Genomic DNA, 72,089 nt, shown 5'->3' on the forward strand with positions numbered 1-72,089 from the left:
TATTGAGATTAATCTAATTGATTTTATTTGGACCTTAACTATTATTTCTATTAATTATGTGTTTTTAGAGTAAACAGTCTGCTAGACGATTTGAAGTAAGTTTCTACCTTTGTATGTGAGCCGAATATGTGAAAGTCCAACTTATTTCTTTGAATCAAAACAGAAAATGAAATTCAAGGACAAGAATTAGAGAATAAAATCTACAATATCTCAAAAATATAATTGGAAGAAAATCGTCTAGAAAATACAAAAGAAATAGGATTGCAATAAAAACAGAATCCAAGAATTCTAGAAAGTTGGAAACTGACTATGAACAAAACCTGAATTGATATATTTTTCCAAGATCATTGGATTAGAAAAACCTATAAAAAGATGCAAGCTTCAAGAAGAACTAATCAACCTTAAAGCTTGACAATGACGTTCAAAAATAAAGTATTAGGGTTTTCTTAGTTTTTTATTTTCTTCGTTGTAATCCTTTCGTTTTCCCTCCGTATGTAAGGTTAAACTCCTTGTGTTGATTCTCTTGTGATTTTGCAATGAGTTTTGAGGTTTCTATTCAATAAAGTTTTATTATTAAATTCTCTATTACTTATTGTGCTTTATTGTTGGTCTTTTTTAAATTTGATTTTTGTCAAAATAATTATTTTTGAATGCTTATTGAGAATTCAATTCTTTTCTTTTTTTTAGAGTTCTTGGTTATTCACTTAGTCTGAATCAATCTCTCATTTTCTTAATTCAAAGAGGTAAAAGATAAACATCTCATGAGTAGATGTTGAAATTAGTGAGATACTAAATACATCAGTAAGCATTTATTTTGTTGATAAGATTTTATTGAACTTGATTGACGTTTGTTTGATTAAGTTTGACACTGTGTGAGAATTGAAAGAATGAAAATCTTAAGAAAATTTGTGATGAATTCATTGTCGAATAAAATTGAGAGTCAACTCCTTTTTTACTATTTTCCAATTGTCTACTTTATTTTCTTGCACAACAATCTCAACCCCTTTTATTTTCGTTGATATTTTTAACTATTTTGATTGCTTATAAGTTTTGAATATTATCTTAGCTGAATTTACTATTGGATTCATTGTGAGCCAACTTGGAGTCATCTAATCGTATCTATAATATCACCTATTTGGTGTTAGATGGTCTAGCACTACTTTAGACGGTCTCTACCGAAATAATTTAATTTGATTGATAAACGATAATTATCATTCATTCAAGACCAAACATAACATATTTACTCAAAGACCTCTTGAGTTAATACACTTATACCTTTCTGGACCTACCGAAACTGAATCTATTAGGGTTAAAAGATATAGTATAGTCATTGTTGATGACTTTACAAGATGGACATGGGTTAAATTCTTAAGCCACAACTTTCAAAGATTTGGAGCACATACCATGTTTAGAGAAGGGCATCCTTTAATTGGTGATTGTCCTGTGATTTAACCTGGAGGAAGATAAGAATTAAATTCAATTTATATATCTATATCTATATATAATATTCAATTTATTATTATTAGATCAAATTAGTTTCTTATATATTTATATGATTATGTTTTTGGTATTAGCTTTTATCCATAAAAACTACATCAAAGGTCATCACATCCACTATTAAGCGATAATTTAGTGAGTCATGATTTACATGGGAACAATCCTAAGAGTGTTTAAGATATTTTCTTTCAGCCTTTTAAGGTAAGTGGTTGACCCTAGCTAATCGTACTTGTTTTTTTCATTTCATTATTGATATGTTTCTGGTCTCTTTACTTGCATGATAGGAATAATAATACTACAACCAGTTCTCAATAAAAAATTGTTAGTTGAATTCTTATTATGTTGTTGTAATTTCACTTATGACTGTACAAAATATCACATTCAAATTCTTTTCAAAAGATTTGGACTTTTGTACGATAGAAACTAGTGAAACGAAGAGATAGAAAAGTACACATCGAATGGAATTTACTTAATTCATAACGCCTAGTTTTTAGTGTAGATTGATCTGCATATCCATACTCACTGCATGTCTGGTTTAAATTGAGTTTGGAAATTTGCAGGCATTTTCCCCAGGAAAAACATCATTCTCTATACTGTTGTCTTTTATGTAGGCAATGTGGTGCAGTTTTGATTTGCTAATATTTTGAATATGAAAGGAGACTTTTGGGGTTTCAAAAAGTTTAATAGAAAATAATAATAGGAATGAGAATAAAATGTACTTAATTTTAAGGTAGAGAAAGTTTAATTGAATAATTTGAATAAAAACCATCATTACATAATTTAGATTTTAGGAACTACAATGAAGCCAATATTGATACGAGTCTTTCAAGTGGAATGTACAGTTGTTGAAGTGGTTTTTAGGTTTTAATCTCCATGAGTGAGAACAAAATGTTCCCATCCTTGAGTATCTTCTCTTCTTTTCTGCTGTGAGATTTTGCAGATATGGTCAAACTACCACATTTGAAACCTTTGTTAGAGCTCCTGGATTAACTTTACTGCTTAGCTTTAGTGTAACTAATTGCTTATTCCCCTCTCTTTTTTTCAGTTCTATTTATATTTTTGTACCTCTATTTTTCTTTCCTTTTTTTTTGTGTCTATCTGTTGTTGTTTCCAGCTTCAAACTTCAATCAATTGTCATTAATTTCATTATCTAAATTCAATTTTCTAGTTCGGTTAGTTCTAAATTCAACTTTTTGTTTCTTTTTTCATGGCACAGGTGTCTTACCATGTTCCCAAATCTTAAAGCAGATCAATTATTAACACTACAAATCTATTTGAACTTGACAAAGTAACAAACATTATAAATATGATAGGGGATTCATATACACTATGTAATAAAAAGACAAAAATTATAAAAAAAAAACAGATCATAAATATATATTATTAGTTTTATAAGAAATTTTTATACACACTACTTAGACATTTGAATAAGACAATTAATAACAATGTGCTGAGATATTTTTTTTTGTTGTTGGATTTTTTATTATGTTTAAATAATACATATGCTTATCTAAATTATGTTTCTTTTATAATTTTTTATTTTTCATAACTTAAAAGATAGTTTTATTTATTTCACTACTACTTGAATGTTGTATCAGGTTGTATTAGAATTGTCTTTAGGAATTTATGAAAAGACCTCAAAGCTTAAGAAAATGTAATTTACCTACGGATCAATTCTATATGTAATATCTATGGATACAATTTGTTCGTAATTATCAATGGATATAATTTGTAATTACTTACAAATCATATCCATACATAATTACCTACAAATCAAATTTGTACATGTAAATATATAAATAAGTTACCTACTTGTTGTATTTACCTATGAATTTGAAAAAATCGGTAGGTGATTGTTACCTATAAGAGATTTACCTAAAGATTTTGGCTGTAGGTAATTCTCAAGTAACAATTTATCTACGGATTCTAATTATTACCTATGGATTTTGACAGTAGATAATAACGATTTTTCTACAAACCTTCTTTTCAATTCTATTTTCTTGATTTCCCATAAGCTCATTGTTGGAGATCTCACATCGACTAGAGATTAGGACATTTCATTGTATATAAGTGGGTGCAAACCTCACCTCATGAGCCGGTTTTATGGGGTTGAGTTAGGCTTAAAGTCCACTTCGTAACACTCATTACCTTTTCCTTGAATTCTCATTCTTTTTTTTAAAAATTTTTTTCTCATGCTATAAATTTTCTTCCTTTTTCTAGAAGTTCTCTCATTTCTTCTTTCAAGTTTTTTATTTCTTTCATAAAAAAGCGACACAAATCATGGCAAGTTAATATTTTTTTTGTTTTTATCAATTTCAACATCATATTGTCTTTGTTTCTACCAATCTTTAGCATATCCTACAACCTAGAATAAAACAAATTAGCAATATGAAAATCACACAATTAACAATAAATGATAATGTTTTCCAATTTTTCTTTCCTACACAAAATATGATTTAGGATAAATTTTATTTTCAAATGTGTGAATTTGATTTTCTACTCTCCACAATCCATCATCCATCATGTACAAAAATAAAAAATATATAAACAAACAAACAATTTGCATAATTAAGAAAAACAAAATACATGGATTTCACCACTCTTACACTCAATTCACCCATGTATCACTGTTGAAAGGCTAGACACTCTCACTCAAATTCCTCTTTAGTTATTAAGAAGAACTTTCACTCAACCTATAAAAAAAAATGTAACAAACCCTAAAGATGTAACAAATCCAAGTTCAACTTAATGAGGTCAAGAAAATAAAAATCTAACAGAATACCAAGAAAATTTAAAGACAAACAAAAAAAGTAAAAAAAAAAAAATTAAACCAAAGAAAAGTATAATACGGCAAAACTAAGAATGTGACAAAGTGAAAAATACTTTAGGACGAGAGTAATTTAAACAATATATTTAGATTACTACTAGAAGATTGTAAAATATGTAAGCTAAACAATTAAAAAATAAAGTTATAAGAAATGAATCAAGACAACTCAACGGAATGAAACTAATTTGAACATCAATAAAAAAAAACTCAATTAAAAAGAAATCTAATTCTCAAAAAAATATAGAACAACCACAATTTTTTTTCTCAAGACTTAATTTCAAATTTAAAAGAATTCTGAAAATATATAGGCTAACACTAAGCTCCTAATTTTGTAATCTCAAAATTTAATCTCACACCGTTAAGATCATTTAATAGTTTCTCACAATAGTATGTCTGTTAAGAATAAAAAACTTAATAACTCAAAGGGAATTAATAACACATTACTCAAGTCAACTAGAGAATATGAAGAAAATATTTAAAACAACATGAAAAGATTTTTTATTTATTTTTCACAAGAACACCAAACCATATATGCGTACCACTTTAGAAAAATGTGTTGGAGTGATTGTTCAATTTATACCCAAGTAGCAATAATCCTCCAATAGTTTTCTTGCTCCAATTTCAATGTCCACTGTGTCATCTCATGCTTTCCAAATCACGTGATAACTGGATTCTCTTAGGCTGATTCATGTGGTCGCCAACTCCAACTTCATTCAGTGGATTCAAATTATTTTATAAGAAAAATTCCAGACGCCTGCAAAGGTTCAATGTCAGTGAGCTACTTGACGAAATTCAATTCCAAATTTTCACCGAACAACAAGTTTGTATTGAGTCTAATTTAATTCAATCTACAAAATCAACAAAGTCAGTTTTCAAATAAAGTGCATGGCTTCAACCTCTGTTTCAGCTGCTTCAATTTTTTTTTCAACTTTGTCGTGCCAGGATTTGACCAAATTAAATAAAGGCAATCACTCAATGCGTTAATGAATCAAGCTTCAGCGAAATTAACTGCAACCACTGTTTCACTGCATCAAAATTAAATGAATCTCAGTTCAATTACGAAGGCCAACGAACTGTTTGGAAAAGGAAGAAGACAACTTACTGATAGTGTAACAAAATGATACATAGCTTGGAATTGACCAATTTCAGTTCTCGTGAAGTCATTGAACCCATTCCTTGCGTGCATGCCTTATCTTTGACGAAAAGCGTCAAAGACACCTCACTTTCGCTTTAATCTGTTGCATGACTTGTGCTTGCGTTAACAATTTCTACACAGAATCATATATTGCTTAATTCAGCTCAGAATCATCACAGCTAGTGCTGAATCAAATTGAGCAAAGAGCATTTGCAATTACGCTTCGTTGCACAATTTACGCTCTTCGAAACAAGGAGCAAACGGTATTCACGTATCCAATTCCTCAGTATTCATGTAGCTACTTCAATTCTCTGCGAGGCTATGATTGGACTCGAAAACCACACGTGTCTCATGTACCTGCTTGATTCAAAATCAGACCGTGCGAACAAATTGAATTCAATCCTTACTTAAGAGAATGCGCTCAGTAGTTGATTGAACAACGATTTGCTTCAAATGGTCAGTGCGTATAGGGCTAGGAACATCACCTTCTACCGAGTGCGCTAGCAGAATCAAAGCACCGTTTCAAAAATCCTCCGCTGGACCGCACCACCGAGTTGTTGTTTCCAGAATCATTGGAAATTGAATCGCAATAGCTTCAATTACCGCTTTAATGAAGAACACCGAAATAGCTCCGATCAATACCAAAAGAACACCGCATTTGAATTTCAATTGTAGAAAAAGCCTTGCGAAAAGCAACTTCACTCGCGCAAAGAAAAATTGAATCGCATCCGAATCATAGAATCGCACCGAATCATAGAACGCGCCAAATCGAGGAACGAATAAGGAAACAGAAAATAAATTGCTAACTACACCACCGAAAAAAAGTTAAATTACGGCAATTTTTTGGAATTGTTACGGAAATTTCGAAACTAATAAGGGAAATGTTGGAAGTAAGTTCTCATACCAAGAATACTAATATCGTGTGGGATGTTTCTGATCATTTCCAGCAAACTATTGATAGAACAGAAAATGCAGAAGTGATAAGGGATAAAGAAACTTCAATCTTCACAATCAAATCAAAAGAAATATACGAGTAGAGGAAGATGAATAAGGATTAAAATTTATAACGAAGTACTAAGAGAATTTTCACTCATGAAAATTATTCAAATTCTAAAATGATCAATTTTGAGTAAAAAATTTTATGAAAAGTCTTATATATAACAAGTCTTTAAAAGGTAGGATCTAAAAAATTTCTAATCACAAAATATAAAATAAATACAAGGTCCAATACAAATAAATGAAAAACAATTACAAGGCCCAACAAAGGCTCAAAATTAAAAATTACAACAAAAATACAAAAATTATACTCTTGCTTCAAGTCTTCTTCATGGTCTTTTAGGAGTTCTCATTCATGATGTCATTATAATTCATCTTGCAAATATTCTTAGTGTAAGCAAGGCAAGTCTATGTTCCAAGAGTTAATGGACAAAAAAAGGAGTGAGAGTAATATTAAGAGGAAATCACACATGACGAGATCATTGGAGTTGGTCGGAAAGGTGTGAAACATTCACCTTCTATTGAGAATATTTTTTTGGTTGATAATCTAAAGTACAATATATTGAGTATAAGTTAATTGTGTGAGTAGATGTGATGTTGTGTTCAACAAAGACTAATGTATAGTAAAAAATAATGATGAGACTAAATTATTTACTACTAATATGGCAACTCAAAAGGTTTCATGCTTTATTAAAATCGAGGAATATTATTGGTTTTAACACAAAAAAGTGTGGTCATGCAAGTCTTAGATTAATACAAGTAAGGATGAAGAAGAACTTGTTGAAAATAGAGAAAAGGAAACAAGATGAATAAATACAAGAAGTATGACAAGAAAAAATAAAGAAGAAATGTAAATGGAGAATTCCAAGAGGAAAGCTTCAAGTTTTAGAAGAAGAGCTAAAAAGTCATGTGAGCCAGAAGATTTCTAAAATATGCTTTAGAGAAGTTAGGTCGGGTTTTACAAGACAAGACGTCTCTTTTGGAGGGATTTTAACTATTTTTTCTTCTTGTGACTCTTAATACAAGTAAGAATGAAGAATAACTTGTTGAAAATAGAGAAAAAGAAACAAGATGAATAAATACAAGAAGTATGACAAGAAAAAATAAAGAAGAAGAATTTAAGAATAAATGTAAATGGAGGATTCCAAGAGGAAAGCTTCAAGTTTTAGAAGAAGAGATAAAAAAGGCATGTGAGTCAGAAGATTTATAGAATATACTTTAGAGAAACTAGGCAAGTTTTACAAGACAAGACGCGTTTTTTGGAGAGCTTTTAACTATTTTTTCTTCTTGTGACTCTTCAAGCTCTCAAAAGGCAACTACCTTGCCCTTTAAAAGTTGCCTTGCATTAACTACTTGGCCTTTTAAGTGCATCGACAGTTTGTTTAAGTGTCTATGGAGAATGTAATCCTTAGACTTCTTAAATAAAGAAGCACTACAAGAAAATCATTAAATATCAATTAATTTAGTGACAAATAATAATTAGTCATTATTATTGATTAAGTTAGATATCATCTTATAAAGTAAAATATTATTGATATCTAAAGTAGTTTCTATTATTAATAAAGTGACTAATTTAGAATCTAAAGTAGTTAGTAGTTAAAACCTTAGTAGCTAATGTTATATACCAATTTAGAAACTACTTTAGATATCAATAACTTTTTAGTTTATAAAATAGTATCTAACTCAGTCAATATAATGACTAATTATTTTTTGTCTCTAAATTAGTTGATATTTAATAATTTTCTTGTATTGACGGTAGTTGCTAGATTCAAGAAACTACTCAAGCGCTTTTTTCTAATTTCAAGGAACTACCATGTGATAATCATGTTTAGTTAGTTAACTCTTAGATTAGGAAAGTTAACTCCATTAGTTCTACATTCATCTTCTTGGCAAAGTTTTCCTCTCTAAAAGGAGTCTTGTCCTACTTGTAAACTCACTTTTTAATATTGAGTGGAAACTTCCTTGTGTGTTCATATTTGAAAGTCTCAAGAATTTATTTCTTTTGCTTTGGTTCTTTATCGTAAGAAGTTTTCTAAGTGACGAATCTCTATACACTTATCCTTTGATTTTCAATTGAAGGTGATGTGTTCTTCATCCCATTTCTTGTCTTAGTTCACTTTTACTTTCATTTTCTTACTTGTTCTTGTTTTTCCTTTCATCTTATTGAATGTCTCAAGCTATAACCATAATGTATCAAATACATATGTGTATTTAATGACTATACGTCTAATGTTACTTTATAGTTATATCACATAATTGTAATTAATAATTCTTTTAAAATATCATTCCAAAAATTCCTCTCAACAACTCTATCTTCTACAAAGGATTTTGTGAAGATATTAAAAAATTGATTTTTCATAGGCACATACTATAAATATAGAATGCCCTTTTTAATTTATTTTCTCTTAAAAATGATATTTTATTTTAATATTTTGGGACAAAATATATAAATGTTACTCTCATAGATGTTTTACTATTGTATTTAATTTTTGACAACAATTTGAAATTCAAATGTTCTCTACTTCTAACTCCGATAGGATAAATCTAATATCAATTGAAATAAATAGACCAAGTTTAGAAAGGAGGTTGAATGATAAAAATATTTTGAAAAACTTTTTGAAATACAAAGTTTATTAAACATTGAAAGGTGGTTGTCCTATAGTTCTTAAAAAATTCACAAATGATTTCACAAACACTTTATAAGATGACAAACAACTTATATGCATTTAACAAAAAAGACAGTGAACACTTTAATTTTATGTTGATTGAACCCAACCAAAGTTACATTTATTTCTCCTTTATCACTACAAAGGGCTCCACTAATCACTTAATAATTATAATTATTTTTTACTATCATTTTTGGCTTGTAATACGTACATAGAGTCATTCTTAGATATCAGCTAACATTTTTATGAGAAAACAACTACATTATGCCACTCTTGGCAGAGTACAAAACATCACTCCTAGAAATAAATAAAAAATGTTTTTAAGGTGTTTACAAAGAAACTTTAAACCATAGAATATAAAATCTAAATATTCTCTACACTAGAAAATAACTTCACATTAGTAAAGAATTTAAAAATATTATTTTCTCTCTTAAATCATCTAGCAAATGCTTTTTTAACTAAACACTTAAAACCTTAAATATAGGTTTTGCATGCATGCCTCACACAGTTAGCATATATTTCATTAGCATTCTTTTACATGACTTCACTTTTATTTCTAAACTTTTTTATTTATAAACTTCTATTTATTAACGTCTTAAAAAGACCACTCGAGTTTGCATGCTTTTTCTTGTCCTTATCTTAACACTTTTTAAAACATGTTTTTCCTTTTTTTTTAGTTAACTTGCTTCAAAGGTAGATATTCTTACATTGAAAAATATGCCTTGTAAGTTCCAAGTGTTAGCTTCATCTATAAATTTGAACTTGCATCTTATGATTACAACTTGTTTCCTTTAAGGGTTTGTACTAGCTTCTAGTCTTCTCATACAAGATTTCATGTACTTATTTTAGTAGTGTTTTTGTTCTTAGCACTTGTTTTTATAATTAGTTTAATATTCATTCACTTCCATCTAGTGCTTCTTGTATAGTTCATTTAAGGTGTGTTTGGATTGGGGAGGGGATGTGTGAGGATTTGAGGAAGTGGATGTGTGGAGATGTGAGAAGAAATTGAGAGTGTTTGGATTGAAGTACGTTTGAGGAAAGTTTATGTGAGTTTGTGAGTGATGTGATGATTGTGAGGAAATTTTAATTTTTTTTAAATTGTTAAATGTTACTTTACAAATTTATCTTTGCCTATTAATTTTTTTTAATAATGAAATGAGTTATTTTTGTTTAAAAATAAACAACTTTCACATATTTCGTATATTTAAAAATTAAAATTAGAAAATAAATACATATTAAATATAAATAGATATAATTTAAAAATTATAATTAGAAAAAAATGTATTCAACAAATTAAATAAAAACAAAACTTCAAGTAATTTCTAAATATTAAACATGCATTATAAAATTAGAAAATAAATCAAATCTTATATAAATAAAAAATAATATTTTTTATTATTAAAAACCCTATAGTAATGAAAAAAAAATACTAAAAAAATATAACGTAATTAAAAATAGAAAATAATTTAATAAAAAACTACTATCAAATAAATTACTAACTCATAAACATAATAATTATAAACTAAATATATTAATATAAACGCAACAACAAATTAAATAAAAAGAGAACTTCAAATAATTTCTTAAAATATTAAATATATACTATAAAATTAGAAAATAAATCACATTGTATATAAATAAAAAATACTAATTTTTAATATTAAAAATCCTTGTAGATGAATGAAGGTAAATTTGCAAATAACACATGCTGATGTGGTTTTCCCTCTACATCTCTTCATTTTGAAGGGAGATGATATTTACTGTTCACAGGTATATCCTCTCCTCCTCTTTCCTGCAAAACCCTCTATCCAAACAACTGATATCCTCTCACTTATTTCCTTGTGAACAATACATCCATAGAAGCAAAGAGAGTCTTAGTCTTCACTTAGTTTCATCTTACTCTTCTTTAGAAGAGTTCATATAAGTTTCTCATCCTTCTAGTCTTCTTTTAGATTAGATCTAACCTTTTAGTTTTATAAACTTATATAATTTGATGCACTTTAAATAATAATATTAAATCTAATGTGATATTATTTATTATTATTAAAATCATGAATGTATTTAACAAGACTATTAAATTTAGCGATGCATTTAATCATATGTAATTTTGTAATTTTGTATATATCTTGATATTAAACTTTTTGGAGGGAATGATTTAGTGTTAAATCTATTATATCAATGGTTATGATTTGTGATACAACTTATAATATATTACGACTTCAATTCATATAATTTCAAATTATTACCAATTAGAATTATAAAATAATTATTTAAAATTAATCTAATTATTTTATATAATTCATCTTTAAACCACAATGTGAAGTTATTTATATTTTAGAACATAACATGTTTTAAAAAATATTACAATGTTTTAAATTTTATTAAAATATAGTATTGCTCAATTAGTAATGTTAATATTTAATAATTATTATTAACTTAATATAAAATAAAAAATATTTATATTTTTCTTCTTTAAAAAAAATATTCTTCGTAATTCATAATCTACTAAAATTAAAAAAAAGTATAAACATAAATTACTTAATAATAATTTATTATTTCTATGTAATGTATATATATATATATATGATTTAATTTATTCTTCGTCAATTCAATATCATTGAATATATTATATTATTTTTTATTATAATAATACATCATTTCTTTATAATTTTAAATATATATATATATATATATACTCATCTTTATATTCATTAAATGTTTTGGTTATACATTTTTATTATATTAATTAAATTAAATTAAATAATATTTTCTAATTCACGCTTAAATACTGTCATTCAATTCAATACTATAACTAAATAATTCAATTATAAATAGGTAATTACTTAAATAGTATATTATAATACATTATTGATTTTAATAAATGTTATTAATTAGAAAAAACAATATTACTCTTTAAGTTAATATTTTACTATTTAAATAATTCTATATTTATGATTTAATTTTTAATATATTAATTATTAACATATTACTAATTACTTAACTAATAATTAATATGTGTAAAATATTAATTTAATAAATAATACTATTATTAATCAATTTAATATTATATTATATTTAATAAATAGTAACTTTAGTAATATTTGTTTCTATTTATAAATATATGTTATATTTGGTTTCAAATTTTAATTTAAAATGGTTACTGTTTATATTATAAATGTATAAGTAAATGTGATTAACAAAAATTTTAATGAAACAATTAATTTTTATTTGTTATATAATTACTTTAAATATTACAAAATAAAAAATAAAAATAAAAATTATATATGTATATGGGTGTGTGTATGAGTAGTGTAAGTACTTCTATTACCATAGGATATATTTGCTGGCAATGACCATTGAAAATATTCTCAATTTGTTTACTAGATGTATTTGTCCATAACGTTTCTTGAAAATTGTTGCAGACAAATTTAGACCAAAAATTTTAACCAAATATAAAAGGGTTACAATTACTTAATTTAATAACGGATTTATCCATTTATAGTTTTAATTTCTTTTAATTTATATTATTATATAATTATAACTTCTTTTGATAATTATAATGTTTTATAGCTGGAATCTAAAACCTATAAATAATAGTGTGAATGATGTAATGAATTTTTTCCATAAATAGTAGTAGTGTGAATAGTTTATTCTGATGTTTATTTTAAAACTCTACTCATAATTATGCAAGTAATCTTTCATGTAATTTATCATTTCACAACTTACCTTTCATAATTTACATTGATAAATTTTGACAAGGGTAGCATTGTATGGGGTTTTCATTCCTCCAAATGACACACTTTAGATAAAATTTATCAAACAAGAAAATTACTACATAATTTGTTAAAATTATTAAAAATATTTTTCAAAATCACAATATTTTGTACATTAAATGATATATTAAAAATTAAATTTATTTCTCTAAAAATAAACTACATAATTTATTATAATTCTCAAAATTATTTTTCAAAAGTATTATTTTTTATCTTATCTCTAATTTTTTTTTCATAAAAAAATTATTATTTAATTTTTTTGTTAAATTATATTTCTTTACAATATATCTATTTATGACTATTTATTTATCTAATTTTTAACTTGTCTAAATAATTTATATCTTACACACATAAAATATAATTAATTTTCTTAGCTTTTTTTAAATTATTTGTTTTTATTTTTTCGTAAAGTTTTCTTTCTTCTCATTTTTTTAAATGAAAAGTAAAAAAAAAAAAATCACTTCAGAATTCGGTTGCCAGAAAATCAAATATGACCTCCTAAAAACACTATGTTACCCTATAACTAGAAGCACAATGTACTATCTGTGAAAATAAAATCGGAATCCGTACGTATTACGTCAAAAAAAATTTCTTTAAGTTGGAGGAATGCTATTTTATTTGTTTGTTAGAAAGTTTTAAACTTACACGTTATCTATCTTCAATTATTGTTTTATTATTTTATTTTATTTTGTCATGAAAAATACAAAAGTAAAACAAAAAAAATGGTTAAATTATATATATATATATATATATTTTAAATCAAAACAATGAAATTCTAATAATCATGCATGTAAGATTTAGTCCTTATAATAATAAATTAAGCACCAATTAATTACTTTACATTAAATTTAGAAAATATTAACAAAAAAAATATCTACACGAGCTCAAAATTGTAAAAAAAAAAATTACTTTCAAATTCTTAAAATAAATACTCTCACTTAAAAATCAACTTTAATAATATAATATTTTTTTTCAATATAATCTCATATTCTTTAGAAATTGAGTCTCTGACAATTTATATATATATATATTTATTTATTATTATTATTATTATTTTTCTAATTCACGGATACGTTTTTAAAGACAAAATCTCAAACTCTAAAGCAGATTATATCTCGGATGCGATGATTAATCGTACCAATGTTATTGCAACAGATTTGAAGTCGAAAGATTAGTCCTGTCTGTGGGAATCAAAAACTTGTTTCGTTAGCTTCGTATAGGGTTTGTTCCATTACACCCAATATAGTCTTACATTGCTTAGAAGTTGAAGCATAAACTTTTCTCCTTTAGTCCACCAATACATTTTTTAATAACAAAACCGTGACAAAATTTTAAATTCAAAAAAAAAATACATCAAATACGATAATTAGTTTTAACCGAAGTCAAAATAATAATATATTATAATTTTATTTTAAAAATAAATGAATATTTTATCTTTTAATGGTGTCAAATAAATGCATTTTGTCTTTTAGTGGTGTTAAAGTATCACCACTCATTGTGAAACGTTACTAACCTAAACAGAAGAAAAAAAAAACATATAATGATATAGTTTTGGTTAAGATATTGTGTTTTGTATTTTCACGAAAATCAGTATGTCTCCACAAGTGGTAACCTGCAGCAAAGTAAGCGGGCCCAAATAGACCATCAATGTCTCTGGTCCTCGACCCAGTTGAGGCCCATTAGGCATAGGTGTTGTCTCCATCGATGTCGGAAGAAGTTGTATGTGGCGCCCAATAGGCCCATTTAGCTATTACTAATCTGCAAAGTGTGCTTACAATGGTAGGCAGTGAAAAGTGTAGGTACTAAAAGAGGCCCAGAGTGGGTCATGTAAAACCTCATCCTGATTATAACCTGCCAGCAGGATGTCTCTCAAGTGTGAGGGTGCAGGTGGGCTCATCTTACACATTTTTCACCATTCATCATTGGGGCACTATCCTGTCCACCAGTTAGACACTCCCTTGCTTTTCTTATTCTACACGTCCCACGTCAACTAGAGATGATCGGAGCTCTGGTTGTTACATTTATATATGGGCGAAGTTGTTGATCCCTAACCGGCTCTGATATCATATTAAGAAGTGAACTTTAAGTTTAACTCAACCCCATAAAACCGGCTCATGAGGTGAGGTTTGCACTCACTTATATACGATGGAATATTTTCATCTTTAGTCGATGTGAGATCTCCAACATATTAAAATAAAGGTAAGTGTGAAAATATAAATAAAAACATTTTTTAGTTTGTTTTTCTTAATGTCTGAGGTTGGAGTGAAAAAGTGAATTGAGTTTAGATGAAAATGATGTGAATAAAAAAGAGGATGTTGAGAAGTTGTTGGAGATGTTTGATGGGAAATAGGGCTACAAACAAGTTATTGAGTAGGTCCAATGTGTGTAAGAAGGAAATAAATATTGAGTGTTAGAAGACATAAAGGGTGCTTTCAATGTCGGTTGAAGGGTGTGTTGTTTAGGGCTAGGGCCTAGTTTCTATTTATTAGTTATCTAACCATACCTAAGCCTGCTACTGCTCACTCTATTCAAGTCATTTTCTCTACTTCCTGAAAATTGATAATGGGTATCACTATGTTTCTAAGGCCCATGCTGTCTTCCTATGGTTTTAGTAAAGTGGCTATGGCCCATCTTTTTACGATCCGTAATAATTATTGCTTTAGTTTTTAAATACAAAATCGTGACGGAATTTTAAATTTTAAAATAGATCATATTTCATTCACAATAATTAACTTTAGTAATATTATTTCATAAAAAAATTGAAGTTGGAACAATTATCATTACAAAAATGTTTATAGATTTCCAACAGTTTATGTTGTATATAATTTTTGGGTATATTTGGAGGAAATCTATTGCACTAAGTTCACAAGTTAGTTAAATTAAATTTTCAATAACAATTTACTGGATGCAAAATTAACCATTCAACTTTTGAATTTCATGAAATTACCCTAATAATCGTGTATATCAAATCTCACATTAATTACATTTTTAGATATATGCAATAATCAATATTTATATATTTTTAAATATCACATTATATATTAGAATTAAGTGATATACTAAATGCCAACTTCTCTAGTTAAATGTCTCATTATAAATATTACAATTCCCTTTCCTTTTTATTAATACGAGTAAGGACACATTTACTCCAAAAACAACTGATTATATATGTATATATAGGAAGAAAGAAATGTAGGTGTGTTAAATTTATTATTTTCCTTAGAGGATAAACGACAACTTGGAATACATAGTTATACGTACTTTTCACTGCCTAACTTTTATATTTCTTATTACTAATATTAAATAAAAAGTTTTATAAAAAAATATTTTTAATATAAGTTTAAATAACTATTATAAAAATCAATAATCTCACCCTAAACTAACCAATAATTAAATAATAGTGCAAAAATATTCATATTATCAGTATATTCAAATTCTTTACTAAGAACTTATCTAATCCATGATACTGAAAATTGTGAAATCTACTTTCAAAAAGTTGATAATGGAAAATTTGAAACAAAATAATTGAAGCAAAACAATTTTTTTCTAATTTATATGAATAAATACGAAACTAATTTGGGATCTCTTTAAATTCAAAATAAATATATAAATCCTTTGTTTATTTTGATAAAAAAAAAAGTGTGATTTTTGCTTCATACATAAGATACTCCAGCAAGAACCTATGGAAAAGGACGTAACTCAAACTTATATTAATTCATTATGCATCTCTCCCAACTAATTAGTAATGTAGTCTTCTAGATACATGAGTTTGATTCGATTGAGTTGTCCTTGAATTATGGAGTTGGGTTGTCCTTATCTTCTAATCTCATTAAGTCATCATTCCTATCTTGAACTATAACACACGGTCGTTAACACTATAAGAATTAGATATTATTTTAGAGATTAAAAATTATTGGTATCTAAAGTAGTTTTTATTATTAAGAAATGATTTCTAATTAAATACCAAAGTTCAAATCATCATAAAAGAGAGAAATGGGCAAGGTTAAATAAGACGGGTGACAAAGAAAATAGGCTAATATAAGGAATGTTCTTGTTGAAGGTTTCCAAACTTCTTAACTAGAAAAAAAGCCTTTTTTTACTCTTTTTTTCAAAGGTCACCCTTCTCCATTTTTGTTATGGTATAGGTGCCCAAAACACACTTAGGGTGTGTTTGCTTCCAAGTGGGAGGAGGGAGGGGGTGTTTTTTGTGTTTGTTTTCATGATTTTGAGAGTGGGGGAGAGGATGGGGGAGAGGGTGGAGGGTTTTTTTCATTCTTCACAAAATGAAAAGATTTGTGGGGATTTAGTAGGATTGTTGCATTTTACCAAAATACCCTTGTGCATGCATTTTATTTTAATATATAAAATTAAATATTACATAAATTTATTTATAATTTCAAAAATATTTAATTATACTATTAATAACAACATATAATTATAAATAATAAAATAAAATTATAATATCAACAATATATATATATAGTTATATAAAGTAACAAATGAAAATTATTTTCATAAATTTTAATGTATTTAATAAATTTATTTCAATTTAACACCAAAATATTTTATATTATATAATTATATTTTTTAATTTTTTATTAAAAATATAAATAATTATGGATATTATATATTAAAAATATTTAATTAATTCAAACCTACACAAAAAAATCATTATTCATTATTTAAATATTTTTTAATAAGAAGGATAATTTTGTAAACTTACAATAAACCATCCTCACAAATCCACTCTATCATCCCTCAATCCAAACAACCTCACATATCCTCTCCAATCCTCACAAATCCACTCCCTCCCCTCCTCACAAATCCCCTCCTCAATCCAAACAGAGCCTTAGAGAAAATGATGATGAATTTACCAAAATATCACATATGACTGAGTTCTTCCATTATGTTTTATACATGTTTCAAATTTTGAGCAAATTTAAAATAAATAGTTTATGTTCATCAGCATAGTTGTGATTCAAGATCTGATTGTTGAACTTGTTGAAGACAATGAGGAAGATTCACTTGCAGAAGATTTTACAATACTCAAGTCAATAAGAGCAAAAGAAATTATAAGTATATAAGTGAGTATGAGGATTGAGTGAGTACTTCCTATGAGATTGATTTTTATTTATAAATATTTTCTAACTTGTGCTGAAAAGATATTCAAAATAAATAAAAGATATGATTGGTGATTATATTTTTCAATTAGTTATTACTATATATATATGTGAATAAATATCCAAGTTATACAATTGCATCCGATTTGATTAAATTTTATTTTATTATGCATATCTACATATATCTAAATTAAGAATTTCTAAACGTAAATTTTATTCCAATAATCATATTAAAGAAAGTCAAGAGAATATTTTATGGGTAAATGAACATTTCTGTTTTGGTCAATTTTCTTAAATAAATATTTCAAGTCGAAGCTAAACCAAATATATTAAACTAAATATTTTTTACTATGTTAACCAGAGTAGAAGTTAAGGATAAAGCAATAGTTATGGTCCAAGAATAAGCGCAAACAAAGGTTAAGGCCTAGGAAGAAGCTGATGCAAAGACTAAAGTCAACATTAGTGCACATGCTAAAGTTCTCATGGTAGCCCAAAGTTCAGAACACAACGTTTTTATGCTTTTATGTGATGCATTCAACAACTACTTCACTACTTCATCAAACTCCCAATGTAGCCAAACAATTTCTCCTATATTTGTCTTAGTTGCAATTTGTAGGGTATCTTATCAAGAAATTAACATAGAAATGCATAATGAACACTATTTGTTCTGAAGAACATAAAATAGAAAGACATGATGTAATGAGAAAAAATTATATATAAATCCATTCTTGATGAACATATGTAAGACGTAATACAATAATTACATAAAGTTTACATATAATATACACTCAATCTCAAAAGAAAACTATAGGGATGATCAATAGAAATTATATAAGCATGTATCAATCCACACTAACTAAGTTAAAGTATATATAGACTAACTACAATGTAACTAACTATATAAACAAAGACAAAAAAAAGTTTAATTGACTAAATAGAATAATCTTCTAATAACAACAATGATCAAACGTTGAGGTTTCAAACAATATGCAAAGTTCACTATCTACCAAACATTCCAACAAGACAAAGATAACATAAGATGACAAAAGGCAATTTCAACAAACTTCATCTTAATTTAAGTCTTTTTCCATACTAGTTTTCTCAGACGATTGTTTCCATCCATTAACATTTAACAAATCCAAACAAAAAGGGAACTTGCTTTTATGAACATGTTTGATCAACATATCACTTGGATTATTGTGTACCAATCTCCTGCATTTCACATAGTTATATTGCACTAAAACTAACATAAAATAATAGTATTCTTGATAAAATTTAAAATAAAATTGACGCAAGGGTAAGGATTGGAATCAATTAAAACAAGAAATTAAAAATTAAAAATAGAACAACGAAAATCATAATAAATAATATCTCACTAACAAAGTTTAATAAGCTTAAAATAATCACTCTACCAAAATTGATATATATTTTTTTATAAGAGATTGTAAGAAAAAAATCTTAAAGAAAGAAAAATATTATAGTTTTTGTTAAGATGATTCATATCTATTTGCCTGAATTCCACAATATTCGTGTCCATAAGAAGTTGGGACAGTAGATATATATGATTTAAATGATATATTATGGCGGAATGAAGGAGAAAAACAGGTAGCTAGAGAAGAAGCATATCCTCTAGGGCAGAATTTTGAAGCATTGAGTTTCTTAAACTAATGAATGTTTTGGATTTGGGTGTACTTTGTCTGTGTGTAGACAAAAAGTGCTGCAGAGGTTCTGATTTGGGTAAACCAAAGAGAGCCAATAAAGAAACAGGTAGGTCTAGTATCTAGAGATGCGTTGGGTACGTAGCTCTGTGAATTCATAAAGGAGAAACTAAATCATTAGAACACACGTGTCACTGTTTCATTTTGCATATACCAAAACAACCACCACATTCAACCTTAAGTGCCAATGCCCATGGGACCTCTCAGGTTCAGATGCCTCAGATTCACCCAGTCACTACCCTCTCATTGCGTGGAAGAAAACTCGTTATTTTTTCTCATGTTTATGTCTTTTCATTCTCTGCCAACTCCTTATATACGCTTTATGCTCTCTGCATACAATTACACCTTTTCATGCCTTTTCTTTTCTCATCTTTCTGCAATCCAAATTCAACATATCTCTGCTTTCCCACTGTTCATATCAATAATTCAAATTCTGTGTACATCTCACTATATAATGTCCAACGTTGATGTAACTACACAATGACTACCAGATTCCTGTATCAAGGTTGCCAAATCGTAAATCATGAAACCCTATAAAATATATGTTAGAGAATTACCTTATTAGAGATTAAAATATTGTTATCTTATAAACTACTTTTTTCGTTGAGATAGATTTAAAGTTTACTTTTTAATATAATATTATAGTTATTTTAAATTTATTTTGGTAAGAGTTTGTTGGTTGATCAGATCACTCATTATCGAACTTTTATTGGACCATTTATAATTATATAGTTTTATGTATGAGTTATTGTTTTCGGCGTGAGAAATGATATGTTGAAGATCTTACATTGACTAAATATTAAAATATTCCGATTTTATGAGATTGAATTAGATTTATAGTTAATTTCTTTTATTATAGTTTTGATCAAGATGATTATTAAAAACTGAATTTTAAATTTAATTGAATGTTATAAAATTAAAAAAAATTAAAATTAAAATTTATTTATTTATATAATATAAAAAAAATTTATTTTTAGTGGATTTTTCGTGATAAATAAGTACATCGTGTTGTTCATTAATATTCTATAAACTTTTTTTTGCATATTGTTCATCCTTTCTACTTTTGAGAAAGAATCTCTTGTAGCAATAACTTACCTATTGCAGAAACATGCAAGATTTGAGACGAGAAGTTTCTTTAGCTAATGGCTTAGGCATGCGCATGCCTCTTTCGTTAATTGATCTTTAACTTTTTCCCCCATCCACCCTTCTAATAAGTGCGCATTTACTTCACAAACAATAAATATATTTAAACGAGAAATGCCGTTACTATTCTCATCATTGCCTAGGATACTACGAAAATCTTTCGAAAGTCCTAGGCCAAACTATCTTTGCTCTTGGATTTGGCATTGAGTAAAACAGGATTTAAATCCTTAACCCTGTTGTTTTTAAGGTCAAAAGTTTATCTCGCATAGAATAAACTATTTTTGATGACCAATACTGAACTACATGCTAAATTTAGGACGACAAGTGGATGCACATCCTTAAAGCATCTCCATTAATAATAAAAACAATGAAGATCACGTGGTTGACGTAGTTTTTAATTGATAACCATAATCACAAAAATGGAGATTTCAGATATGATGGGAGAGATTTGCTCCCAAATCAAACAAGCATTTCCCTTTATTTGCTCTTAATCTATTGCTTTCTTCGATGTCTTCTTTTAAGTTTCTTAGGTTTGTGTTGCGTGGATGTAGCTTTGAGAAAAAAATAATTCATTCTTGGGCGAATTATTGTCTATTGTTTTGCAGGCTTTTGGGTGTAATCTTTCAATGACTTCAATTATCTCTGTCCAATAATTCCAAAACTTCTTTTCAGCATATCATATTTTAATCTAAGGTTGATGCATGTTCCATATATAGTAGTCTATTTACAATCATATTATATGTGTATTTCCGAATTAAGTGCAACACAATTAACAAATATATAGTTAACTTCTGTTCATATAATTAAATTAATGTAGGGATGAAAGATGAAATGTATAAGTTCACTAATCTTCAATATATAATATATACGTGTGTATTTATTTATTTTTAAATTAATGCTTTCAAAAGACTCCATTGAAATAAGCTATGACAAAGAAAGAAAGAAAGAAAGCAAGGATGAAATTGATTTGCAAAATTGTGATGTTGATATTTGATTGTTGAATTGTGAGATCCTAAGTTTTTCAAACATTCCCTTTGCATTGAGAAACACCATTACTCAAAATTCCCGCATAGCACTGTTTCCCCTTCTACGGTGTACGAGAGAATTCATTAATGCTACCACCAATTATCATTTGCACGACACATGCCTTAAGGAATTAATTTACTTATAGTAAATCTTATTATGTTACAATATTTTTAATATCTAACTTTTATACAAGGCTATTATAAGAACTCTTTCTCAATGATATATTTCTTTTTTAAAAGATAATTGTTTTTATCATATGAAGTATTTTTTTATTTTTATAATCATTATCTTATTTAATATTTAATATTTATGATTTTTTTATTTCTTATAATTTGATTCCTTTGAATTAATAACTATGCAAGTGGGTATGTTTTGATTTTTTTTTTCATTTTTTTTATGGTTATCTTATTTTTCTTTGTTATTACATATATTATACTCATCTAAGTACTATTTGAGATTGGATGATCATCTAAATTTATAGAAGTTTTAACACTTCTTTTCTCACTTGTCTTTCATAGTATGATTCAATTATTTTTAATGTTGTATCCCTACTTTATCCTTTTTCTAGGTTGATCTTATGCATGCAATATGAGTTTCACTTCCTAGAGGAAGGGGACTTTCTTTTCATGAGCTCTTCAATTTTCCCTAAATAATTTGAGATTTCTTTGAGATTGTCCAAATTTAAACGTGCTCAACAATTTTTTCTTATGACTTGATAAACACGAGTACACAAGTCACTATTAGTCATCTTGACTTAATCCACTCTTAGACTAAGAACCTCAAATATTATTTGTTGTCACTATTGACTACACAAAGGGTAAAATCTAAGAAATAACTCTCGTTGAGGATATACAATTAATGTTCCTTTACAAGTGTTACTTCAAAGAGTGAATGATAAAATAATGTTTCTCTTATGTAATCCTTAAGAGGATGGCAAGATATCGATCAACTCAAGAGGTGCTTGAAAACTCAAAACCCATGGATGAAGGTCCATTGATGGTGAAAGGATGAAAAACACATGGGTTTGGTTGTGACATTCACATAACAAGGTAAGAAAGCAAAAACACGTTGTAAAATGAAATGGAAAATGAATTGAAGGAAGAAAATAGAATAAAAACACACCACCTTTAAGAGAACTCCCAAAGGAATAATACCATAAGATTCGCCACTTGAAAAGGCTTTTTAACATAATAACCAAAGAAATACAAGAAATCTCTCAACACTATCAAAAATAGTTGAGAAAATGAGCATTTTCATTAATATTTAAAAGTGATTTTACAAGAGTGCTTAGGTTCCTTTATATAGTAGATTTCATGACCTAGAAGAGGAATAAACATCGTTCAAGTGTTTACAAACATTAGAACACCTAAATGTAAACATAAGATTGCTTGAGTTAATGTTAACTCAACTAATGATATGATTAACACTTAGTTAATTCCTAATTAACCCTTGCACATGATAGTTCCTAAAATTAATGATTACACTTCCAATAAGCATATGTGACGCATAAAAAGGGTAAAAATCATGTGAAGTACTTACAACCATCATTATACTTATGAAAGTGACATATTTTGGTTATAAGTTCTTCATAATTTTATAGTTTTGTCTAATGTGTCTATTTGTAGAATATTTCAAGGAAATAAAAGAATATTCAATGATCTTTACAAAAAAAGATAATTTCTTTATTTCTTTTGCTAATTGTTTTTTATCATGTTTCTTTTATTTAATATTTAAGTTCATTTTCTCGTTCTTCTAATACAAAGACATTAATATGTTTGAAGAACTTTATTTAAAGTATATTAATGTGCTCTTCATGTGTCTTCATCACATGTTTATAATAGCTTAAAATATGATCTTTTGTAGAGTATTTGTTACAAAGTGGACCTTAAGCCTAACTCAACCCCATAAAACCGGCTCATGAGGTTGAGGTTTGCACCCACTTATATACAATGAAAGACTCTAATCTCTAGTCGATGTGGGATCTCCAACAGTATTGTTCATTTTGTTATCTATTTTGTACTTATACTATATCCTTAATCTTGAAGTATACAATATTTCTGGATCTAACTTGTTCATTGAAGCTTGTATCGATATATGGAAGGTCTTGTTTTCTTTATACTTGTGCTCAATATAGAAAAATATAAACAAAGGTGTAATATATAATATAACAAATAATATATTTGTATAGGGTTTTAACGATGGTTAAAAAGATCATATTAAGACGGTTTGGGAATTGTCGTTACTTCGAATGTCATTATAAATCAGTTGTTTATAACAACGGTTTTAGAACCGTCGTTATAAAACCACATTAAAGACACATGTAAAAACTTGTCGTTATTTTGCCAAATAAAGAATGAAAAAAAAATTAAAGACGATTTTGGAATCGTCATTATAAATGTATTTTTTTTTAACAAAAGTTTTATTTTTATATTTATACTCTAATACTGCGTAAAATATCAAATTTCCAGAACAATAATGCATGTAATATCATAATTTAAATATGAAAGTCTACATACAGTACATATAACATTCTACAAAAAGTTCTACAAATATATTGAGGTATTACCTAATCACAATCAATTCTAGGTCGCACAATAGTTGACATCAACTACATAACATAGTAACCACACTCATAATTTCCAGATTGTTTATTGCACTACAAGTCAAAATAAATGTTATTAAATGAATGAATGAGATACACTAAAGCGAGTGAACAAATATACTTTAAATATCTTAAGGTGCATCAAAGTGAGTTTTTTTTTTGCATTTGAACTTCCCCTCCCACTCAACATGTTCTATCCAGATTAAGCATTGAAATAATAAGTTTCATGTTAGAACACATAACATTATGTAATGTATGGGTAATAAATTTGTGAATGTAATATAATCATAATGGTTTGATAAATCTCTAATTTATACTAGGAAACATCATGCAAAATTTTATAATTTTCTGACAAGTGAAAGTATGGAAACTAAAACCTTAAAATACCTGAAAAATATCTAAATAATACTTAAAAATAAAATAAAAAATAGTAAATGGTGATTTTTTGGAATTTTGGTCCACCCCAATCCCCTTTGGTTATTGCCATGTGATTCATTACCTCGTTTCGAGCAACTTTCACTTTTTTCGCACCTTCATCCGACTTTTCTATAAGAAAATTATGATTGTTTGAAGTTTTTTCATTCTAAGTTTTGGCAACTCCAAATCTATCATTCTTCTCTTCAATGTCTGAACTGCTACATCAAATATCCATTAAATGAAGTTCTCACAAACCCTAAACTACTAACTAATCAACACATACATGCAAATATTTATTATAAAATTAATTAAAAAATTTAAAATACTAACCTTCTATAGTGGAGTTGCAGGTGCAGCCAAGTCCGCGGTGGCACCGTGCATAGTCCTGGTAGCATGTGGTGGACGTGTTGGTGGCATAAGGAAGGTGTTGCCATCGTCGAAGGGTTGGCGGCGGAGGCAGATTTTGCACGTGTGGATGAGAGATGTACACACATAGGAGAAATGCGCGCACATAGGAGAGATGCGCGCGCGAAGGTTTGACGTGTGGAGGAGGGCTGGAGCGGCGTTGATTGTGGTGGAGAGAGAGAAAGGCGCGGAAGAGAGCTTGGGGCATGGAGGGGGTAGGTCGAAGGCAGGGAGCTGGGTTGAGTGTAGTGGAGAGGGAGAGAGGTGTGAATGAGAAGAAGAATAAATGAGAGTGTGTAGCGCGGGATGAGCTTTAATTTTAACTCTTTTAATGACGGTTTCCAACTTAACTGTCGCTTCTTTGCCCACAACTTCTCATTAAGACAATTCTTTTTTTGAACCGTTGTTATTTTGCCCGCAATTCACCATCAACGACGGTTTAAAGACCAACCATCATTATTTATCAGCGCTTATTCACCAAAATGTCACCGTGCTTCTTTCTACGACAAGTTTCTATCAAATGTCGTTATTCACGATCATTTCTAAGGTTTTTTTGTACTAGTGCAAGTTTGATTTTCAAGGTGACAATTGTTAAAGAGAAAGGAAATCACGTCAATTCCTAGTTAGATAATGTGATACCTCTAAAATTAGTTTTTGTGAATGTTTCCTCTATTGTGAATTAATTTCGATGTAGTTTTTTTACTATATTAATTTAATTTTGTAAAATAATATATCAATAAAAATTATAAAAATAAATTATATTTAACTATTTAATATTTTCTAATATAACAAAATATAAATGTATTAAATATTTTATTTAATATATTTTATAATTTAAAATATTTTTATGAGTTTAAAAATAGAAATTACTTTCAATATTTTAAAATATTATATATTCATGAGTAATAATAAAAATATATAACAGAAAACTAATATTAATAATAATTTATAAATATTTAAAATTATTTAATATATTATCATTATTAATAAAAATGAATTATTTATTTTTGTATTAATTATTAAAAATTATTGTTGTAATAATTTATATAAATTATTACATTTTTTTACTAATAAATTGAATTGTGTAATTCATAATTAATTTTAATTTTAATTTTAATTTATATTCACATACATTTAAATAATTAAAATTAATTATTAATATTAAAAAGTGTTATTATAATTTAAATTAAAAACTTTTGAATTTATTTTATAATGATTTAAAATAATAATTTAAATTGAATATTTAAAATAAATCTTTCACTACAAGAAAAATCATTTTTAGCTGCCAACAAAAAGCGGGGACTATAAAAAAGAAGTCACTAACATGAGTGAAGTGTACTCAACTTGAACACAAAAATAAATGTCAAATATTGTGTTCACAATGAAGACCTTTAACTCGCACAAAAAATTATTAAAATAATAATAAATTAGAGTCTAAAATGGGGACACAAAGTAGATGCAATGAAAAAAGTTAAGTGACAGAATAATATTGAGTCTAGAATGGGAACACAAAGTGGATGCAAGTTAAAAATTATTAAAATAATAATAATAATAATAATAATAATAAGTTAGCGTCTAGAATGAGGATACAAAGTAGATGCAATCAAAAAATAAGTTACAAAATTATATTACGTCGAGAATGAGGACACAAAGTGAATGAAAGTTAATATTTTATTACATTTAGTGTAAATTTAGGCGATACTAAGGTGACGTGGACATTTGTTGTTACCTTAGCCCACACTATGTTATTTTTCGGTTTTGTCTTTATGTCCATTTCGCTCTCCTTAAGTGCATTTTACTCATTTTTATTTCCTAGGTAGTGTCCTCAATGACGACAATTTACTTACATATGTTTTCTCACATAGTGTCCCCAACGGTGATGCTAAGTTTAATTATTGTTAGAGACCACATCGACTAGAGATTAGGACATTTCATAGTATATAAGTGGGTGCAAAACTCACCTTATAAGCTGGTTTTATGAGGTCGAGTTAGGCTTAAAGTCCATTTTTTAATATAGTATCAGAGTCATTTCGAATATATCCAAGTGATTGCTTGTTGGGCTTATCAGGTCACCCGCTATCGGACCGTTATCGTACCACCCATATCTCAAGCACGAGTTGGTAGCCTCGGTGTGAGGGGGGTGTGTGCAAACCTCATCTTGTAAACCAATTTTATGAGGTTGAGTTATACTTAAAGTCCATTTCTTAAAAATTGTTTAATTTTATATCAATTTTAGTGTCCTTTAAACATACATTATAGTTAAATAATATATTTTATTTTATGTAGGCTTAGCTAACACTACTTTATAAATTTGTGTCTCATTATAGGCTTCTCTAATGCATAACGCTAAACCACATTAGTCTGATGTATTGTCTCTCTTGTGCACTTTGCGTCGCTCTTTTGGAGACTTTACCATCATTATTTCTTGTAGTGTTTATTATTTTATATTATTTTACAAGTATTTATGTGAAAGCTATTAATATTATTATTATATTCTTATTATTATATTATTAATATTCTTATTCTTATATTCATCTTAGTTCACAATTTATTAGAATATTATGTAATTTTTTTAACTTTTCATCCTCTAATTGATTTAGTTTTTTTAATACTTTACAACTACTACATAATACCTATTCTATACCACATTTCAACCAGGTATTTTTATCCCTTTTAGTTAACTTTATGTAGTTAGGTTTTTTGTTTTGTAAACTGAGAGAGAAGTATTATTGTAAGTTTTTTTTTATATGGATTTTTACAATATTTTTCTTGTTTGTTATTTTTTATTATTGAGCGCTTGGAGCTTTAACATATTTTATACCATATTGTTAACAAAAGGTTCATATTTCTTTTCTATTAGTTGTACTTTCCTTTCCTATTTTATTTTATTTTATAGCTTAAACTATGTATACTTGTATTCCTTTATCAACTGGAATGTAGTGAATTTGACCATAAGTTAAATAATCATATAATATTGGCTTTTTGTGATGTTTTTCTAAATTCAGTTTTACCTTTTCTACAAATACTTTGGAAGTCGCATAAATCTTTCTTAAGAAACCTTAGATTAAAAAAATATTTGTATAAACTAAGCTGAAAAAACATCTTCTTGATGTTTTAAGATTTAACACTATTAAGAATAGCTATCTTATCTTATTATGTACATAAATTATCCCACCATCTTTTTAATTCTCCACTAAATTCTTGAATTATTATAATTGCTCTAACTTTGTTACTACAATCTTTCATGTTAAATCTAATATTGGTTGTTCACTTAATCCATTTAAATTCTATTATCCTGATTATTTTGTACTAACTGTCCTCTTTCTTCAAATTGCACATCGGCTGGAATTGATTTTGGATAATAATTTTTTAGTTTTGGATAAGCTCTTATTTTATTTACAGATGTACGTCTCTATAGTATTTATAAAAGATTTATTTAATTTCTCTAAACTTTTCTATATTTCTTCTACTTTTATATCGGTGTTGCTTTTTAATTTAATGGATTCTTATTCTTTTTCTGGTACATTAATTAATTTGTATATAGGTTTCACTGGTGGTTTAATTAGTAAATAGTAGTTGAAGTACTAAGTGTATCTTTTTGCCCTAAATTTTATATTCTAATTAATTTTTTGACATTATTTCTAACGTAGTATTTAAATAATTTAATTGTAAATGTACTCTTTTTATATCTTTTTCTATCAATAGGTTTTCTTCATCTTTAATATCCTTAGCAGGTTGTATTATTATTTATTGTTGCAGAGGATATATAGATTATATAATACCATTGATATTGTTTAATATTTTTTAACTATTCAATGTTTTTTTTTCTAGAGGGGATATACATTTTTCAATGTTAAAAGGATATTCTATATTATTTTCTTTACTATAATTTGCAAACAATGAAAAAATATATATTTATTTCATTTTGTATTAAATAATTGTACTATTCTTTTCTAAATTTATTTGTTTGTTCTTTTATAAAGTTCATCATATTCTTTAATTCACCATTTGCACAATTTTACATGATTATTTTCACACTTAATAATGAAAGACACATATATTGTGATTACAACTAGTAAGTGAGGATATAACAACTCTTTTATCATTTACTATAGTTCACTCGGTCTATTTGTCAAGAAATAATTTATCTGTATGTCATTAGAATCACATAACATATGAAACTCTATTTTCACCTTTTAAGGGTATAGGAAAAATTATACATTACCCTAGGACACGTTAAAATAACATTCAAGAAATTGTACTACCATCAACCAAACTAACATATAGTCTAATTAGGTATGATGCTACTAGGATATTAACATATGTTCATGTATATCAAATATAGCTTATAAGTCTCAATTTCCCATTGATATAATGATTGAATTGTACATTAAGTTCACAAGGACTATAGAATAATATATGAGACTTCTAAACCCACCAATTACAAAATCTTTCATAGATCTCAATCTCGTCACTTTCATTAAAACAATACTTTTATTTGGAGTACTTATTCAATCAACCATCATAATAAAAAGTTGAAAAAAATTTGGTCTAACCTACCATCAAAGCAATATTTCAAATATAAATAAAGTAGAAACCATCATTCTAACAATCTTAACACTATTTGTTAAAATAAACAACATTACTTACAAATTTTAGTATTCCAAAAGAATTTTAGTATTCCAAAAGAGAGATATGATATTATTAGATAAAATCGTTAAGAGAGAAATATTATTACATAAAATCTTTCTAAGTATTAATATGTTATTACAACATTTTCATTTATTATTACGCGCTAAAAGTGTTTGCCTGTTATAAAAATCGTTTTATATGAAAACAGTTTTAGAGTTGTAATAATGTAAGTTATTTTCAGCTTCAACTTCAAATCAAATTATTTTAAAAAGATAATACCAATAAATAAAAAATTTTATTTTTAAGCCTACAAAACATTTTTTCATATTTTTATTTAAATTTTTATTTTTAAATTACTTTTTAAATCAGCTAACCAATGTTGTAGTTTAATTATTTAATAAAAAATAAAATTTTAATGTTCATTTTTCGTCTTAAAAGCCAATATTTATTTATTTTTTCTCTGGTGGTGACTAATATCAAATATTGTTGTAGTGGATAACATATTTTTAAGTGATCTACAATAACAATTTTTATCTTGTTAACATTGACAAAAAGAACAGCTTCGTAATAATGTATGATAACGGTCCTACTGTAGTAGGCAACACCAAAAATTGTTGCTTATGTTGTCAAATAATGCAATTATAAAATATAATTACTTATCTTAGAAAAAAGTTATTTAAATAAAATAATGATTTTGCCTTTACGAATATACAATATTATTTTCATTGTTAGACAGTGATTTTAACTTTTACTATGTCGACAACTCTTTCTAAAAAGAAAATTTTGAAAAAGTTTATTTTTTTCCACAATTACTAAGTCCTCTAGTTCAAAATAATGAAGGTCCAATAAGAAAAATTTTACATTCCTAAGTTATTCAAATAATATTCAAACAAGTTGTAATATCACTAATCTAAACGTAGTATCTTTACAAAATTTATAGAAGAAATTTTACGAGGGTTTTAAACCTAACTAGCTCTTCCATAAATTTCTTCCATAAATTTCAACCTCATCACTTTTATTAAAGTAATATTTTATTTTGGAGAACTTATCCAACAAGTTATGATAATGGAAAGTTGAAATGGTTTTGGTCTATCCTATAAGTATTATAATCATAAATGACAATCCAATGCAACTAGTTCTTTTATGAGCTATTTCATAGTAAAACGGAAGTACTATAATACGAACACCATAAACAAGACACAAAATCAAACTATTGGTGTCGTCTGATTCAAATTGTTGATCAACAATCCATTAATGACTCAATACAAATCAAAAGTGATGTTGACGTTACACAAATTATCAATTATTGAAAAAAAAACATCTTCATCCAAGCATATTCTCTGTGAAGAATGATGGAACAACATTAAATTGTTTGTCACCAAAATTTTTGCAATATAACATCTAATGAAATTATTTATGACTTGTGATTGAATATGTATTTGTTTCATTTAAATTATTTTGTTTTATCAATTTCATGTTATTTACTTGCATGCACACCTTTAACTGTTAAATAAATAAAATTTCAATTACTCTATTTTAAATATTTTATTTTTCAAATATGTTTATTTACAATTTAAAATTTATTTGTTATTCACTAAAGTGATTATTAATAATTTTTAACTTAAACTGTAAATAGTAAAATATTAAATAATAATCTATGAGATTTTTATTCTAAATTTAAAATAATTTTATATTTCTAATGTATTATTTAAATCCTTTAACAACTCCTTTTAATTTTTCTGCCACCACTAATTACACATTATATAGATCTAGTTGTATTTTATTTATATTATTTATTTTAAAAAATTAACTATTATTTATTATCCCGAACGGAATTGTTAAAATAATTTTAATAATATCAATTTATGTTCTACATTTAATTACATAAACCAAATTAATATTGATTTATTCAAAATTATTTTATTCTATTATTTGTATTAATTTAATTTTACTATATTATTAAAAAATTAAAAATAAAACCATATCAAGAAATTAATAATAATTACACTTTATGACATTTTTAATAACACTAAAAAATTTAAATTAAATATTAATAATAATTAATTGTAAACTTTATATTTTTAAATTTCTTTACTAATTTTATGTCAAATAATTTTAAGTATTTCTAAATTATTATCAGTATTAATTGTATTTTATATATTTCTTAATTAACTAAATATAATTTATTTTTACAATTTTTATTTTTGTGTTATATTAGTAAATTAAATAAATATATTATAAAAACTAATTTAATATGTACGAAATCTTCTAACTATAAATCATTGGTTTCCTAAATAAATTTTCACCATGCTATTTAAATATTTTTTAATTTTGGTTTACTTTTGGAAAATAAAACAAGTATCATTACATAAGGTTGTGGAATATATTTTTAGGAAAAATGATGCAAATATTAATATAATAATCATCACAAGTTATTATAACTAATATTGTATTAAATAGAATAATTAATAATCAATAATTGAGTGTTATTATTTATATGATTACCAAATTTGTATTCTAATAAAGTACACAAATTGTATTTCAAATATATGATATATATGAAACATTACAAGTGTAGATGATACAAGTCACACAAACCATGTGCCTAGCCTATAATTTGTTTTTGGCAATTTTAAACTTTTAAATCTCTCTTTTAAACGCTCAATATAACCTAATCCATACATATATATATATATTTTTTTGTCTTCAACTTTCAAGGCCAAAAGCTGTAAAGGGGGGTTTTGATCCCTAAACTCAAACGAATATACACTCGATCTACACAAACATGCACGCATAACCCATGATCAGGAACAATCCGAAGTGGTTGTGGTTGTGGTTGCGGTGGCGATGGGTTGGAAAATGATCGGCGCGCCGTACTGAGGGTAGAGCAACATGAGGACCGTCGGCGCGTGGCGATAGGTAGGGGCCAATTTGAAAGTGAAACGGGTAAGCATGATGGCGAGGGTGAGTTTGGTTTGAAGAAGCGCGAGGTTCTGTCCCACGCAGGTACGCGCACCGAGGCCGAAGGGGATAAACGCAAAAGGGCGGAGTGCGGCGCGAGACACGCCGTTGGAGAAACGGCCAGGATTGAACTCGGTGGCGTCGCTTCCCCACGTGGCCTGATCGTGATGAACGGCTAGGATGGGGATCAGGAGCTCCGTCCCGCACGGGATCTTGAACGCCCCTAGCTCCACGTCAGCTTTCGCCCTTCTGATGGTTGCGATTGTGGGAGGGTACAGTCTCAGAGACTCATTCACGATCATCGTCAACTGCAAATATCAAATATCGATAAATGCCAGAACATAATGTCACATATACTATCCTATTAATAAAAATTAAAAAAAAAAAATTAGATACAATTATAATTAAATACTACATTGTTACGGGAATCGCATTCTTCTGAAAAAAATAAATTGAACACTCAACTTACCTAAATCATATATATATATACACACTTTTATATTATAAATATAAATTACTTTGTTATTTTTATTAATTTTAAGAAAATTGAATGTAAATAATTTAGAATTAAATTGATAAAAAGTATAGAAGTGTTTTGATATGAGAATCGAGAATTGGAAGGGTGTGTGGTAAACGAAAACAAAAGTTGTAAGAGGGAAACGATAACACTGCCCCTACATGCTTCCTTGAGATAAGAAACAGAAAAGGCAAAAGGGCCGCAGTTGGGTTTCCTTGTGTGAGGAAAGCAACACAGAAAACAAGGGCCGAAGAGACAAAACATTATTTTTGTCTGAATCCCAAAACAAAACAAAACAAAGCCTAAAGATTATATATGATTATGCACAGTAGCAGTTGCTTACTGTCTTAAGCTTCACAAGATCGTCCTTGCCAGGGATGTCACGTGCACCGCACACCATCTCCACCTCCTCACGTGCCTGTACCTGCCACTGCGGGTGCATAGCAAGCAGAATCGTGCTCCACGTCAGCAGGTTCGAAGTCGTGTGTTTCCCTGCAAAGAAAAAACTCTTGCACTCTTCCACAATGTCATCAACCGTTACATTCACATTGCTGCTGCTGCTGCTGCTGTGCGAAGCCCGAATCATAAGCCCCAGCAAATCCTTCGCCCCTTTCGTATCTTCCTTCCCACACGCATTCTCTTTTCGTCGATCGATCAGCTTCACCAACGATCTCTTCATTTCCTTATCCAGTTTCCAAGAATTTAAATTCTTCCTCGTCGGAAAGAATCTACACAAAAACCAATAACAAAATATTATAATTCACTGCATCATCACTACTCTCATTCATTACACAAGGATTGTTTTGTTACCTAAAACCTGGAATCAACACTTTTTGGAAGGCACCAGCTGCTAGTTCCATTTGTTGGGCTTGTAACTGGAAAATGGCTTTGCCATCTTCGTAGCTGCTTCCAAACGCTGTCCTAGTAATCACATCTTCTGTTAAGGTTTGAAAACACTCCGAAACTTCGATTTCCACTTCACCCGTCTCCGCCATGCTCCTCCACTTCTCCATCATCTCAACCACGCTTGTTGCCATAATCGGTATCAACAACTACAAAGATTATGTATATATTAAAATAGAATAAAGAAAAGTTACATGATCAATTTAACACAGTGTATATATATATATTACTTTTAGATTCTCCATATGAAAGGTGGGAGCGATGATTCTTCGGTGGTGAGCCCATTTTTCTCCTTTGAGGCTGAGGAGTCCATCACCTTCAAGCTGCTTCACCAGTGGGGGAGATTCGTTTTTCTCGTAGAATTCTGACTTGGAGGTGAAGATTTCGCGGATGAGGTCTGGATCAGAGATGGTGACTCGAGCGGTGGGTCCAAACCAGACGAGGAATGTTGCACCTTTATCAAATTCAATCATGTTTTAATCAATGAATTAATTGGCTGATTATGTAATTTCGCAATTGAAAGACGGGTATGTGTAATTTTGCATTGATTGGATTATTTTTATATGGTTAGGAAAAAAATGAGACATTTTTACATGAAGGTGGAACTATCACAGAGCCTTATGTAGGAAGTGTGAAGTTTGTAAAATGATGAAAGAAGCAGGAAACATGACAACCGTTGGTTTCAGAGGATGCAAGGACGGTGTAGACCCTACAGCACAGAGACATTAACAGAGAGGTGGCAAAAAACAGAAGGAGGAGGGAATTGAAGAAGACAAGTCAATTTAAAAACGGTTACCAAACATATACAACTACATTGTCACAATTCAATTCCCCATATAACAACACAAGAAAAATAAGACATGGGAAAGAGCGCAAAATCAGATGACAACTTCGCATTCAACAAATTGAACTAATATTTCATAAACACTAGATACTGTGTACAAGTAAGAAGGGTTCATTAATAAGCTGAGAATTTTTTTTATGAGAAAATAAACTAGGAAAAATTGCTAGCTTGATTTTGTGTATCTGACATCTATGCTGGACAGGAATCGGTTCCTAATAAATATATGATTAACATACAGAAGTTAAGCTCAATTAAGGTTTTAAGAAATTGCAGTAGTCACTGTCACTATTACTCATACTACAGGAAGTTATGGATAAATATGACTACAATTGTGATTGACTGTGAGTTACAAAGCTCAGAAATGGCGATGTTGTGGTCAAAGTCCAAGTAGCGGATTTTGGGCCTTGTTGGATTACTAAAAAGATGTATCAGAGGCGTTAGGAAAAACAGAGAGAAATACAGAAAAAAAAGGGAAAAGAAGAAAAAAAGTTGATAGAGAAAGGAGGTGGTGCAATAAACAGCTACCCGAGGAAAAGAAAAGGCAGAAAGGGTTGCAAAAAAAGCAATCTTTCTCAAGAAATGAGGCCTTGAAAAGTCTCGAAATTCTCGAAGAAGAAACATAAAACTAGGAGAAGTAAGACATCCTTTGAAGAGTAACAAGATGGGTGAAGAAGGGTCTGAATATATTCATGCAACGAAAACGATGCCAAGATTGAAGACAATGTATATGTGTAGGAGGGAGAGTATGTGTTTGTGAAGGAGAGAGGTAAGAAAAAAGAAGGTACCGTAAAGTTTCTTCCAGTGATGGTAGAAGGAAAGGACTCTAGGGAGAATGTTGTGAGAGAAAGGCATGGGTTGAGAAGAGGCTTTGAGCATCATTCCCACAAGTTCTTGAACATTTCCAACGAAGAAACGATAAGGGGGTCCTCTTATTCCTTGGTTGAAGAAATGTCCTTGAATTTTCCTTGGTCTCCACCAGAAAGAGAGTGCTACCTTGAGCAGAAGTAGCAGAGTGATGAGAAAGACAAAAAGAATCTTAAATACTTCTCCCATGTTGTTTTTGGGCTTGAAATTCAGTGTATGTTTGATGTGTTTGGGAGCAGCTTTTGGGTTTGCTTTCTTATCTGTGCTTTGGTTGTTAGTGTGTTGCCTTTATAAGATTTGAAGGAAGACACAGAGAGAGGAAGAAAGAAGAGGAGGCAGAGAAAAGATAACCAGGACCAGCGGCGTAGGGGCCGCCATTGGAATTCTAATGGTCAACCAATTTGAGCTTATTTTATGGAATCATTTTTTCATACAATTTTACCCTTATCTTTTTTTGTATAAAACTCTACAATGTAAAACACAATTCTATTTTCCCCTTAATAACATTTTTAAATCATAACACGAAATTCATGATAAAATTAATTATCTAAAAGGTGAAAGAAAATAACGGATAGAAAAAGTCATCATTACAAAATACTACTCAAATTATACAATATTTCAAATAACCTTTTTATTATAAGGTAGCTTGCTTTTATTTACAGAATGACTGTAAGATAAATATAATAATAAAAAATGTCAACACACTTATAATATTATCTTTCTATTTTCGTTAGTACTATAAAAACTATAAAAACATAGGTGGTGTATCTCTATTTTTATTTTCATCATTTATATTTATATATATATATATAAATATATGTTTAATATTATAATTTGAATAAATTATATTATTATTCACACATTTATATTAATATTATAAATTTATAATTCACTTTAATAAATACGAATTAGTTATCGAAACATATTAGTTATTTATGATAAATTTACAAAATATCATATAAAATTACAATGTCATAGTTTTGCATTAATAAATTTTAAGACACCAAATACTTTAAACTATTCTTTCTTTGAGTGTTTCTCTCTTACTTCCTCTTAAGGTCTTAATCTTAGGAGGAGATTGAGAATGACTCATTATGAGTGGTTTGTGTACTCGTTATAACTAAGAGTGATTTATATACTTGTTTATAATCAATTTTGACTAGTGAAATCTTTTAAGAATTGGACTTATCTCCTGAGTTTGGGTGAATTAATAAAAAAAACTGTTGTTTTCCTTGGCTAGTTTGTTAGACGGTCTATCTTTGCAAGAAAAAGTATTGAGTTCTTATTCAATCTCCCTTATAGAGTGAGTTGATCGTACAAACATTACAAGCTTAATAAAGACTTTTTTTTTTATATTTAATTGTTGTATTTCAAGTGGTAGAAATTAAAGTCTCGTCAGGATTTGGTATTGTTTGTTTATATGTTATGTTTGACTATGAACTTAAAATACGTGATGTGGATAATTTATACTATGTTGAGATCATTTTATCAATTAGGCTTTGTTTGGATTTGTAGATGAATTTCTGAGACTGAATTTGAGGTGAAAGTGAATGGAAAGTTAGTTAGTTTGGATTAAGAGAAAAATGGTGAGAAATGAAAGAAAAGTTTGTAAGTGATGTGATAGGTGTGATTATAAAATAATTTTTTTACATAAATAAATGTGTAAGATTACAAATTGAACATTGTGGTTAAAATTAAATTAAACTAAAATATGATTAAATTGTTTTATGTATACATAAGTTAAATTTGAAAATATTTTAGAAATTTTGACATATATATTTCACATAAATAAAATTCCTAAATTACCAAAATCCTAAAAAACTAAAATCTTAAATTATTTAATGTCTTACTTAAATAAAACTTTGAAATAAAACAAATTCATAAATTATTCAAAATTCTTAAATAAATAAAAAATTCTAAATTATTTAATGCCCTACTTAAATAAAAGTTCGAAATAAATAAAATTCTTAAATTATTCAAAATCCTAAATAAATATAAATTTTAAATTATTTAATATCCTATTTAAATAAATAAATAAATAAATAAAGTTCCTAAGTTATTTCAAAATTATAAATAAATATAAATCCTAAATTACTTAATTTCTCACTTAAATAAAAAATGAAATAAATAAAATTCTTAAATTATTTAAAATATTAAATAAATACAAATCTTAAATTATTTAATGTCCTGTTTAAATAAAAATATGACATAAATAAAATTCTTAAATTATTCAATCCTACATAAATACAAATCCTAAATTATTTAATTTTCTAATTAAATAAAATTTGAAATGAATAAAATATATAAATTATTCAAAATCCCAAAAATATACAAATTTTAAATTATTTAATTTCTTACTTAAATAAAAATTTCAAATAAATAAAATTCCAAAATTATACAAAATTCTAAATAAATACAAATCCTAAATTATTCAATATTTTATTTAAACAAAAATATCAATGTTTTTGCTAAATTATTCAAAATTTTAAATAAATATAATTCCTAAATTATTTAATTTTTTACTTAAATAAAAACCTGATATAAATAAAAATCTTAAATTATTTAAAAAAAATATAAACTAAATACAAATATTAAATTATTTAATATCTTATGTAAATAAAAATATGAAATCCATAAAATTTCTAAATTATTCAAAATCGTAAATAAATGTAAATCTTGAATTATATAATGTCCTATTTAAATAAAAAATATAAAAAATATAAAAAAATTAAATTATAAAAAATATTAAATAAATACAAATCCTAAATTATTTAATGTTCTGTTTAAAAAAAATCTGAATTTTTTAATATTTTATTTGTTATAATTATTATTTAAGACAATTACATTTTTTCTAATACTATAAATAATTAAATATTAAATCTTAATTTTATCAGTATTATTTTATCTTATTATAATTATTAGTATTATTTATTATTGTTAATATTAACTGTAGTTGTTTATTTTTGTTAATATTATTATTAAATATTTTTATTATATAAAAAATTTATGTTCTTTTTCCCTTTCTCCTTATGCTTCTTTTTCCCTTTCTCCTTCTACTTCTTATTCAATTCAACAACTATAACCAGGGCTAAGAGCATTCAACGCACTAAGCAGCACCCTCAAAAGTCTTATTTATACTTTTCTTAGAACATTAAAATTTTTTGGCAAACTCGTCGTGGTGGAACTCCTCAATTTTGTTGTCAAACTAAAGGTAGATAGTTTTATTTTTGGGTAGATAGTCTCTATTTGATCGTCTAATGCTTGGTGTAGATCATTTGGGTCCCTGTTTTCAGTTTCGTTTTTATTTTTGGGGTAGACAATCTCTGTTTGACCATTTAATGCTTGGTGTAAACGATTTGGGTCCCCTGTTTTCATTTTTTAGGGTAGAGGGTCTCTGTTTGACCCTGTGATGCTTGGTGTAGAAAATTTGGGCCCCTATTTTCATATTCATTTTTGTTTTTGGGGTAGACGATCCCTTTTTTACCATCAAATTTTTGTTGTAGACAATTTGGGTTCTTGTGTTTCATTTTTTTTGGTAGACGGTCTCTGTTTAATAATCTAATGCTTGGTGTAGACGGCTTGGATCCTTGATTTTATTTTTTGTTTTTGGGGTAGACGGTCTCTGTTTGACCGTCTAATGTTTGGTGTAAACGATTAGGGTCCCTATCTTTTTTTCTTTTTTGAGACCTTTTTATGCTCACTCCATTTTTCACTCTCTGTTCTTCTTCTCTATTCTCCACCTTTCTTTTTGTTTCTCCTTCTTTGACAATATATTTTCTTATGTTATGTTCTTTTCTTTTGGCTCAATTTTTTGTTTGAAAAAAAAAATCACGGATAATCGATTATGCATAACCCCATAATCGATTATCCATCTTTTTTCACACATCACTTACTTACAAACTATGGTGTCTACCAAGTCGCAACCCACCACCACCAGCAAACCATCGTCTTGACCTCCACTTCAAAAGCACGAAACCATTTAGTAAAAGCAAGGGCATTTCACTGATCTCTTAATGACTAACGTGGCTTTTCTTTCCTTTCTCTTCATAGAAGCGAGGAAACCCCACCCTTCCCCTGCCCCCACAAATATCTGCTCGTCTTTCTTCACACATTACCAGAAACAAATAGCATCGTCTCCCCCAAATTTGTCTCATGTACAGTACATCAGTGAAAACAAACACAATGTTATAATTCACTCTTTGATTTTTATTTTTTTCTCTTTGCATTGAAAGAACACGGTAACTTTAGAAAGTGGAATTTTAAATAGAGCTATTAAAATTAATTTTGTAAAAACTTTCACTAAGGGCACATCAAATGTTATGTGGGATCGTATAATGATTTTATAAAGTATGTTCACAAACCTTTTAGAGGGGATAATTAACAAGTATTGTAATGTGTAATAGAATAGTTAACAATAACATGATTTTTATAATGGATCATCCCAACCTAGACCATATCCAGTTCTACAATGCCAACATCAGTGAGTCTAATTAATAAAATGAAATTACAAGTATTATTACTGTCACTTTTGGTTTACAATGATTACATAAAGTAGCTCTTGATTATCTAAGTGCACAATGTCTTACTAGACTAAATACACAAAGTGATTATAGGTTATCTACTAAAACCTCCCTAATTTAAGCACAAGTACACAAGGCATCTCCAAAAAATTAAACAAAACCTCTTTGGCCTATACAACAATGAAATTGTGTTTGCTTCTAAAGATAACTTCGCAATAGTAAATTCTTTACGATTATTTTCTCTCTATTAAGTCTTCTAGAAGACAAATTACACGTTAAACACTTGAAGGCTTTTAAACATTACTCTCAAGCATGTGAGACTCATTAGATGTTTCTTATAACCTTAGCATTTTCTACATGAAAGCATTTTCTTGTATAGCCATCTAGAAAGGACTATTGTAGGTTTTGTGCTTCAAAGCATAATGTGTTAGAGCATTTCCACAGGTTCATGACCTTTCGCTAACATCATCTGCTATGTAATACAATGAGATATGTAAACCACAATTGATCTTTAAGATGTCTCTACATCATTAACAATACAAAATTAAACAACATTGATAAATGGTACTTTGCATTAAAATCTTTCTTGGAGGTCATTCTTAGTCAACTCATAGAGATTAAGCGGTGTTATATCATAAAGATGTTCAATACTAGGTACTTATGATGTGTGTTTATTCTTCTTTACTTGAAAGAGATTGTTTCTTGATCCAAGCTTCCAAGGGACTTGTCTAATATTTTGCTTTAGTATCTGGTATAATGTGTTTTCTTTTGCTATATGTGTTTATTCTTCAGCAACATCTAGTGTTTATGTTCTTCTAAGCTTCAATAGTAGACTTCATGTCTATTATACTCTTTTCTTGTTAGACTTGCATTTATTGATAAGATCTTTTTATCAAAGTAATGTGTCAATTGATTGTATGGTCATTTAATATTGACATACTCATCTATCATTTCTTGTGTTTAGTATAATTTGTTAGTTCTTATATAGTAAGCTCGTCTAATCTTATGTTTTTTTGTTTGTGACTTAACTTGCATCTTTGTCAAGAACTTGTATTTTATTCATGATTTATAATCATCTTCTACTTTTTTTTCTAATAAATGTTCCACACCAAGTAACTTATATTTGTTTTATTTATTATCAACAAAACTTAGATTCAATATCAAGAGTATAAGATTAAAACTTGCATCTTATGACTTGTCTTCATCTTAATATGGTCTATATGTTAAAAGTATATTTACAGATAGTTATTAAATATGAGAAGTTAAAGAATATAAAAAAAAAAAGTTTGTTTTCATTTAATTTTGCTGAAAATGTAAAAGTTCATGTGGGGATTTCCTTTTTATAGAGCCTATTCGTGACATGCATTTATGACCTATTTTTGCATAATTTACATATAATTAAAATTAATATTAAGATATTAAGTTAGTCTAGAATTAGTATTGCCTAATGGACTTAGGTATTATGCTCATTATTTTTTTTAATTTTTACTCACTTCAATATATTAGCATTACTTGTTATAGACTTGGAATGCTTCAAGAGTATTTTATAAGTAGAAGAAAAAACTCTTCAATTTTGTTTCTAGTCACCTTTTCCTAAATTAGATTATTTCAGGTTCAAAACGAAAATTGAAATTGCAAACTCTACACTTTGTACACACTTTGACCTTCTAATCTTAAAATGAACATAGGTAACTCAAACCAATATCAAATTAAGCTTATAATATAATTTTAGAAAGGTAACTGGATGGGCCTTAATTAAGAATACTTAAAGCCCATATATCAGCTTTAATATATTTTCCAAAGGCAAATACTCCCTGCACCCAACACTTTTGAACCTGCACCCAACATAATTTTGAAAATTCCAAAAATATCCTTTGTTCTGGAAATAAAAATCCAGAATTGAAAATAATGCATTCCAGAAAAATAAATCCGGAAGAGATTTTTGTATTTCGGATATAAAAATGGAAAAAAAAAATCAAAATCACATTCCGGATAAAAAAATCCATAATTGAAAATAATACATTTCAGAAAAAATTATCCCTAAGAGATTATTGTGTTCTGGAAAAGGGGGTCCGGAATGTAATTTTATATGCACCCCATTTTTTTAAGGGTATTTTCGGTTTTTCCCCTGTGATTAGGTGCAGTGATATGGTGCAGGAAGCAATTGCCTTTTCTGAAAGAAAGAGAAAATTAGTTACCAATAAAATTGGGTAATTGCTTCCTGCACCCAATATTTTTAGACCTGCACCCAATTAACTTTTAAAATTCTAAAATTGTTTCTCATTTTAGAATTGAAAATCCAGAATAAAAAAATACATTCTAAAAAATAAAATCTGTAATATATTTTTTGTGCTCTGAAATGAAATTCTAAAATAAAATTAGAAAACCAAAATTTAATTCTAGAAAATTATTTTTGTAATATAAAAAATAATTCCAAACAAAAATCCAAAAACATATTACGGAAAAGAGATTTTGAAATCTAGAAAAGTGATCCAAAAACTTAAATATAGAAATGTATTTTGGAATGTCAAATTCAGAATACATTTTAAGCTGCCTCTCATACCTATTTAAAAATTATAAAGAGTATTTTGGTCATTCGCATTAATGAATGGGTACTCGTCTAAATTTGTTGGGTGCAGGAAGCAACTAACATAGTCACATTTCTTGATCTAAGTCTAAATCTAAACTTGTGCAACACACTCACATGCTCTCTCATTTTCTCTAAATTCTTTTTGCATTCTTGAAGTTTTGATTATTTCTTTAATCAATTATTAAATTCTTTAATGGATTATTTCTTCACCAATTCAAGGATTTCATTCAAATTGGAGTTTCCAAATTACTTTCTGATCTCATATGCTTTCTTCTATTCGTGTTTCCAATTATTGATTCGCGTATGTGATTATGAATGCCCATTGAGATTTTAATATAAATAAAATTAAGATTGATTAATTTGATTTGTTAGAAGTTAAGTTATTAATCGATCACCTAAATCTGTATTTCTAAATTCTTTTACTTTTTTTTATCGACAATAAACAATAAATAAATATGAATCACTTTAGGGGTGATTCAATCCTTATACAAGAACTCATCCATAATTTTCATCACAATACTTACTCCAAAGTTTGCCTAAACAGAATTCTCCTAGCTAACCTAGAGGAAGACATTTAGGGGAAACAATCAAATAGCTTGAATGAATACGTTATAAGATCATACTCATACAAACCAACGGATCTATGCACCAATCAGAAAAGGAAAAATTCGCAAACTGTGACTTGGATGTAACCCCTGACCAAACCTTTAATTAAACCAAAGCAAAAGCTTCTGGAACATCCACTACTCCCCCGTTAAAAATAACCCTATTTCCAAACCTCGTTGACTACTGCGATCCAAACAACACCTCAAACTTCATTCACCGAATCAACCTAAACTGAGAAAATTTTAACAATGGAACGTTGTGAAACACGCTCAGCACGTCCAACCACGCACAACAATGGTTTCACAATAACCAAGCAAATCTACACTCAAATAACAAATGAGTGTTAGTTTCCTTCTCAACCCCACAAAGACTACACGTGGAGTTTGCAACAATGATCCTGCGCCTTTCCAGGTTAGCCTCAGTGGCTAACTTGTTTTCCAACACCCTCAAAGCCGTAACCAAAGCAATAGGTACAATTTTACTCTTCCAAAACTTTTTAAACACAATCCCATTCTCCCCTACTCCTTCCTTCCTTAGACGGAGGTATGCCGATTTAACCGTGTACCCAAACTCCTTTCTTTCCTTCCAGACTCATCTATCCTCCTTATCCAAGTCGAAATTCACATATTGAAATTCCTAAAAAAGTTCATATTCTTTTACTGTGACTTCAATTTCATGAATAAATGTTAGATGATTATCTAAATAATAATTATTTTCGTTAAACTTTGGATTGATGTGTTCATTTGTTGACATTTTCCCAAATTCTTTTGTTACAATTTCAATTTCAAATTGATTTTCATATTGCATTAATTACGTTTAGAATACCTTGATTATAGTGTACTAATGGATTAAAATTAATTTATTTGTATCCTTACGAGATGGCTTAGGTTATTCCTTGCATTAGATACATTAAAGGAATCTAATAATTTTTGTTCGACTTAATAATCGTTTTTTGTGCTGTTTTCTTATATCACATAATATTAAGTGATGGAATGATGTTTTTTTCACTAAAGCTTTCATTTTATTCTCTGCGCATGTTAAAATATTTTGTGAGAAAAATTTGAGACTATAGATAAATTTTATATTCATCTTGCAAGTCATTGTAACTAGTCTTGAATGATTTTCTTCTATTGGTAGTTCAATTGCAGATTAAAAATACTTCATGTGAAAAATTATTGTTGAAATATCTAATTAGAGATACAACTTGGCATTTCTAGCAAATCCTTGGGTAACCAAAGATAATAGATCAGATTTTTAGATTCCATGTCAATAGAAGAGTCTCATTTAGAATGGAATCCAAAAATAAAAGCTTTCAAGAATCCCACTGAAAAAATCCAAGTTTCATAAACATGGAATTTAGTTTTGATTGTATGTTTAAATAGTGAAAATATAAAATATAATTTTATATCTGTCAAATAAGTTATTAGTTTATCAGTTACATAAATTTTTTCTTAAAATGATGCAAGTGAGTGCACTTAATCAAGTTTAAACAAACAATAAATATAATTCGTCGAATAACATATAAAACTTTAAATGCTTATTTTATGCTTGCAAGAATTACACTTGTTCATTCTTTCAAGATCTTAAAACCCTTTATTAACATCAAAGATCTCTTAAAGAACATGTTGAAAGTTGCTTCATGCAAACAAATATTTTAAAAAAGGGAAGATGTCAAATATTGTGAAGCTCTACTATTCTTCAAAGGTGTTACCATAGAAGCCACACACATTCAATGCTAAGTTAAAGAGCATTTAATGTTTCTTGAAGTTTCAAGCATACTCAAAGACAAAAAGAAGCAATAGTAGCAAAAGACTCTCGCAATGACTACAAAGGAATTACAACAAATCTCTTCTTCTCAAGCTCTTTATATAGAAAATCTCTTTAAAAAAGAAAATTTGATGAAAGTCTTGCTACAAGAACATGCACAAATCTATACTTGTTTTTTTGTGTTATGGATTCCTGAATCCGGAATGGTCTTTTTGAATTATGGATTGTTGGATTCAGAATAATGTTTTTGACTTATGGATTCATGGATCCGAAATGCAATGATTTTGTTTCATTTTTTATTTATTTGTAGAAGCATGGAATGTAGTGATGAATTTGAACAAGAGTTATATGATAAGGTTGATTTGTGGGATGATGATGATATTGAGAAGTCATTATCCATGTTCTTCATGTTTTTCATCTTCATTAACATGTCTGTGCAAGAGAGCATCCTTGCCTGCACCTCTTTAGGGTTTTTTTAGATTAAGGATATTTTTGGAATTTTTAAAACTAATAAGGGCGATTTAGTCTTTTCATAAGAGTGTGGGGGTGCAGGAAGAAAAATGTGGGGGTGCAGGAAGAAACTGCCAAAAAAAGAGAGTAAAATGAAAAGCTCGATCCAGAAGGTAGCCTATATGTTTCAAAAAACTTGTTTTAGAAATTTTGTTTAGAAAGCTCGTTCCAAAATGCATAGTTCTGGAAAGCTTGTTCCAAAAATCCTCTTCCAAAAAGTTCATTCAAGAAAGCATCTCATATATTTTGGGAAGTTTGTTTTAAAATTTTTGTTCCAGAAGCTTGTTCCGAAATGTATTTTATATGTTCTAGAAAATTTGTTATGGAAATCATATTCCAAAAATTATGTTCCAGAAAGTTGTTCTAGAAGATTTGTGAAAAGGGTAATCCAGAAGTTACATTTACAAAGGATAAAATGATCATTTAAAGGATGGAAATTGTGCAACCTATATTGGTCTGAGAGTGTATACATATGACACTACGTCATACTATATAATATTATAGTTTTCTTTATCTCTCAAGTAAACTTAATCATAGACAGAACAGAACTTGCAGAAAAGAAAAATAAAGCACTAAGCAGCTGCCAATGATATTGATAAATAAGTTGAGATCCTTCTATTTTATTCATTTAAAATACCTTCCAAAAATTCTTAAATTTTAATTTCTTTATCCAAACAACTTATTTTACTGTAAAAAAATTAAATTATTTAAATAAATAATTTATCCTTTTAAATTACCTCATCGGCCATGATTCACGAGAATCGCAGAAGAAATAGGTGAATTATGTGTTATATTTAAATATATAATTCACTCTAGGGATCACTCTACGCGATGATGAATATTATAAATATATTATGATCATTAACACAGGTAATTTATAAGTTTTCTTTCTCATGATTTTGTAACAAGGAGTGTGTATTCCAAGAATAAGTTACTCTTTGTATATTTCTTTTATTTTCATTTAATGTAACTATAAAAAACAAGTTATTTATTAGAACCGTTGAATTGAAAGAAAATAAAGCATAGATATTAAAGAGTAGTTACTCTCGGAATAAATTAATTAACAACTTTAATTCTCTCAACTATTGACTACAATAAAAAATTGCAAAAACCCTTATCAAAATAAAATTGATATATTTGGTAAAATTAAAAATATTTATCGTTTTCGAATAATCAATCTAGGACCTTAGAGCCATAAAAAATGGACAACTGGATTTTGGGAGGCCCCTAAAACTTTTGAGGTTGAAGAGATGGAACAAAATAGGTAATTTCTTCCTGTAGTTTCATGTTTCCCTCTTGCCACCCATACTTTTAAAAATATCAAAATTACCTTTTGATAGGTTTGCTTTCTCTTAGTTTTTCATTAATTTTTTTAATTCTAAAATATGAAAGTTTAAATTTGTGATTTTTTCATTCTCAAATGTATAATTCAAAATATAAAATTTATATTTCAGAATATATAATTCATAATATAAAATTTTGTAGATAGTACAATAAAAAAAATACAAACTTGTATTTTGGATTATAGAATCTGAAATGGATAATTTCAGTATTTTTTAGAGTAATTTTTTTTTGACATAATAAGATACATAAACCTTCCGATCAATCTTATGTCATTTTTCAACACAGGAAGTCTTCAATCAATTTGTTAGCAGAAGGCCATTTGTAAAAACTTATTTTACTACAATCAAAATTCCAAATTGATACAATGCCTTGCACACCAAAGGAAAGAAGAAAATAACAAAAACGAAATGAACTTTCTTCTCTATCATTAATTAAGAGAAAAAGACCTTATAAGAAGCATTGCATGCACTGAATGATCAATTATAGTGTGATATTAGTTGTGATTCTAACAAAAATATTCCTAGTTGACAAAGACATGACAACTCATAATGCAGTCAAAAATAATCTCTTGTGGATCTTGAATAGATAGGCTCATTATTAGACAAGTTGAATTCGAATCACTTCATTAACAAGCTTATTATATTTACCTTTAGTATCTGTCTAACAAAAGAATTTTAGTTGACAGAGATATGACAACTCATAATGTAGTTATACATAATCTCTGAAACATTTAGACTCCCATTATCAAAAAGTTATGAGCTTGAATCACTTCATTAACAAAAATGAACTTATTAACATATAACATTTGCAAATAAAAAAATGTAGCACTTTTTCTTTTGTTGAATTATGCCATACATAAAGTTCTTGTAATAAAGAACAAGTGAAACTTACACTTACAGTTCTCTTAGAACTTGATTAGTTGTAGCTAATAAACATGTACCTTAATCATCTCCTATTTAACTTTTTTACAAATTATATTTCCTACTTTTGCTTCCAAGCATTCCTCATTCTTCACAAGAGAATCTTTAACAATATTTATCATATACTCAGCCAAAGATATGATGGAGAAACTAGTTGTGTGTACTGATAATAAAAGCAGCTACGATTACTGCATTGATGCTAATCCAGCGAGAAATCATTTAGCCATATGAGCACTTCATTCCTCTTCCATGTCATGAGACACAAAACAAATGAACCAACTGTTACTAATTAAGCCGACAGACATAAAATTAGTGTAACTTTGAAAAGGATAAATTAGATCTTTATTGAAAGTGAAGTAATTCTACTATTGACCATGGATAGAGAAGATTTAAAATAGTTTTAAATAAATAATTATTTTAAATTAAAATTTATTTTATTTGTTGATCTTTAGAAATAAGAAAACTGTTTACATTTTCTTTATTGTGAAAAATAGGTTAAACAACAATTTTTGTAATTGGACCTATTAATAAGTTAATGAGTGCGAATAATAAAGGGCTAAGAAACAAGATGCCAATGAGAGTCATTTAAGCTCAATTGAGCTTACAAAGGTTTCGTCCGAAGCATGCAAGTTAAAGGAAAGAAAAATCAAGTAGAAGCAATGTTTTTTTTTATCATCAAAAAATAAATGAATAAAAGAAGACATTTCAGGGGTGTCTCAACTCTTATATAAGAGTCCAAAAGCAGCAAAAGAAAGCAACTAAGAATCTATAGAACATGCTTTAAGATTTTATATGAATATAACTTTGTCTAAGTACTTTATCATCTTGAAGAAGCTCTTTATATGTCAAAGGCAATACATATAAAAGGTGCTAAAATGTTTTGGAATGGAAGATGTTAAGAGTGTGAGCACAACTCTAACAACATTGATACGTCTTTCACAGTTCAATTCTACTAAAACTTATTCAGAGAAAGAATAATTTACTTGTTCTCCTTATGCTAGTGTAGTGGAGAATCTAAAGTATGTGATTGAGTGCATGGACAAGATTGATACTAAGGACTGAAGTGAATAAGATTGACACAAAATGGAATCTTGGGAATATGTTCACGAAGCTAGTTACAAAAAGTAAGTTAATGTACTACTTGAACTTGTTGAATGCTGATTATTGGGAATAACTTCAAGGGAAAGAGGTTGCAATCAAAGCTAAGTTTTGCAAGATCATATGGTATATTGAACTCTTTCTAGGGCAGAGTATATGATGATAGAGAGCTTCTAGTACTAGATGGTCTGACGGAGCGATAAATCGTCTGGTGTCTAATAATCATTGTATCAATTTAGGTTTCTATTTGTACTGTAACTATCTCATCCCCTTTATAAGGGTGAACTGTATGTGTTCCAAGATGATGCAATGCTGACTCAATAATAAGGTTGTATTCGTTTCTATCTTTGTTACTCGTTCTTTGTTCTTCATCTCAACTTTGGTGTGAATTGCTATATTTGCATAATTCTTCTATTGTTCTTTAGTGCTCATTTGACACCTCATGGAAAACAGTTGCAATATTGGCGTTAGAAAACCAATACCCATCTTGGAAGGGTTTCTTAGAAGCCTTGGTGAGTTTGGAGGAAAGGGAAAAAGAACAATTTTTGAGAGGTTGGCATCTTTGAGACAAATAAGGGGAGTACATGATTATGTTCAAGAATTCAAGATCTTGGTTACTCAAGCCACACCCAATGGAGAAAATAAATTATTGGGGTATTTCTTAGTTGGACCACTCCACGATATTCAAATTTTGTTACACCTACATGACATAAAGACCTCACACGAGCCATGGTGGTAGCCTATAACATTGAAAAAGCCATAATTCATGTGTAGAATTTTGGGAACGTGCAAGGGAGAAGTGCAAGTTTGGGTTTTAAATATCACAAAAGTGGAGGAATCATACCCTGAGTTGGGATTGTTGGGGGTGCAAATAGTTTTAGGATGTCAAGTGATAGATCTAAAAATTCTTGAGGGCCAATTTGTTTTGTGACTAAACAAGGTTTTATAGGGCTACAAAGTACGGGCACTTGTACTACTATGATGAGTTTTCCAGAAGAATATACTAAAGAAGATTATTTTATTATGGAATGGCCTTAGGGCTAGGACACTAACATCGTGAAAAAAGCGTTAGGGTGATATTTTAGCTAAGGGTAACAATTAATGAGAAGTGGGAAATAGCAAGAACGGAAGGTGTGAACTGGAATTAAGAAAAGAGAGAGGGAATTCTTTATATGAATTGTTAATCGGTCGATCTTTCGATATGCTCAACAAGGGGATTAACCCAATTTCAACCAATGAAGTTGAAAAGAGAAGTATAGGGCAATAAGTGCTAACTCAGAATCCAAAAGAAAGAATCAAGAACCATAAAAGGAGAACGTATTTGACGAAAGACAAGCTTAAGTACATTACTAAATGTCCTAAAATTTCCCTTAGGGATGATGCGTCAAAGGAAAAAAATACACAAAAGACAAGTGGAAGCTTCTACTCCACCAATTGTGCCCAAAAGAACAAAAACAAATCAACCAAGGTTGAGGACAAAGAGGTTAGTTGATAGCAAAATGGCGCAACCAACGAGGTTAACACATCAAATGATTTTCTCCAACAACTTGTTAAGGAGAGTCAAGACTAGTACAAGTGTAATAAAGGAAGCACATAGACACTTGATGTTTATATTGATTCATCCCAACACTGGGCTATATTCAATTCTCCTGTACAAAGTTGTAAGGAGTTTCACTACTCAAATAATAATTACAAGTATTCCCTATGTCACTTTAGCTTACAACGAATATACAAAGTCACTCCTGGTTATCCCTTTTATCTCCCCCTAAGATAAAGAATACAAGTAATCCTTTTTTTAAGTCACTTATGGTTTTCCCAATCCAAGTATTATATATTGCTACCTCTGGCTACAAAAAAAGGTGTTGCTTAAGATATAAGGATAACTCTCAAAATAGAGGATGTACAAGTAAACACTCTCTATATCTTCTATAAGACGTATTGTGATCTAGAACTTAAAAGACTTGAAGCAGTAATGAATGGAAAGTATATTGATATTCGACATAAGATCGTTAGTTGGTTTTGCATATTTATTGAAATCTAAGATCGTTATGACTTGAGTGAGGATCTTTTGACATGTGTTAGAGTTGTAGCAAAGGTTGGTAAGCTTTTAGGTAATAAGGATCTTTGTTTCCCTTAAGTTGCTATGCTTCAAAGTACCTTTAGTACCGAATATCATTTTCTTGTACGACAACACCCATTTTAGCATACAACAACTAAAAGTTAGTTTGTTGTGTTAGAGACTTTATCGAATATGCGAGTCAACAAGCTAATGGCTTCTTGAGATGATCTTACAAATTCAAACCGAATTTGCATTTTATTATAGAACTTCATCTTGAGTCTTGTGACTTCTGATGTATGACCTTCTAATGAACATCATTTAGAAGTCATGTGAGAAAAGACGATATGATGAATTAACAAAGTCTAAGCTTCTTATCACATGATAGTCATGTAGTCCTTCATAATGAAAACACTTGAAACAAAGATATTAGTTCATCAAAACTAGACATTATGTGTTATGATCAAAACCTTGAGTTATCTATATTGTCATTTTATGGGAAGACTAGACTGTCTTTGATTAGACAGCGGAGGTAAGACTGTTCAGATTAGATTTCTTAATGATTAGATCGTTTGTGTTGAAGAAAGGGAACAAAACCTAGTTTGTGGTAGCTTGTCATGTATGTCAAAGGAGCAAATATCAGGCCTCTTCGCCAGTTGGATTGTTGCAGCAATTGCCCATTCCAAATGCCATTTGGGAGGATATAAACACAAATCTTGATATGGGCTTCCAAGTTCAAAAGAACTTGATGCGGTTCTAGTTGGGGTGGACAGGTTAAGCAAGATGTGCACTTTATCTTGCTTACACACCCATATTTTGCTAGGTCTGTTGCTGAGGTTTTTGTTAAAGAAACATACAACTACATGGGGTTCCCATTTCTATTATCAGTTACAGAGACCTCACTTTCATGAGTCATTTTTGGAAGGAACTTTTCAGATTGCAAGGTACTAGTTTAAATGAGTACAACCTATCACCTGAATCTGAAGGACAAACAAAGGCTTTAAATAGAATCTTGGAGAACTATCTTAGGCGCTTCACTCCAAAACAACCGGTGTTGGGCATATTTTATTCCGTGTAGAATTCTAGTATAATTCTTTCTTTAAAAGCTTTATGCAACTTTGAGGTAGTGTATGAGAGATCACCACCTTCTTTGACCAAGTTTGTACCTAGGCAAACTTTAGTGGAAGCCCTGACTCACAAATTTAATGGGTAAAAATGAAGCATTGTGCAAATCCTCCATTAACAATCAATTCCCTGATTGGCTAGGAAAACTTCTAAAACAGGCTACTTAGGAGGACAAATCCTTCATTAGTAATAAATTCCTGATTTCCACCTTGAGGACAAAGTTCTTTTTCTTTTTGACGGAGGGATGTATTGTTAGAAACAATTTCAAAGAGTGAAATAAACCTCTACATTGTTATTATAGAAGGAGAAAAAGGGTCAAATTATAATTTTGGAGTGGGAAACTGAGTTCTAAATAAGCCCCTTTTTGTGTTTGGGAGGCAATTTTTAGATAATTGTTTTAACTAGATTTTTTCAGTGTGAAAATGAGTGTTCCTTTTCGGAGTATGCTTGTATACTTGTGCTTTTTTATGAGTTTGTTTATTAAATATATAGAGGAAATTCGTATAGTTATCATTGTTATGTGTGCGAAGTTGGTTCTTGATTAGGATTTTTTTTCTTGAATAGAGTTCTAGCACGCTCCCATCCAAAATATAGGGATAATCCTCGTTCCTTCTTTTTTATTATTGTCAAATCTAATCTCTATAGCTAAATAATTCATCCAAAGTGTACATCAGGTATCTATACTGAGATGTTACAGTGGAGCAAGCACACACATGTTAGAAATCGACAGACAGAATCAAGCAGGATTTTAGCATACCATTATAAAGGTCCATGTTCGGCCTGGATCATTGTATCGTGCAAACAAGCAACCAAGCTGGGGTTTAAGACCATCTTTAATGATATTAGAGCGCAGGATTTTCTCCTTTTCACAAACAATATCCTCTGTGGGCTTACCACTAAACTTCATTACTGCAGCAATGCCTCCTTCATTCTTTCTCAAGTGAACTGTTTCTTGATTTGGACTCGGTAAACTGGTCAAGATTAAACAGTAAGCACAATCCTTTAAATTCAACTAAAGATTATTCCTTTTTTATGTTTATATACTATTTTCCACAAAACTTCATTTCTCTATTAAGCTAAGACACCAATGTCTTACTACAAAACTTGTTCAAATTTTTAAGACAAGAAAAAAATCAGTAGACATACCTTTCTGTTTCTTTGTCTAATGGAAGAACTATTTGGATTGAAACTTTGGACAGGTTAGCATCATTGGTTTGAGTGAATACAGGAGTAGTCATTGGTATCTTCTCCTTCGTGGAGTTCTTTCCAAATATATATCTGTGTATGTAGGGGGATGATTAACGTAAGGCTGACTCTAAGAACAAATGAAGCTTCATTTTGAATTTATAAGTCTTACCCAGCAACATCATTAAAGCCTGTAGACCCAGATAGCTTGTCTCCATTTGTTTCGACTACTATGAAGGGATCATACTGTCTAACCTGTTTCATCATTAAAAGTGAAAATATAATGCATCAGATAACAATAGCAAAGATTCAATATGGCACTCGTACATATACTAATCTTTATATTTTTCCAATTGATAATGTTGCATGCTGGTTGTTGAAATGATGAAACAATGATTTGTAGGTGAAGGTTTCATATGTAGTAGTTTGGTGCAGTAGCGTTGGAGTAGATGAAATCACAACAGTGAATTTTTACCTCTGTATTTAAGCAGAGCATTAATGTAATCATTTAAACAAATTTGCACGTTATTTTATCTTGAATTAGACTAATACATTAGAAATGAAGATAATAGCTGAAACTATCAATGAAAATCAAGTTTATTGATGAATGACACGATTGACCTCATAATTTGCCGTCCTTTTCAATACTTGATATTTGGGTGATTCTAATTCCGGTGTCTTGTAAATCCTCAACTGCAAAGTGTCAAGCCTTACTAGTTAGAATAATCTTCGGAAGAGTTCAACTTTATGAGAGTGAAGGTCCAAAACATACATAGATTGATTGTGAAACAGAAGGGATACCTGTCTGATTACATCCAACAGACCTTCGAAAGAAAAATAGTCATTTTTCTGAATTGAATCCCAAAAGTCCTGGAAAAATTGAGGAATAAGAAGTTCAATGCCATATGAAATTGGCAATATCCCTCCATTTAAAAAATGTAAAAATAATGCTGTTTAAGCACTGTTACATAAGATGCAAATATTTGTTAAGCGAACTACCAAAGTGAAAAATATAAAAGAACACTAAACATGGTAGTCTATCCACTCTAAAAACTCATAATTTGATAGCATAGTACTAAGAAGTGGATTTTAAACATAATTCAGGTTTATAAACAGCTTATAACATAAGTTTTACACTCACTTAATGTATAAATGAAAAGTCTTTGACTAAATGTGGAATCTCCAACACATATCATCACTACTAGATACATCACTACTAGATAGAGATAATTGGAACTTGGAACTTACCATATGGCTACAGAACTTGCCATTTTCTGGGTTAATGCCCATTACGGATGTTCCAGTAAAGATCAGTTCAGGTTTCCAAGGAAGTACAAAGAATTTCATAACCATGGTCCACCTAGTAGTTATCTCATACGCTCCTGTCTATAGCAACTCCATTAGTCCAACAGAACAAATTCTAGAATATAGCGAAGAAGACACGATGAAGTGAAGTTAAATTTGAAACCGACCGGTTTGACCCAATGCAACTGAAACTGGGGCTTGAATAGTGTTTTGAGAAGGGCAATGTTGAACAGGTAGCCGCTCAAAGTATCGTGTCTGGTGATTGGGTCTCGAAAGAAGACACGTTCGTCATAGGCCGTTTTGTCGATACCTTGATCATCGAAGAGGTGTGGAAGATCGTCATAGAGAAATCCCACGAGTTGTTGCACGTCGAACGTCTTGGGTGGGCTTTGCTCCGCTAAGCTCGATTGAATGGTCCACTTGAAGCGGTTGCTGTGTTTTACATTGAGAGCAGGTTTTCGGGGCTTCGGAGGAGGTGGGAGGTGCCGCCGTAGGCTAACGGCGGCGCTTGTTGGGCCGGGACTGGCGCAGGGCGTGGGGAACGGGCGTGAAGTTTGGTGGGAGAGGATGGAAGTGGCCATGGGTATGGAATCTGAAGACAGTGAATCCTGGCCACACGCCAAATAATTGGAGAAGCCATGGACCAAGGTAGTCCACATGCGTACGTGAGTTTCACTCAAACACCATTTTGTGTGAACATCCCTCTATCACTTTTTAAAAAATAATATATTTTTTTCAGAAATGTTTGAGTTGTGAAAGTATCAGTTTAAGATTTTTCAAAATTTCATCCTTTTTTTATCGGTTATATTTTGATGAGTCCGGATATTTGAAAGTAATGGAGTTGTTCCACCATATGGCAAAAGTAATAATATTTTATTTAGAATTGTGGCATCAGTGAAAATATTTTAAAAAATTTAACATTTGGGTGGAAGGGTTAGAATGTGAAATTAGGTTATAATAAATTGGGATTCTAGCTGCACCGTTCCTCTTTCACTTTGTTCTTTATTTTGCTTTCTTTTTCGTGCTTTTTTCCTTCATTCTTCAGTCCTCTTTTGTGCTTTTCTCCTTCATTCTTCAGTGTCTTGTTGTTCTCCTTCATTCTCGAATGCCTTGCTGCTCTCCTTCAGTTGTCCATTGTCGTGTTTTTCTCCTCTAGCATCCTCTTCCACCTTCTTCTCAAGTTTTCTCTTCTACCTTCTCTTCCACCATTTGTCACTTGTGCATCTCTTTTCACGGTGGTTGGGTTTAGGGATTGCTGACCAAAGGTAATACATTTTCTATTAATTTCTTTATAAAGTGAAGCATTCATGTGGTGACCCTAGTACGAATATGGACTGACCCACATTACACTTCCTGCACAGACCTAGGGAACACATTTTATGGAAATCTCAAGTGAGTGTTCGTGTTGGTTGGGGAGGGATATGAGGTGGGGAGAAAGTGGGTTAAATGAGGCCTTTAAAGGCCATGAGAGTAGGACAGTGTCAAGTAAGCACAAAATTCACTCAACTAAGAGGGTGGCAGTATGTGGTGACCCTAGTAGAAATATGTGGTGACCCACATTACACTTCCTGCACAGACCTAGGGAAACTTTTTCTGGAAATGTGAAGTGAGTGTTCGTGTTGGTTGGGATGGGGCATGAGATGGGGATAAAGTGGGTTAACTCAGGTCTTTAGAGGTCATGAGTGTAAGACAATGTCAGGTGAGAACAAAATCACTCAACTTAAAGAGTGACAATATGTGTGGGAAACATTTTTCTAGAAATGTCAAGTGAGTGTTCCCGTTGGTTGGGATGGGGCATAAGGTCAGGAGAAAGAGGGTTAAATGAGGTCTTTAGAGGCCATGAGAGTAAGACAGTGTAAATAACCACAAAATTCACTGAACTTAAAGAGTTACAATATGTGGTGACCCTAGTACGAATATGTGGTCACCCACATTACACTTCTTGCACAGACCCAATGAAACTTTTTCTAAAAATGTCGAGTGTTCGTGTTGGTTGGGGTGGGGCATGATGTGGGGAGAAAGTGAGTTAAATCAGGTTTTTAAAGGCCATGAGTGTAGGATATTGTTAAGTAAGCACAAAATTCACTCAACTTAGAAGGTGACAATATGTGGTGATCCTAGTAGGAATATGTGGTGACCCACATTACACATCTTGCACATACCCAATGAAACTTTTTTTAAAATGTTAGGTTTGTGTTGTTATTGTTTAGGGTAGGGAATAGTCTAAGTTGTTTGTTATGTGCCTTGTGTTGACCCAAAGTCAATTCATTGCACAAGCACATTTACAGAATACATTATCTCTAAATTGTTTTATTTTTTAAAGATTGGGGTTGTTTCATTCTTGTTGGGTTTTGGATGACTTATTCATTGTTCAATTAATATGTTTTGTAGGATATAATGTCAACTCAGGAAAGTAGTCATGATGCAAAATCTGTTGTGGATGATAAAGTTTGATTTTGAAGATGGTTAGTTTTTTAAGGCAGACGATGAAATCACATACTTAGTAAACTGTATATGTATTTATAAATGCAGGTGTTTAGGGATTATTGCAGACCAAAGTTTTTGGGAAGTTTGAACAAAATCTTAAGTGGTGAAGAAAAGTGTATTATTCAGTCAACCCCCTTTTAAGAGAGTTATGTTGTAGGTGGGTGGAGAGGAGTCACGGTTTTGTAGTCAGTTCTACAGTTGTCCTGTTTACTATGCTAGATGTTTGTTTAGGTATAGGTCTTAGAGTTGTGGGAGACAAATTTGACTTAGCAAAAACAGAAAGCAATTGTAAGAGTGGGGTTTTTTTTTCAAAGTAGTGGTGTATTTGTGAAAATGATTTATGATGAAATTGTTAAACGTCTCAACGAATATTCCATATATGACTTTTGCAGGTTGTACATTTTGTTAGGAATGTTAGAGTTTTTATTTCCAAGTAAAATGGGTTTAGTTCCTGGTGGGCTGTTTAGTGTTGTGGATGATCTGGGCGAATTGGGTAGGTTTAATTGGGGAGGTTTAGTTTATGAATTTTTGGTTAAGAGTTTGTCTTTAGCTTCATTGTGTATGAGGAGGAAAAGTAATGTGAATATATTCATGTTGGTGGTTGTGTCTACTTGAAGCATGTAATTTAAAATGTTTAGTTGGCATGTGTAATGATTTTCCATCCATTTTATGGTTCCTGACATTAATTTATGACATGAATTGTGTACATATGGGCTCTTGAACATTTGTTCTTTTACAAGCGCCAAGTGTCGAGGATTGGAAATAGATATCCTCGTATTACACATTAGATGGAAGTTAGGTTGGGTGATATTGAAATTGCTTATGGACTGCAACAGAATGTGGTTTGTACAGTACATTGAAATTTTCTATTAAATATAGAATAGTTATTTTTTTCATTTATGTTGGTATTTTTTTGTGTGCATGAACAAGTTATTGTGGACTTATCTGCGTCCAATGAAGAGCTGCAAAATGAGTTCGTTCAAGAAGCATTTAAGGGAGTTGGACGTGGATTTACTACTAACATGTAAAAAAAAAAGACCTTGGTAAAATGAAGGCGAAATTCGTTGATATGCTTTACTAAGCGAAGGAAGAAGAGGTTGTCATCCGCAAATTCATTTGTGTTTACTTCACACTATCCTACTCTCATGGTCTCTAAAGACCTCATTTAACCCACTTTCTCCCCACCTTATGCCCCTTCCCAACCAACACGAACACTCACTTGACATTTCCAGAAAAAGTTTCATTGTGCATGTGTAATAAGTGTAATGTGGTTGACCACATAGTCGTACTAGGGTCACCAATATTGTCACTCTCTAAGTCCAGTGAATTTTGTGGTTATTTCACACTGTCCCACTCTCATGGCCTCTAAAGACCTCATTTAACCCACTTTCTCCCCACCTCATGCCCCTCCCCAACCAACACGAACACCCACTTGACATTTCCAGAAAAAAAAAATCACTGGGTCTGTGCAGTAAGTGTAATGTGGGTCATCATATATTCGTACTAGGGTCACCACATATTGTCACTCTCTAAGTTCAGTGAATTTTGTGCATACATAGTTACACAAACTAAGTAAATGAAAATATATATTTTAACAATATATTCCACAAAAGAACAAGTCATACTCCATAAAAAAAAAAATATTAAATACAGACAATTATGACCACATCAGATGTAGTTTTTTTGTATATTCTAATTCTAACCAATTCCTCCTATTTGTGTATCCTAACATACTACTATCAAATCAAATACTACAATAACATAAAGCCAAATACAGAGCCACCAAGTAACCCCAACATGAAATACCAAAATATATTGTCTTAAGTGTGTGTGTGTGTGCAAGAAATTGACTTTGGCTCATACAAGGGTAAGAACATGGAAAATAACACGGATCACCCAACACAAATCACACAACATGAATGTTTCACTTAATAAAGAAATGAATAGAAAATGTATTACCTTTGGTCACCAATCCTTAAACCCAATCGCCATGAAAAGAGATGCACAAGTGATGAACGGTGGAATAGAAGATGGAAGAGAAAGCTTGAGAAAAAGGTGGAAGAGGATGCTGGAGGAGAAGAGCACGACACTGGAGAACTGCTGGAGGAGAAGAGCACGACACTAGAGAACTGAAGGAGAACATCAAGGCACTGGAGAATGAAGGAGAACAACAAGGCATTAAAGAATGAAGGATAAGAGCACAGAAGAGGAAGCAAACTGAAGAACAAAGTGAAAGAGGAACGATGCAGCTAAAGCCCCAATTTATTATAACATAATTTCACATTCTAACCCTTCCACCCAAATGTTAAATATTTTCACGGGCCTTACAACTCCAAATAAAATATTATTAGTTTTTTCTACATGGGCGATTGTATGCTGGAGCAACTCCATTACCGGTTGTTCAACCATCATTTTTGTAATCTAATTGATGAATAACCATATAACTAGAGAGAATGAGAAAGAAAAAATAAAAGACAACAAAAAATAAAAAAGAAAAGGATAAAACTAAGAAATAATAAAACAAATAGTTAAAGCATAAAGAATGAAAATGACAAACAGGTACCAAAGAGAAGCACTCTCTTTGAAGAAACATGGAACTTATAATTATTGTCAAAAGCTTATATGATGGGAATTGGCTACAAAGGTGAGAATTTATTTTGTTAGTAAAATTGAATATGAGTTGGTGTATATGAATACGTGTTTATTAAATATTATTTGTTAATTTGATCAAATGGTTAGTTGATTTGTTTTTGCTAGTTATGTTGTTGGTAATGTTAGGTTTGTTAGTAGGTTAATTATGTTAATTGGGTTGGGTGAAATTTGGTTTAGAGAATGGTTAATGATAAGGGCATGAAGAGAAACCATTTAAGAGCTTAGGAAGAAAAACACCAGTAAGACCAAAGCTAAGGAACAATCCAATGAAAATTAAAAAAAAAATACAATAGTTAAAAAGAGAAATTACTAAAAGGATAAATTAGTACTTTAAACAAATCTTTTTTTTAGTAAATACAATTTATAATCTATGTGTGTTCAACTTAGTTAAATCTAGGTATCAAACATAATTCCTCCTTTTTTTTCTCAAAATCTTGGCACATTAGTATTATATACCGTGTCACCACCTCATGTAATTGAAAGAGTATGTTAGTTTTAGAAGGGAAGTTTAAGAGAACTTTAAAACTTTCTAGAAAAATATTTTAAAAGACAAATATGGTAAATAAACATATACTAGTTGAAAAATAATTTTCAAAATATTATTGTAAGGCTTTTCCAAGGACAATGAAACATAATCTAAATGTCTAATAGAAAAAATAATGAAGACTTTGTTTTTTTATATTGCTTCATTAAAAAAAACTCCTTTCAATTCTCCTTTAAATAAAAATAGAGATTCACATTAATTAGAAAATTATAAGTATTCTTTGTGTCACTTCTAACTTATACAAATACACAAAATGTAGTTCTTGGTTTATTGAACTCCTACAATAGGTCGTCTAGTGGTAGTAGACATAATCTATTGGAGTCCTCATATAGTTATAAATGTTATATATTAGAAGGTTGTTTGATGACACAACATGTAGTCATTTGATGAACCAATAGTTGTTTGTAAAATTTTGTTTAGTTACTTAAATTTCAGTTTTGTGCATCTAACTTCAAATTATAGGTTAGTAAGGAAAGTTGAATAAAGCTGAATTTTAAAAACATGTTTGAAATTTTTTTACAAGTGCCTATCACATAAGTGGGGTCATCTGATGGATTTTATAAGTAGCATTCAGAAACCTTTTATAGAGAGATACAACGAGTGATACACATGTAAGAGATTATTAGTTCACCCAAACAAGGCTATGTTCAGTTCTTCAAACCTAAACAACAATATCCAAAATCATTACAAGTATTGTCACTACAACTCATGGCTTACAATTTAGTACAGATAGCAACAATAAAGTTGTCTGTAAGACCTTTCTAGGCAAAGTTTGCAAAGCCCCTCTAGATTTCCACTAAACTCATCGAGCATACAACACTTCTCTAGGCTAAGTACATAGAGTTTTTCTTGGCTACACAACAATAAAGTTATTTGATGCAAGGTTAACACTCTTTAGAGTGGATATGAAATATAAATTTTATTTGCTCTTAGAGAATTACTTCACATACAAGTGAAGCCTTTATAATTTGATTTCTCAATCTCTCTCTAACTTAGTAATCTAGAGGACAAATAATTGTTATTGCATTAAGGCTTCTACCATTTTATCACCTGCAAGTGTAATGTTGACAATTTTTTCCTTATTATGTTCACCAATGTTCTTGCATGGTAGTTCTTTCCTTATAAAGGTATCCAAAAGGATAGTTGAGAATGCATATTTTTGGAGTCATTGCATGTCAGAGCTTTTCTTAGAAGTTCGTGTAGTTGGAGATGATTGAACCATATTTCTCTATCTCTACAAGTTACTTTATTACATTAACAATACCAAAAAGGTTTTTGATGCATTAGTTGGCAATTTTGGCAGTATCTTCACATGATAGTTTTTGTCAATTGAATGAATAAGTTAGATGTTATGACATCTTAAGGATGCTTTTAATGCAAAACACTTTTCAAGTTACATCTATTCCACTTGACTTAACATGTTTGAAGATTGATGCTAGCATGGGGGATATGTGTTAAACAATAGATGTAATAAGGATAAGGAATAGCTTGCTAAGGATGGAGAAGATGAAACAATAAGAATGAATACAAGAAGCATGATAAAGAAAAAATATAGAAGAAAATAAATCCATAAAGGGAGATTCACAATAGGAAAATTGAAAGATTTAGAAAAACAAATAAAAAAAACTCTAAAATTTGTAAAAGTCTTAGATCATAGAATATTTTGTGATCGTTTTGGAATATTCTACAATCCAAGAATTTCTAATATGTATGGACAATTCATGCATTTGGAGAAGACACATGAAGAGTTTCTAATCAACACATATCACTTTCATAAGTGTAAAATGGTTGTAACTACTTTACATGATTTTTCCTCATTCCATGTGTCACATGTGTCTCTTGAAAGTGTAATCATGATCTTTTCATTATTATACAAATTTATGTTTATAATTTTTTTCTACTAATTGAAGTTATGTTTTTTTTTTATGTTGATGTAAGGTTAGTTTCAAATTAATATGATGGGGGAACTCAAGTTATTCCTAGGGCTTCTAATCAAACAACACGAAAAGAGTTATGTCATCCACTAGAAAAATATATGGTTTAGTTACCTTTTTGGTCTCTATTTTAAGGACCAAAAGTTAATTTCGTCTCTCAATTGTTAAAATGTTCAATATGGTCCAACGTTGTTTAAAGTGATTCAATTTGGTCCCTTTTGTAAATTGACTTCAATGGCATTAAGTTGATGATGATTAGACACACAAAGTGACACAATGTGGTACACATGGACAACTGCATAGTGGTTAGAATCATTAGGGTGAGATTTGCCCCTTTTATGTAGGAATGAGTGAAAACCCTTAACTCAAGTGATTATTATTGATTATGATATTTATATTATTTCAAGAAATTTCTTACAACACTTAAGACGCGTATTCTAAGTCAAAGTTTCTTTTTAGAGCATCTAACGAGAAAATGAAGGAGCTACAATAAGGAGATTTGCACAGACAATAAGGAAAGCATAATAAAGTTTCAATGATTAAAGATACATAGATATAAAAATATTTCAAAAGTTTAACAAATGATCAAGATGCATTGAAACCTTCATATCATAAGATTCATTTTAAAGCATCTAATACGAGAAAGATAAAATAGCACTATGAGATTTATGGAAAGTTCAACTGCAGAAGTTTCAAGCTTCAACATTCAATTATCAACAAATGAAGAAACATTTCAAAGCTTATATGTGATATTAGTTGGTTAAGATGCACAAATATCATCAAAGTTGAAGTTGCCTTATAAAGCATCTAATAATGATAAGACGAATTACAACAATCAAGATTCAATTAGATTATGTGTTAAGAGGATTAAAAACATTAACATACATATTTTTACAAAGATAAAAACATTTCAAATTGCAACACATGTTCAAGACACACAAGAGATGATTTAGAGTAGAAGTTTCCATATGAAGCGTCTAACAAGCTTCAAATAGTCATATTCTAAAAACCATATAAAGACATTAAAACGAAGATGAAACACATAAAAGCGATATACAAGAATATCAAGTGAAATACAAGTTTGTGTGAGTGAAAAAGAAAGTGTGATTTGTAGAGATTATATCTACTACATAAGAGTGTCTAGTGAGTTGAGTTGTGTGTTAAACCTTCTAAATCCTTCACATTGTGAAGTATATCATCTAAGCTTACATTTTTCTCTATTTGAGAGTATTTTATCATATCTTGAGAGGTCTTATAGTGTCAAGGAAGATTAAAATTGGTGTACCTAGAGATGTTTATACATCTTCCTAGAGAGATGTTAAAACCCGATGTACCTGGAGATGTGTAGAATACTTGTACTTGGAGATGTGTAGAATACTTGTACCTTGAGAGGTGTAGAACTTGTACCTAGAGCTGTGTAAAATACTTGTACTAGAGAGGTGTTGAAACTCATTTAGTGAAAAGCTATTAAGTAGTTTGCTTAAGGGGATCAGACGTAACCTAAAAGATATGGTGAATCAATATAAATATGTACATATTTCTCTCTTCTCTTTGTTTGTTATATGCTATTATTTTATTTTATTTTTAAATTCACGAACTGAGTTCAAGTTCCATTCAACCCCTTATAGAGTTAGTTGTCCCTACAATAATTTTCATAAAACAAGAAATACACTTAAGAAAATGGAATTTACCTAAATAAAAACCTTCCTATTCCAAAAAAAATAAAAACCTTCCTATTCCAAAAAAATTATGAGAATTTCAGTTAGGTATATGAAATCAATTACCTATAGTTGAATAAATATTTCTCAAAATAGTATGATACCACTCAAGAATATGATACTAAACAAAATTTTATGAAAAGCAAGCTTTGATCTTGAAGAATCTAAATCTCACCACTTGAATTGAGATTAAAATCTGAAAAAACTCCACCAATACTTTTAGCAATTAAATAATGGCAATGTCGTGATTAGGAGAGGCAAGGTGATTTGTATTTGTTGAGAGGGCAGCATGAGTCACCCCACCACTATGAGAGGGCACGCGTGGTGTGCTGATGACCTTTATTTGGGGAACGCCTGAACACTACCACTGGTTCATATTCATTCTCTTTTTCATGTCCACCCAATCACTTATTCTTAATTCAATAATTTCATATTACCAAGTAAACACACAGTCCCTGTAACAAAATAAAACTCTCAGGCATCACTTCAACATCAAATTTCCACATCCATGACTCATACTGCTACCAACGACACCGCCCATGACGTTGCCTTCGGTTTGGAATCCTTGTTGGACGCTTGTCCCATGTGGCTACCAATACAAAAACAATTCTTTAAATAATAACCTTTTACTTTCATCCTCATAACAAAGTTACTATTATTTTTCCTCCACAGGGAAGTCTTTATGTTGTACTCATTAATAGTTCTTCTTTTGTCTCATTATCTTTTGTTTTTTAACATTTTTTTATCTTATATTGTATTTTTTTATTTTTTTTTATTTGGAAGGTTAGAATAAGGGTAGTGCCTCTCAACTCGGTGAGTTTAATCTTTTAATCGAACGGGGGAATAGATATGATAGATATGATAGAGTAAATTTGTATAGTGGGTGAAAAAATGAGGTTGTTTGGATTAAGATAAATATAATAAAAAGTAATTTTTTTTGAGGTTGTTTGGATTAAAATAAATATAATAAAAAATAAATTTTTTTTATAAAAGTTTGTGTGTGATTTTATATATATGATAAATTTAAAACTTTTAAAAATAATATATATATATATATATAATTTATTTATATTATAATAAATTAATTTTAATTAAATAAAAAATAATAAGTTTATAATTAGTTAATAATTTTAATTTTATTATTACTAATATTATTTATAATTATTTTATTATAGTTATTATTTCATAAATTATTATTAATGTTTATAATTATTTTATTTTAATTATTATTTTATATATTTATTAATATTTTATTATTTAGTAATTATTATTGTTTATATTATATTATATAATTAATTTTATTTATTTTTTATAATATAAATATAATATGAATGAATTAATAATATAATATATAATATATATTTAATATAATAATTATAAAATATATATTTAATATAATATATATTTAACAATTGTTTCCTCACACATCTTTGCATATTTTTCTTAAGAAAGAAGAATAAAGGTTTTTTTTTTGCATCATTTTATAGGTTTTAATCATTTTTTATTCCTTGATTTTTGCATTTTTATGCAATTTTTTTGCTTGTAAAAGTTCATGCTTAGAAAACAAACTGATTGTACAAGATCTACAACCTCCATTCATAAGAGAGATTGTGAAGTGGGTTGTACAGGTGATAATGTGCATGTAGAGCATATGCATATGGAGTGGTGCATGAGGAATAATTTTTTTAGAGACTAGTAGATAACAAGACTTAATTGGCATGTTTTTGTGTGTTAAGAAATAACTAAGATATTGAATATTGTTTTTTAAGTATCATGGTGAGTTAACATTAGTGTCACATAAATAGAAGTTAAATAAATTTAGGGTTTCACAAAATTACATTGAGGTTGTGGTACATAATTATAGCTTATTATCCTTATACTACAATAGTTATGAGATGACAAACAAAGTATTATTGACCATATAGAAACTAATAGCTTTCATTTGATTTTTGATGAGATGATCATTACACTAGATGATCTATCTACACTCCTTCACATTTCTATAGCGGGACAGATCTACATTTATCTTATTCTAGATGTGACAACAAGAATAGTGATCTTGATGGAGTTATTGGGCTTAGAGAATGGCAATGCCTAGACAAAAACTAGACAATGTCATGGTAGACGCATGAGATTGAGTTAGCTACTTATAACTTTTTGGCAAACATGCCACTTTTTTGTAAGTATAGTAAATGGAGAGAAGTTCAAGTATCAAATTCATAGATACTTGTTATATAAGTATTTATCATTAAATAAGAGAGAAAAAATTAAGACCTAATTTTATATAATGAAAGAATAAAGATAAAAGTAAGAAATTTATCTTATATTTGTATGAGTGATTTCAACCTTCCCAAAGAAATTAAAATACATTATATTTGAATTACTTTTTATTGAATTCTCTATATCTTCTAAATGTTTTGTTGGTATATAGTAAGTAAAATATCTTGCATTTAAATTTTCTTATTTGAATAAAATAATTGAATTTCTCTTTTAAGATAAATTTCATTTTCAAAATATTTCTTATAAAAATTTGAACTTCAATGCTATCCCTTTAAACTTGTTTAAAGAAGGTCATCGTGCACACCAAACATCTACACAAATATTCCACAACATCATGACATGTTATTTATCACATTTTTAGTACAAATAATAAAATATTTTACTCACTTTGTTTGTTGTGAAACCTTCACTACAATCCCTTTAAAACTTCACTACAATCCTTTAAACTAATTTTGTTTGTCGTTGAATCAAATTTCATCATATCAATAATTTCATCCATAATAGTTAACATATCAACTTCATTCGACATTTTACTCTAAAATTAGTCATCCATTATATCAAACATAATCATCATTACAACTTTTGATATCATAATTATTTTTGTCAAATAATAAATATTTCAACTTCCTTTTAGAACATGCAATCCAAAAGTTAAAAAATAATTTATGAATTACACAATTTGAAAGCCAAATACATATTTTTCATATTAGTAAATATGAAAGTATGTTATGAATTCCACAATTTGTAAGTAAAAATTCAAATAAGTATGTTATGAATTCCACAATTTGTAAGTAAGAATTCAAATTTTAGATTATAATCCAAAATTTCTCTAGTAAGTTACAATTGAAACTTAATACATTATTATTATGAATTGTATAATCCAAAATACAACAATTATTAGTTTAGATGGTTAGTATATAACTATATTGAATAAATAAAGTTGTTTTCTATTTTGAATGGCTCCATCTAAGAGTTTTAAAGCCTTAATCTCTAATAATATTTTTTTTTATCAAATACAATATTCAAAATAAGAACTCACAAGATACTAATAAAGAGTAACACAACAACATTTTTTTTTGAAAATGGAAAGAGTTATAAATTAGAATAAAAAATGAGTATTTTTTAAAAATTGAAAAGTATAGGAAGAAAATATAAAAGTAAAAAATGGAAAATCCTAAAAAATATGCTAGTAATATATACAACAACTCATTTATTGTCATATTTAATCTATCATTTAATAATAATTTCACACACAATATATATATATATATATAATTTATATTCTATCATCACTTCTAAAAATTTATCTTTTAATATTTTGTTCTAGTTTTAGCAACAATAATTTATAATTATTGATTTTTATTTAGATATTTCTTTCAGAGTTGAGTGATGAAAATAAGATTATTAAAAATATTATTAAGATTCAATTATATAAATGTATATTTTATTTATATTATAAGCTTGTTAATTTAGGTTTCATGAATTGATATAATAAGATTTTTTCTAACATATTGTTAGAATTTTTTATTAATAAATATAAATTATTTAAGTATTGATTTTTTATATTATTTTTTATAGGTTTTGAATCTCATATTTACTTATAGTTTTTTAACAAATATAATTTTGTTGTTATGATAGATGATTATTCAAATTTAAGTGTCAACATGTCAAGTTTCATAATAATTATGTCTAACATAATAGTTTTTTATAATAAATTAAAAGTGTTTTTTTTAAATAGATTAACGTTATTTAAATTTAAATTTTGCAGTCCGTCTATTTAAATTTACTTTAAGAAATATGCAATTTTATTTATTTTTATTCTTAGGAATCATACTCTTTAATCTATTAAGCTAGACTTTGTAAAGGGTGTATTTCTTAAATTAGGATATATTTAAAATAAAAATAAAAAGTATATCCATGAGTATCTATAGAAGCATGTATAAAATAATGCAGGGGTAACATTTGAAAAGAGAAGAAGAGAAAAAAAAGGAGTAAAGTTTTGTTAAGAAGAGGGATAAGGTATGATTCCGACGGACGGTGATCTGAGCAGTTGCGACGGCTATATGTGATGATCAAAAGGGTATTGAAAAATTGATGAAGTAGAAAGGTCCTTGTCCAACAAATAAAAAACCTTCATCATCTTAAACTTCCTTGTCAAAACCCAACCACACTCAGACAACGACTCTGTCATATAAACTTCGCCGATTAATCCAACAACCCAACCCACCTGAAACTCAAAATCGGCAACAAACACAGTCCACTGTGTTTACATGGACGATCACCTGAGTTCAACTCCCAAAAACGCCATTGGCCTCTGTCTCCTCCCACAGGAACTCATCCAAGACATCTTCCTCTCCCTCGTCCTACCCGAAATCGTTCGCTTAAAACTCGTCAACAAATCCTTCTCCCGAATCATCTCCGACCACACCTTCGTTCGCCAGTGCAACACGCTATCCACTTCCACCACCTGGCTCTTCGTCTACAAAAAGCGCTGGCTCCGGGACGCCGTGCTCCACGCCTTCACCGATCGGAGCTCCGATCGCTGGTTCCGGATCCCCATCGCGGACCTTCTCAAACCGGTTCACTTCCACGGAGAGGACCTCTACTTCCTCGCCGCCTCCAACAACGTCTTCCTATTTGCCTCCAACACCGTTCGCGAGGTCGTCGCTGTTAACTTAGTCTCCGTCACCGTTAAGAAGATCCCCCCCTCCCCGTTGGGTCCACGCGGCACCTCCTCGTGGAGACGATCCGGAATGAAGCTTGTCACCGAACCGTCCGGGTCGGGTCACTTTCGTTTCATGTTCGCGGAGTTCGTCGCGAACCACCCCGTTTTGTTTGTGTACGACTCCAGGACTGACACGTGGAAGTCAACGGAGGCAGTGGAGAGTGGCGCGAGTGAACTGTCGCCACGTGGCGGGGGTCACGTTTTTCTCAACGTGGTTCACGGGCCCAGAGAGAGCGTTCTGGTTGCGTCAACACCGGAGTGCGACGCGGCCGTGGTTCTGCGGCCGAGATTTAACTACGCGAGGGGTGTCGGCGGTAATTTGAGCGTCGGATTCAGCTGGGGGAACGTGATGGACCGGTTACACGTATACGGTGATGGGTATATGATGATTGTGAAATCAGAGGGTGATAGGGTAACCGGCGAGGGTGGGGTGAGGGTTTTGAAGGGTGTGGAACTGTGGGGTCTTAGCTTGGACGGAAGGAAGTGGGAGTTTGTGTCGACGGTTGGCGGTGTGGTTGAGAAGCCTTATGCGGCCATGATGGGATGCTTGGAGGAGAAAAACGGGATCGTGATGGCGGCTTTGGTCTCTAATTGCGACGGAGTTTGGGATATGATGTGGCTCTCTTTTGATACGAAATGGATGCAGTGGACATGGATGCCCCTTCCTGATTGCAAAATGAAGGGTTGGAACATGGCCGGAATAAGCTTCTCTTCTGGACTTACCTTGCCATGAATCTGCACCATCACTTAACACCTTCATAATCATTGCTCCTTCTGGTACATCTTAAATGCTACGAACTCAATTATAAAACAAAACATGGCTCTAGTGTTAATAACTGAATTTCGGTTATGCTTTCTTTTCCAATTTTATGTATCCTTAAAACACATTTAAGTGGGTTAAGAGACAGATTAATATAAATTATTATTGAGTTTGTGAGACTTTAGGACCAAACACACATTTTAAATATATCCCAATAAATGCAAAAAAAATTGTCTCAACAACACATTAATATTTCAAATTAAAATCTATTAGAATTGATACGGTCAATTACTTACGAGTTATTGTTAAGTTTGAAATTATATTTTTTCATCACAATTTGGATGATATCTATTAAGGGTGTTCAAAACTGAATTGATCTAAAATAACTCATTAATTTTTTTTTATCGATTTGGACTTTTTTTTTTTTTTTCAGAATCAAGCGGTTTCTGATTTGTTTGTGGTTTGAAATCTTGGAATCAATTCAAAATCGAATTGAAATGAATTATTTAAATACTGTTATATTATCTATTATTTCACTTATATACAAAATATGTGTATGGGAGAGAAAAATTTAATGTTTCTAACTTGGTTCATCTTTATAAATATGGGGTAGAAGAGCAACACTATATTTAACATATGAGTGAGATGGAAGAAGAGTTATCTTAGTGTGAACATTACATTATTAGTCTGTAGGATAAAACTGCTAAAAAAAGCAAAATATTATTGGAAAAAAATACTAAATAGAAGAACTAATTTTGATGCTTGTGTTTTTGAATTCTGTACAATATTATATATTGTGTGTGGGATTTGTTAGGCATATATTGTATGAGTTAAAATTATTTATGTTACAAAATATATATAATACATATATTAATAAAAAAGTTACACAATAAAACCGTAAAAATGATGCAAATCAAAAAAAAAATTGGTTTGATTTGGTTCATATTGTTTTGAATGGTCAAACTTAACCAAATTAAACTACGTGTAATTTTATATTTGGTTTAAATATATTTTTAATTAAAAAAAATATATCGTAATCTTAACACATTTAGTATAATTTTTTTTAAATTAGAAAGTGATAGATGAATGTCGAACATTAGTGAAGATCATTCTAACACCATGACATGAATTTTTATAATATTATTTAAGTTGAGTAACGAATTAGTCATTGTCAAGTCATTTGTGGTATTGAAATGGACAAAATTTTGTTTTGATTTATCCACTAGCGATTTTACAAAGAGAAGCTCAAGACGGAAGAAAGGCAAGGAGGGTTTTCTTTACAACAGAGTATGTAAGATGTGAGTATTTTATGTGATAGACATATAACACTTTGTAGTCTCTTTCCATATGATAAACATGTTATGCTTAGACAATTTTGCACATAGTCTTAAGCTAACGTATTTCACACAAATGTCTTGAGGCTTATTCTATGTTGCAGAGAATGTTTGTTTCCTTCATCTACCAAGATGATTTGTAAAAGCATATCAACATCAACAATCTCTTGAAAAATGAGCTAAAAGTGTTAACCTTCTTCAACTCCTTGATGCTTGCTTTATCTGGAAAAGACTATCCAATATGTACAATTCTGCACTTTACACAATTTTAAGTAAAGAAACTCTAACCAAGGACGAATAAGTACAATCATTTATTGGGACGTTGCTTCAAGAGGAGAAGAACATTTAATGATGCATGAAGCACATTTAATGCATCATCTACGTTCAAGTTGTTAAAAACATAAGGAAGACATTCATATAAGTTAAACCATATCTATTTCATATATTTTGCATCCTTTTGATTTGAGATTGATAATTCATTCAATAGGCTTGGTAGAAATCACATAAAATAAAATAAAAAATGCACGGTTCAATTAGTTAGTAATTTTTCATAGCATAGTTTATATTTGGAATTTTTTATTTC

The 72,089-nt window shown here is 29.4% G+C and overlaps 3 protein-coding genes and 1 long non-coding RNA gene across 4 annotated transcripts; 1 reads left to right on the forward strand and 3 right to left on the reverse strand.

The window, feature by feature from the left end:
- Window positions 1-4,798: 4,798 nt before the first annotated feature.
- LOC137822931 (uncharacterized) lies at window positions 4,799-5,349 on the reverse strand. The gene is made up of 2 exons (XR_011083025.1): window positions 5,221-5,349; window positions 4,799-5,078 (listed from the first exon to the last, which is right to left on the reverse strand). It is a non-coding gene; the product is annotated as an uncharacterized lncRNA (long non-coding RNA).
- Window positions 5,350-32,483: 27,134 nt separating this feature from the next.
- Window positions 32,484-36,433, reverse strand: LOC137822561 (cytochrome P450 734A1-like). Its single transcript, XM_068627466.1, has 5 exons — window positions 35,968-36,433; window positions 34,569-34,792; window positions 34,246-34,487; window positions 33,779-34,163; window positions 32,484-33,226 (listed from the first exon to the last, which is right to left on the reverse strand). Exons 1-5 carry the CDS (start codon window positions 36,233-36,235, stop codon window positions 32,762-32,764), a joined length of 1,584 nt encoding a protein of 527 aa, XP_068483567.1. The 5' UTR covers window positions 36,236-36,433; the 3' UTR covers window positions 32,484-32,761.
- An 11,754-nt stretch (window positions 36,434-48,187) lies between these two features.
- Window positions 48,188-55,850, reverse strand: LOC137820506 (uncharacterized). Its single transcript, XM_068624630.1, has 8 exons — window positions 55,240-55,850; window positions 55,016-55,153; window positions 54,569-54,637; window positions 54,389-54,460; window positions 53,940-54,022; window positions 53,729-53,860; window positions 53,340-53,553; window positions 48,188-48,547 (listed from the first exon to the last, which is right to left on the reverse strand). Exons 1-8 carry the CDS (start codon window positions 55,729-55,731, stop codon window positions 48,503-48,505), a joined length of 1,245 nt encoding a protein of 414 aa, XP_068480731.1. The 5' UTR covers window positions 55,732-55,850; the 3' UTR covers window positions 48,188-48,502.
- A 12,699-nt stretch (window positions 55,851-68,549) lies between these two features.
- On the forward strand, window positions 68,550-70,351 carry LOC137821751 (uncharacterized). The gene has a single exon (XM_068626499.1). The coding sequence runs from the start codon at window positions 68,958-68,960 to the stop codon at window positions 70,143-70,145; it is 1,188 nt and encodes a 395-aa protein (XP_068482600.1). The 5' UTR covers window positions 68,550-68,957; the 3' UTR covers window positions 70,146-70,351.
- The last annotated feature ends 1,738 nt before the right edge of the window (window positions 70,352-72,089 follow it).

This window comes from Phaseolus vulgaris, chromosome 9 (assembly GCF_000499845.2).
Source record: "Phaseolus vulgaris cultivar G19833 chromosome 9, P. vulgaris v2.0, whole genome shotgun sequence".
Classification (NCBI taxonomy): domain Eukaryota; kingdom Viridiplantae; phylum Streptophyta; class Magnoliopsida; order Fabales; family Fabaceae; genus Phaseolus; species Phaseolus vulgaris.

Bases quoted from the DNA above. Each gene is read 5' to 3' on its own strand.
- LOC137822561 (XM_068627466.1), bottom strand. From the start codon at position 36,235: ATGGGAGAAGTATTTAAGATTCTTTTTGTCTTTCTCATCACTCTGCTA. The intron at 34,164-34,245 runs GTAACAAAACAA...GTTTTTGTGTAG, and splicing joins GTGTTGATTCCAGGTTTTAG to ATTCTTTCCGACGAGGAAGA. The intron at 33,227-33,778 runs GTAAGCAACTGC...TGATATTTGCAG, and splicing joins ATCTTGTGAAGCTTAAGACA to TTGACGATGATCGTGAATGA.
- LOC137820506 (XM_068624630.1), bottom strand. From the start codon at position 55,731: ATGTGGACTACCTTGGTCCATGGCTTCTCCAATTATTTGGCGTGTGGC. The intron at 55,154-55,239 runs GTCGGTTTCAAA...GAGTTGCTATAG, and splicing joins AGTTGCATTGGGTCAAACCG to ACAGGAGCGTATGAGATAAC. The intron at 48,548-53,339 runs GTATGCTAAAAT...ATGACATGGAAG, and splicing joins GAACATGGACCTTTATAATG to AGGAATGAAGTGCTCATATG.
- LOC137821751 (XM_068626499.1), top strand. From the start codon at position 68,958: ATGGACGATCACCTGAGTTCAACTCCCAAAAACGCCATTGGCCTCTGT.